This window comes from Bidens hawaiensis, unplaced genomic scaffold (assembly GCF_021521415.1).
Source record: "Bidens hawaiensis isolate Kalapana, Puna unplaced genomic scaffold, B.hawaiensis_p1.1 tig00011963_1, whole genome shotgun sequence".
Classification (NCBI taxonomy): Eukaryota; Viridiplantae; Streptophyta; class Magnoliopsida; order Asterales; family Asteraceae; genus Bidens; species Bidens hawaiensis.
Window position 1 is genome coordinate 704013 of NW_027491961.1, and position 71646 is coordinate 775658.

The 71646-nt window shown below is 39.8% G+C and overlaps 5 protein-coding genes, 2 non-coding genes and 1 pseudogene across 8 annotated transcripts in view; 3 read left to right on the forward strand and 5 right to left on the reverse strand.

Annotated features, from left to right (window-relative positions):
* Positions 1-296: 296 nt before the first annotated feature.
* TRNAG-CCC (transfer RNA glycine (anticodon CCC)) lies at positions 297-367 on the reverse strand. Its single transcript has one exon. It is a non-coding gene; the product is annotated as a tRNA-Gly (tRNA).
* A 755-nt stretch (positions 368-1122) lies between these two features.
* Positions 1123-2854, forward strand: LOC143539648 (dephospho-CoA kinase-like). Its single transcript, XM_077032905.1, has 3 exons — positions 1123-1269; positions 2019-2164; positions 2294-2854. The coding sequence occupies exons 1-3, from the start codon at positions 1162-1164 to the stop codon at positions 2736-2738; spliced, it is 699 nt and encodes a 232-aa protein (XP_076889020.1). The 5' UTR covers positions 1123-1161; the 3' UTR covers positions 2739-2854.
* A 505-nt stretch (positions 2855-3359) lies between these two features.
* Positions 3360-5986, reverse strand: LOC143539649 (putative indole-3-acetic acid-amido synthetase GH3.9). The gene is made up of 4 exons (XM_077032906.1): positions 5602-5986; positions 5426-5527; positions 4481-5295; positions 3360-4281 (listed from the first exon to the last, which is right to left on the reverse strand). The coding sequence occupies exons 1-4, from the start codon at positions 5895-5897 to the stop codon at positions 3698-3700; spliced, it is 1797 nt and encodes a 598-aa protein (XP_076889021.1). The 5' UTR covers positions 5898-5986; the 3' UTR covers positions 3360-3697.
* A 28872-nt stretch (positions 5987-34858) lies between these two features.
* LOC143539670 (rapid alkalinization factor-like) lies at positions 34859-35212 on the forward strand. Its single transcript, XM_077032921.1, has one exon. It carries the CDS (start codon positions 34859-34861, stop codon positions 35210-35212), a length of 354 nt encoding a protein of 117 aa, XP_076889036.1.
* A 21667-nt stretch (positions 35213-56879) lies between these two features.
* LOC143539671 (uncharacterized) lies at positions 56880-66442 on the forward strand. Its single transcript, XM_077032922.1, has 27 exons — positions 56880-56942; positions 57136-57178; positions 57261-57352; positions 57605-57727; positions 57833-57979; positions 58062-58588; positions 58670-58791; positions 58861-58952; positions 62282-62504; positions 62596-62656; positions 62735-62883; positions 62976-63046; positions 63168-63341; positions 63422-63487; positions 63670-63771; positions 63858-63947; positions 64058-64133; positions 64229-64325; positions 64423-64492; positions 64767-64946; positions 65031-65153; positions 65245-65328; positions 65456-65640; positions 65741-65879; positions 65983-66042; positions 66137-66241; positions 66323-66442. The coding sequence occupies exons 1-27, from the start codon at positions 56880-56882 to the stop codon at positions 66434-66436; spliced, it is 3378 nt and encodes a 1125-aa protein (XP_076889037.1). The 3' UTR covers positions 66437-66442.
* A 925-nt stretch (positions 66443-67367) lies between these two features.
* On the reverse strand, positions 67368-67634 carry LOC143539672 (protein RADIALIS-like 6). The gene has a single exon (XM_077032923.1). It carries the CDS (start codon positions 67632-67634, stop codon positions 67368-67370), a length of 267 nt encoding a protein of 88 aa, XP_076889038.1.
* A 649-nt stretch (positions 67635-68283) lies between these two features.
* Positions 68284-71646, reverse strand: part of LOC143539673 (small ribosomal subunit protein uS11x-like) — a 3637-nt pseudogene continuing 274 nt past the window's right edge. Inside the window, exons 2-6 of the transcript XR_013136477.1 lie at positions 69689-69844; positions 69531-69576; positions 69229-69314; positions 69021-69150; positions 68284-68386 (exon numbers count right to left, since the gene is read on the reverse strand). The product of XR_013136477.1 is annotated as a small ribosomal subunit protein uS11x-like (transcript). The remainder of the gene's footprint in view (positions 68387-69020; positions 69151-69228; positions 69315-69530; positions 69577-69688; positions 69845-71646) is intronic.
* The window catches only part of TRNAV-AAC (transfer RNA valine (anticodon AAC)), a 75-nt gene continuing 34 nt past the window's right edge, over positions 71606-71646 (reverse strand). Inside the window, exon 1 of the tRNA in view lies at positions 71606-71646. This exon is cut by the window's right edge and continues 34 nt beyond it. This is a non-coding gene — a tRNA (tRNA-Val).

Genomic DNA, 71646 nt, shown 5'->3' on the forward strand with positions numbered 1-71646 from the left:
CTAGCTCACGAGCGTTTAAGATAAAGGAAAGTAACTTTTTCAAGCTCGAGCATGCTTCTGTATCCTATATCCTCCTATATATTATTTAGAATAGTTATTTATTTCTATATGGTCTGGTCGATTAAAGCACTAAACCAAACCGAAACCAAAAGGTTATTAGAGAATGCTAACGCTCTGTTTCGGGTAATTAGTTATTATGTGATAATCGGTCAGGGCGGTCTAGTTATGGGTTTGAGTGTTTGTTTGCAGTTGCACTTGAAACCCACTTTAGTAAAAAAGGAAATAAAAACCGGTAATGCGCATCCGGGGAATCGAACCCCGGTCAGTACCGTGGGAGGGTACTATGATACCACTACACTAGATGCGCAAGTTGTTCTTCGATAGTTGTTGAATTATTTAGTACGATTATTAATTATCAACTTGGTATTATTAGGGATCAAGAACTGCAGAAATTGTAGAGGGCAGGCAGGCAGGCAGGCAGAAGTGAGAAATACAGGTGGGTATTTGCTAATTGTTAGGGTTTACTTGTTTTCACTACCTCAATTGCTTCATAAACTCTACTGTAATCCTGTTTGATTCCAAAAGAAATTTGTGTTACCAGGTCTTAATATTGAATGAATTTGATTTATTAGTTAATCTGATAGCCAGGCAAACAAACGAAGATTGCATGTATTCAATTTAGGTGCAAATTCACAATTGAATTTCTTTCTGTATATTTTGATTCAGTCTCTCTCGTATCAATGCTACAAAAAAAAAAAAAAAAAAAAAAACCCAACCAACCCAATCCAAGCCGAAACCTGTTTCACCCCCTCCGACCCTGACCCGTATCAAAACAACCCTTTTTTTAATTGACCCGTTTCGACCCTAAAGTCCGAAATATACCCAATGTTTAATTGACCCGTTTCGACCCTAAAGCCAGTTCATTTTACCGCCGCTAAGTGCGCATTAGTTTATTACAAGTCTGCACGCATGTTATTACCATTATTTGTTTATTACTTTAATTTCCAATAGTCATGTTCACGCACGCTGCATGCTTAGTTATGTTCGTTTAGTAGGAAGGGTATTGGGTCTTAGTAGGTAGTTTCCGGTTCAACCGCACCTCTGATTAATGGCATTTCTTGCAGTAACGAAAGTTTTATTCGCAAGAGAGTTGTGGAGAAAATGAGGATAGTAGGATTGACAGGTGGAATAGCAACCGGAAAGAGTACTGTTTCCAATCTCTTTAAAGCTAATGGCTTTCCCGTTGTTGATGCAGATGTCGTTGCCCGAGTAAGATTTCTATTTCTTTCACACACACACTAGCTTTAGTTCCACTCTTATATCTATATAGTACATTGTATATTGTTGTGGTAGAATTCAACCAGGCCCCTAGTTTTGAATATAATTATGATTGCTTTTGATACGGTTGAACAATAAAACCCGAAAGTATGAATTGTTTGCGGTCTTGAAATATATGATTTTGAGCAGTGCGTGATTGATCAATGATCACACGCCCACACACACATAACCACTGAATTTTGCTGGTGGGATCTCTGTGCTGATAGTTAGATCTCCATGTAGTAGACACAAAAAGTCAAATGTCCTGCACTGTAAAGTTTTCTTAGGATTCTTAGTTCTATGAGAACACAAATGATGTGTTTATTTAAGGCCCATTTTCCTTGTTTAGAGATGCTCCGGTGGCCATGTTCAGTAAAAGTGATTTTTTTGTTAATATCAAAATAAGTTACAGACAAGCATGCCTCCTGAATTTTTAATAAAGATATATGTGCAATATGGATTGAAGATAGCCTAAGCTAACATAAATCTTGACCAGCAGTAGATGAAGCCTTTGTAGATAGTATTGGCTAATAATTTTGCAACTCAACAATAATAAAGATATTGTTTTGATGTGTAAATAATTCAGTAAAGGGCTTTGATGTGTAAACTATTCATTTAAGGGCATTGTCACGAGTATTCAGATAATTTGATGCTTATCATTTACTCTTTGATGTTAATTCTTTTTGTTGGTTCACTTGTAGGATGTATTGAAGAAAGGTACTGGTGGCTGGAAGAAGGTTGTAGCAGCTTTTGGAGATGACATATTGCTGGAAAATGGGGAAGTCGATAGGCCAAAATTGGGCCAGATTGTTTTTGGTGATCCTTCTAAACGCCAGCTTCTTAATAGGTACACTAACAAAAAATTACTTTTTTAATCTTAGTCGTTCTTTATCTTTCTCAATTCACTAGTTTCATGTAAAAGTTAGTCTTAAGTTTAATCACTATAAAATCTTGAACTTTTATAACTTTTTTGCAGGCTTCTTGCTCCATACATTTCATCTGGCATATTTTGGGAAGTTTTAAAATTGTGGTTGAAGGGTTGTAGAATAATCATTCTGGATGTCCCTTTGCTATTTGAGGCCAAAATGGACCGTTGGACACATCCGACTATTGTTGTGTGGGTTGATCCGGAAACACAACTCAACCGCCTTATGACCCGAGACCGGACATCTGCACAAGATGCTCAAAACAGGATAAACGCCCAAATGCCTTTGGATTCAAAACGATCAAAAGCAGACATAGTGATTGATAATAATGGATCTTTAGAGGAGTTAAATGAAAATTTCAAGAAGGTATTAGATCAAGTTACCAAGCCATTGACATGGACCAAATTTTGGGTTTCTAGACAAGGTGTGATAGTGGCTATTATATCAATAGTTTCTGGTGTTCTTGGATGCAAGAAGTTGATTGCGCGCTTATGATTTTACAGTTAGCTACAAGATGTGACGTATGAGAGTGGGTATATTTTGAAACCATCTTGTTTTCAATCAAAATATTTATGTTCATGTTTGGGCTTGTTACAATGATAATTTCTATAGCAATGTATTGATGTTTTGTTTAAGATTTGCATGCTTGTTATTCACAAAACCATGCATTTTTGTTTTTATGCTACTTTAAAGAATATTGTCGTGTGATATTCAAACTCTCGGAAAGCCTAGTGAAAAAAGCACGTGAGCAGGGTGCTCATGCCCGGTGACGGCACTGTGTGAGGAGAATGGACAAAAAAACGGGCCAAGATGACTTGGCACCTTGAGCTGATGTGGCGTCAATAGGAACACGACAACAGCACGCCCGTCCTTCGTACCAACCCCATGCTAATCCCTTTACCAGCTGCCAGGTACGATCTTTCAGTGTTATTCTGATGAGCATCATGATTCCCATTGCATTATCGATGATCTAAATCCGATTGATACTCGTATGTTCGATTTATATCTACTGTTTTTGTATTCAATCATGATTGTTTTATGTTCACCATGTAATCTTCATCCATATATTTAAGCATATTATGTAAACCTAAAAAAGAGAAAATCTATATAACTTCTGTATTAATACGATTGACAAATTTTGACCGATTCAGCGATTTGACAGATTTGGACCGGCTTTGACCGACTACTGATTATTGGGTTCGATTAGCTGATACAGATAGTATGATTTTCCTAATGATATATTATTAACACGCCTAATTAGTAATCAGGTGCAAAGTTTTAATAGACTGTTACTGCGCATAGATCTCTAGTAACGTTAGTACATGACCCAAAATAGATATGATTTCCCTAATGATTATTATTATTAGCTTAGACAAAACTGGGTGAAGTGTCATAGCTTGCCCATTACATTCCCTAGCTAGAGAGAGAACTTATTTATTATTAAACAACGAACTTCATTTAGGAAACCATGTTGGATCTCTTGGGCTGAAGACGCAAGCCTTCACATTGGACTTGAGCAGTTTCAGTGCAGCATCTGACTTAATGCACCTTGGAGTTTTATACTGATTAATAGATGCACCCCCTTTGATAAACAAATCCATCAACAAATCAAAAGTACCAGTCTTCACAACACGAATCTCAAGCGGTCCGATCGACTTGTCCTTGGTACGACATCGCCTGTAAGTATCATCTAGTTCTTCTTCTATTGCAATACAGCAATCTTGAAGCACTTTAGGACTCAGCAGAGAGATGGCCTTATCCAGGACTGAGGATGTGCAATGTTTGATCTCCCAGTATATGACATAGTGACCCGGCACTGATGACGTATCAGCATAGCTAGTGTATTCCACAAGTAGAGCATTGTAGGGGTCTAATAGCCTTTTTGCTGCCATTACACTCTTATGCAGATCTTCTTCACTGGTGTTGTCATTGTCAATGCTTAGAATGACATTCCTCCTGCAGATGAACCGGAACTGTGGGGCCTGGTTATGAAATCCAGTCACTTGGAGCACGTCTCCAATACGATATCTGTTTAGTCCTGAATTGACCACAAAACAACTATTTTTAGTGAGTTTATCAATGATGACTTGTATATTATAAAACATTAACATGTTCTCATGATTGATTTTTTTTTGTAAAGTTTAATTGATACCTTAAAGAATGAATTCAAAGTCATAAAGCATTTGCTACCTATTACTTTATGGTCCATCTGTAGATGTTATGATTAGATAACTTACCAGAAAATGTTGTGACCACCAATTCATAATAGCAACCAATTTTAACATGCACCAGATCAACAAGCTTATTCAAAGAGATCTCTTCATCATCTCTCCCATATGCCTCATCTTTACTTATGGGTATGAATTCAAAGTAGCCCATGTTTGGTAAGAGGGTATATGTGACATTTGCAGGATCACATAGTGGCTTTAAGTTGACCCCAAAATAACACTCTGAGGAGGCATACATTCCACTCACCAGTGGTAACTTGTCCATACTATAGTACTTAAGCGCCGGTATGTATTGGGACATAGATCCTGTAACCACCGCCTCAATAAATTTAGCCCGAGGCCATAAACTACACACTATCCCTTCCCATGATCGACGGCTGCAAATACTCTCAATCTCATCAGCTAGGCGCGGGTCAGCTGATTTGAGTATAGACGACATGGCTAACTGGCAGCCCGAATCGGTAATCATCGGGCTCAGTTTGCCTGTACGGATATCTTGGCACAGACTAACCCAATTACGTTCGAGGAACGTGATTGCACGTAAAAAAGCTGATGCGAATACGGCTCCAAGCCGTAGGACTTGCTGGCGGTGGATTAGCCCAGATAAGAGCTGGCAGTACATGCTTTGGCTGCTGTCGTCACACAGAATGGCTTCATCGGGGCTCGTTTCATCATTGTAACCGTCACGTGAACGGGTCTTAAAATGCTTGCTTTTGTAAAAACTGGTGAGGACTGCACGGGCTGGCAAACCGCAAGGAGTTGACATCTCTGCCTTCACAAAGTATAGAAGCATGGCCTTACCTTCATCAAGTCCTGTCACATACCTGTCATGAATGATAATACAGTTATTTTAGTAAATGACTGAAACAAAAAGTATATTTGTTTGGGAACATTATTATCCTTTTGGACCACATATAGGTGTGATTATGGTATAAACTGAAGGAGAGTACTAACTGGTTCATTATTGGCATGACCATATTATAGACGAAAGTTCGACGGTCAAGATCCTCCGCAATAGTTGGCATTAGCTTCGGCTCTCCACCAGATGTACCCGAGCTGCAACATAAAACAATAATAAGAATAACAATAATAATTATAGTAATAGTAATAAAGAGTCATTGTAACTGTACCTGCATAACATCTCCACTATAGTGTGACCCGAAATCAGAGAGGAATCTTCACCATTAGCTATCCTCTGGATATAAGGATAGATGTCTTTATAAGTGATAACCGGTACCTTCTTCTTAAACTCGTGCACATCATCTGTTGACACTCCCGTCATGTACTTCTGCAAGTATTCGGTCCTTTTGTTTCTTGTCAAGATTTCTTTCAGCAGATCTTGTTGCACTTTATCGGCTTCTGTAGTTAGCCTCTGAATCTCCTTCAAAGCCTCAGCGCCTTTGTATTCGAGTTTCTTTCCGTCCATTAGTAAACAATGAGGTTAAGGCTGTAACTTGTAAGTAGTTATGGTTGGGTTGAAGTAGATGTAACAATGAGGGTTAAGGTGGTGTATATATAGAGTTTAATGCTTTCATATTCTTTGTTTGGTACGTACAATAAAGTAAATATGAAGGCTACACCAGGTGTACTTGAGATTCGCTTCTAATTATATGTAGACAAGCAATCTTTCTTATCCATTCTGATTGGTGTGATGTGGGATGCTTTGTGTTCCAATTTCAATGTCTGTGACTAATTCTTTAGCTCTTCCACTTTATGTTCCTAAATAATTTCTTCAAGTTTTGTATGGGAAAAATATCCAAATGTCTAGGGGTGTTCTTCGGGTTTCTGGTTTTTCGGGTCTTGTTGCAACTGACCCGTCTAAAGTTCGGGCTGTTCGGTTATCAGGTTTAGATGTAAAATGAAAAAAAAAAAGAATGTTTTTAAACAAAATATCATCAAAATTCAAGAGAGATGATAATGTTCAAAAGTTCCAAAACTTATTTTAAATATTAAAGGAACAAAACACATCTATAAAAAGTAGACAATAAATGTTCGGGATTTTTTATTTGGGTTTCTCAGGTTTGGTTGTTCAGGTTTTTTTTTTTGGAAAAAACTGACCCAGTTACCGATTTACCGACCCATTTAAGGTTCAGGTTTGGATTTTTCAGTCTCTAACTCGGGTTCGGATGACTTTAGATAATGTTTCAGATGAAAATGAGTGCCTTAATAAAATAGTCATTTTAAAAAAGATTCTATCTTTGTCTTTCAGCTAAACAAACCATTAAATAGGTGACACGTGTCACGCGCTTTTACTACTTCCTTAATCAGTTAAATGTTTACAAATTACATCAAGTAAGCATGTTTTGGAATATTGTTCAAAAGAATGTAGTTAGTAAAGAGGTTATCTAGAGAATGTTTACTTGCACGCATTTAATATACCTATTGGAACTTGTTTTCATTAATTTGTCAGTAAATTATTTCTTATAATCCATGTGTGAAATGGTTTTACAAGGTTTGTTTTATTCTAGCAAATCTGTGTTCATAGTAGTTTAGTTTGTCAGTGGTTTTCTAGAGAATGTTTACTTACACGCCTCCAATAGATATATTAAAACAATTTATTTCCTTTTTTTGATAAAATTTGTTTTTAATAATCTACATGAAATGGTACAGTGTGTGTTCAAGTATGGTAATGTAGTTTGTTCAACTATATTCGTTTCAAACCCAAAAGATCGATCGATATGTGTCAAGTTTCAACAGAAATCGTTTTCGCATATATCTGCTTTACACAACGAATGAAAACATTTACTTTTGAACTATCTATCATCTTAAGCTTGTACAATGGTATATCCAAACATATTATTTGATAAAATGTCAGAGTGGAAAATGTATAAAAATATATAACGTGTTTGATTATAATGTTCAGCACATTTAATAAATAATCTTGTATATAGAAGACATAAAAGATCTATATCCGTAGCATATCCTGTTAGTTAATTTATTAAAGTTAATAATTGTCAATTTTGCGAGAGAGAAAGATAAGGATAGTTGGTATAATATATCTATCCTTCAGATATATTTGCATGCTTACGTACACCACATCTATGTGCATATATTCCACTATTTATCTTTGCTAAATAAACACATGAAAGCATCAAAAGATAGACATATAAAGCGAGTAGGGATAATAAATAGTTAGATGATTTATTATATTATATTATATCTATATATCTATTATACATCCAATTCATGTTCAATTTGCGCATAACGGAATCAAGAAAACAAAAAGATAAATTTCTAAAAGAAAATTCATATAAACTGAATGAATAATACATTATGAGAACCCTTTTATAAAGTTTTCTAAATTTAATAGGTATTAGGCACAATTTTTTTTTAATAAGTTTAAACACATATATCATGTCTATGAGTGACTTACGCGTTTTACGCAAAGAAGAAAAGAATTTTCTAAAATTTAAAGAAAATCTTCAGTGGTGAAATCGAAACCCTAATTGATGGAATATTCTGGATCCAGCACATTAAGCTTTTCATCTATCTCGGTTGGATATCATTTATTTAATCTAAGAATTATATTTAAAAAAAAGATAAGAAATTTGGTAGACAAATATTAATAAATGATGATGATGACTATTATTATTACGGATTTTTTAGGGGCACCGCCCTGATTGCTAAAACGCCGCCCAATACGCCGCTTATAGGGTTATACGCGGCGTATTGAGCGGTGTTTCTGGAAAACACCACCAATTTTGTCTTCTTATGTTTTTTTTTTTGTTATTATTGTTATTGTTATTTATCATTATTATCATTATATATTAATTATTTATTTAATATTTAATATTATTTCGGTGAAAACAATTAACACATGTATATACCAAAAATCATTGTTATATCGATAAACTGTAAAAATAAAAGAAAATACGATAACTAGAACATAAAAATAACATAAAAATCTTCGGCAGGAAGTCGTCCATGCCCAAGCCGTCGGCGTGGCCCGAGAACGCCGCGCCAACGTCGGCGTCGTCCTCTCCCTTGCGCCTAGGCCCCAAACCGTCCGCGGCATCCACGTCGTCGCCCCTTTCGCGTCTCACGCCAGACATGCTCGCCTCGGGGTCAAAACTGGGAGGGGGTGGCGGGGGCACAGGGGTAGTGCTCTCCTGACTGCTGCGCCACCAGATAGCGAACAATCCAGCTAACCTAGCGTGACATCTGCCTCATCCCCAACTCAAGGGTCTGCAACCTAGCGTCGGTGGCGGGACCCAGACGCAGTGCGTGGAACGTGCTGCGTCGGCCCCTAACAACAAAACAATAGAAATACATTTAATACGAAGACGAATTAAAAGAAACAATAAAACGATAATATATTAAAACGTACCTGAGATGCGCCCGGATACTCACATCCGTCACCACCGTCGTCCGAATCCCCGCCGCCCCCCTCCCCAGCATCGACAGGCTCATGGACAAGCTCCACCTCCGGCGCCGCGACCGGGGGAGGCTCGACTAAAGGCACACCGGGACGTAAGGCTCACGTGCCCCCGACCCATCCACCAGTCGGTCGTACGGCCCATTAGGCCCATGTAACATCCTAAAATTTATAATGTTGAATAAAGGAAGTTATGTTTAGTGATTTCGCGTAATTAATTAAGGTCGGGTAAGGAGCGGACAATGGACTTGGATTTATTGAGATGGGTTAAATGAGAATGGGATCTAAGGGATATAAATATCCCCTAAACCCAAAATACCTTCATTTCCATCTTATCCTTTCACACTTCCAAAACACGCACACACCACACACTACAACCGCCGGCCGGCAGGAAGAGAGAAAGGCGGCAGATCCGAGGGAGAGAGAGAGAGATTAGTTGTGATAATGAGTAAACAAGACCCAAACAAGCTCAAAAAGGTATGATTCTTGATCTTTGAAGTTTAAAGATCCGAGCATTTAGTATATAAACGACCGAAAATGGTCGGGAAGCGTAGTGGGTGATGTTGGACCGTAACAAGGGTGTTAAAATCGCTCGAAATGTTGGACATAAACCGAAACAGCGGCTATCTGGGCAACTTCGCCCTCATCTGGGCAACTTCGCCTTCAAAGCGATGAACTTCGCCTGCAAGCCAAGTTCGCCTGATGAACTTCGCCTGCAAGCTAAGTTCGCCTGATGGCAACTTCGCTGTAAAGCTAAGTTCGCCTGATAACTTCGCCTAGAGCTAAGTTCGCCTGAGGTTTAACTTCGCCTAAAGCCAAGTTCGCCTGATAACTTCGCCTAGAGCTAAGTTCGCCTGAGGTTTAACTTCACCTAAAGCCAAGTTAGCCTGATAACTTCGCCTAAAGCTAAGTTCGCCTAAGGTTTAACTTCGCTTAAAGTCAAGTTCGATTAGAAAATAAATTAAAAATCTAATGAAAAATGTGTTAAGACAGTTAATGGAAATAGCTCTAGGCTAACTTGGACCCTGCTAGGGGCTCTGCCCCTTGGACCCTGCTAGGGGCTGCCGCCCCTAGATTCCGCTGCCAGGGGCGCTGCCCCCGGACCCCCGTTCGTTGTGGGTAGTAGTTAAGACTGGAAAGATGATATGAGTAGTGATAGTTGTTTGATACGTGTACTTGTTATACAGTCAGCCGTGCACAACTAAAGAAAGGGATTACGATTAACGGTGAACGTAACCGTGTTCAGGTGAGTTTCTAGCCCCCATTTATGTGTTATGTTTTCGGGGCTGTGTGCATACTTGATATGTTTGTTAATACGCTTATCCTAAGAGGTAAGTGTATGCCTTATGTGAATGATATGATATGTATGAATGATTGCTTGATGGTACGTGAACGATCTTCGGATATTGCACGTACTGTCAGGTTGTAACGCTATGTGTAAGGTAAGTATGATATGTATGCTTATGTGTATGAACGTGATAAAGTTAATAAAAGAAGGAAATGACGGTTGCATGGTTGTATGGTTACGAAAAGGGTACCGAGCCCTAATAATACTCGAGGTATGATGTATGGTTGTATGGTAACGAAGAGGGAATCGAACCCTACTAATATTCGAGAACTAGGGAACCGAACCCTACTAATATTCGAGGAAAGAGGGAAACCGAGCCCTAATAATACTCGTGGAAAGAGGGAAACCGAGCCCTAATAATACTCGTGGAAAGAGGGTACCGAGCCCTAACAATACTCGAGGAAGGAGAGTACCGAGCCCTAATAATACTCGAGGAAGGAGGGTACCGAGCCCTAATAATACTCGAGGAATGTAGGGCGTAATGCTCTTTATAACGTAAGATATGAATGTAAGTTAATACAAAAGAAAGAATGAAAGTATGAAAGAATGAAAGTATGAAAGTATGAAAGTAAGAAAGTATGAATGAAAGAATATAAGTTTATGTGTATTGTATAGTGTATGATTAACTAGAACTCACTCAGCGTAGCTGACTTTTAGTATGCACGCAGGTGAGTAGGATGAGGCAGCTCGCTTGAGGAGACACGTGGCAGTGAACAAGAGTCTGGCATCTGAGGACTTATGATGTTTTAATTTTAATGCTTTAATGTTGAAAGACAAAGGATGTTTTGAGACAAGTTATGAATTATGTAATGTTTTATGAAAGTTTTATATTCCGCGTAAATGTTTTAATTAACTCTGATATTTAGAACTGTGTTTATGAGTTAATCCAACACGAAAGTAGGGCTACAGGTAACGGGGCCTTACAGCCCATGAAACGAACGCACAATGTGCATGCTGCCGCAACGGCTGCGGTCTAGAGGGCTCGGAGGGGTCAGCTCGATACGCAGGCTGTCCACCCGGTCTCCATAGCCAGAGATATCGCAAGTTGGGTGATGTACCCGCCACCCATCAAGGAACCTCGTGCCTGCCTGAACTGGTAGGCGACCAAATAGTCTGCAAACCCCCTAGCGAGGTTGCAGTGTGTGTGGTTAGCAGACACCCTAAAAAAAAAACAGGTCGCGCAGGCTGCAGTGCTCCGCGCCCTGATTGCGACCCGCGATGGATGTCGCAATCAGCCTGTGTAGGTACCTGTGTAATATAATATAATATAATATAATATAATATAATATAATATAATATAATATAATATTATATTATATTATATTATATTATATTATATTATATTATATTATATTATATTATATTATATTATATTATATTATATTATATTATATTATATTATATTATATTATATTATATTATATTATATTATATTATATTATATTAAACAATACAATACATTTTAAGAACGTACTGGTGCAGCGGGTCCCTAATAGACGAGACCTTGGACTTGGTGTCCAAGACCCTATCCCCGAAATCATGATCGCTGATGGCCCTCCACCATACCCGCAGGTCGTCCTCTGGCATATGATGGATGCTCTCCGTGTATATGGGGCCTTTCACCTCCTCCGCGGTGTATAAGCCCAGAGCAACCGCGAACTCCTCCATAGAGAGATGGACGTCCTCCTCGAACATGCTGAAGGAAACCTCCGACCGTGTCGTATCGGCGTCTGGCACCCTCATCCGAGTCTCTGGCGTACCAGACGCACGGGGCCTGCAATAATATAATATAATATAATATAATATAATATAATATAATATAATATAATATAATATAATATAATATAATATAATATAATATAATATAATATAATATAATATAATATAATATAATATAATATAATATAATATCATATCATATTATATTATATTATATTAAAAACATAATAACGCGGAGTAAACATACCTAACGTGTATGGTGGAGTAAACCTCCAGTGTCAGCTCCCGATGCGCTGATAGAGGCATACTGAAGCACCGTTCCCGAGTGTATCCTGTCCGACGTACTGAGCCGCCCACTGGTGAGCGTCACAGGACTCCAAAAACGACCATGATATAACCGTGTTGGGAAACGGGAACATCTGGCGTAGGCGAGTGTATCGTCTGTGGGCGTCAGAACCCTCAATGAACTGCAAATGAGGATAGGTGACCAACTCGGCGTTACCCGGTGGAGATCCCCGGCCCCGCCCCTGGCCCGGGCACAGCCCCGGCCCTGCCACATCTCCTCCTTCTCCTCGAGCTCTATGTGAATATGGTCGTCCCCAAACTATAATAACAACAAATAATAATAATAAATAATAACAATAATAATAATAATATTAATAAATAATAATAACAAATAATAATAATAATAACAAACAATTAAAAAAATTATATCAGAGGCGGTGTACACGCCGCCGCTGACCTTCCCTGCAAACCGACGGCCGGACTTCGGCCGACGGTTTCAACCAACCTAACAACATCATCATCTTAACATAATCATCATCATCAACATAATATTTAAAAATTATCTCCATGTCGTGTCGGTGTCGGGTAAAATCTCGCCGGCTTGTGTGGTGTGGTGTCGGTTTCGGTCCAATATAGACTCGTGTTTGGATGCTCGGATGCTCGGGAGAGGGATTTCGAAATTTGAAATAAAGGGGGCGTCTGATCAGACGGGATCTTATAAGGGACCTAATACGTCGCGTATAGATCTATACGCGGCGTATTAGTCTTTTTTCTTAATATTATTATTTCTTTATTTATTATTATTTATGTATGTATATGTGTGTGTGTGTGTGTCTACATATATCCATTGATACATTTTTTTTTCTATAAGCTGTCTAGATCTATGTTAGAGGGTTCCCTTCGCCAACCCGTGCGTATCTGTTCGTACTCCTCCTTACGTTGTCCGTATAGTGTTTTCCATTCGAGGGCCGCCGGTACGGCGCTTCTTTCCCAATTAAGGTTCGGCGTAGGCATTGGGAAATCTCCTACCAGTTTGATATATATCCAGTGATCACCTCCCCAGTTAGCGATGCCTATAACCAGTGGATTCGGAATCAAGTCAGGACCGATTCTCAATAGGAAGTAAGATTCGGTCTGATTGCCAACTAGGTTGACTAACACACACCCGTATGTCTGAGCAGCCACGTGCCCGTGACCGGGTACGCTGAATCAACGACTCGTTGGCGCCGGTTTGACCGTGTTGGAGTACGGAATGCTGGAATGAACCCAGCCGTACAATCTTTCATCCTCTTTGTTGAACATCGCCCTCCACCACCCTTCGTTGGTTTCCAGCTCGTTCTGCATTGCCCACCTAATATCCGGCCAGAGTTTCTCATGTATCCCCAAACCGCCAAATAAATAGTTAGATGATTTATTATATTATATTATATCTATATATCTGTTATACATCCAATTCAAGTTCAATTTGCGCATAACGGAATCAAGAAAACAAAAACATAAATTTATAAAAGAAAATTCATATAAAACTGAATGAATAATACATTATAAGAGAACCCTTTTAAACACATAAATCATGTCTATAAGTGATTTACGCGTTTTAATGAAAAAAAAGAAAAGAATAAAAATTGCTAAAATTTAAAGAAAGTCTTCAGTGGTGAAATCGAAACCTAATTGATGGAATTCTCTGGATCCAGCACGTTAAGACCTTTCCGTTTATCGCTTAAGGATTATATTTAAAAAAATAAGAAATTTGGTAGATGAAGAGGTATGTACCCGCCTCAACACCGAGCAAGGCGGGTCAACCTACAAGATAAAGACATTATAAAGGCACAAAGCCAAAACCTATGCGCATGGCGCATACAAAACATGCTCAGGCATCATATGCCCAGGCACCACACATGCTCAGGCATCATATGCCCAGGCACACATATGCTCGCGCATCACATATGCGCGCGGCGCATCAGCGCGCGGCGCATATCACATGCTCGTGCATATCACATCTGCGCATGAAACATCTGCGCGTGAGAATAAAGAGAAGACCTCGCGCATCCTCAGGATTGGCGCATATCACACATGCACATAATCGACCTCGTCCTTATCCAAATCAGGATTAGGGCAACCTTGATTGTGCACGTCAGACAACCTTCCAGAAGGTATCTTTTTAAGGAGTAAGAATATGCTGATGTTGACAGCTGCCAAATGAAAGGTCGACAACTCAGCATGACACATGTGCTACCACGTGATTACAACCAACGAGAAAGCGCCAGGTGTCCCAGAGGACACGTGGCGTAGTGCGATTGGAGGAGGCCAACGAGGCTGAGCCCAATCAGTGGAAACCCTAGCACTATAAATACAGCATCAACTCCACTTTGATGGACACATTCATACTCAATCATTGACAGTTACAGGCAGTGATATCACATTCAATCATATTGAATTACATTCACTCACAGTCAGTTACAGAAAACACACAGTCACACAATCATACAGTATTCAGCTATTAAGCAATACTCTCCAGATTCCCTTACTCTGACATTATTATATTCTCCACCATATACTTATTCTCACGCCGGAGGGTTACCCCAAAGAGGACCCCTCTGTCCCTTTCTGAGGGGTAAGTTAACGGCGTTGTTCATTTTGTAGGTGGAAGAACACAGATCCAGAAGAACCATCGGTGAAATAGTATAATCAAAACCCGAGGAAAGTAGATCTGCTACCAGTGAGTAGATCCACGTTTCTTCATTGGCGCCATCCGTGGGACAAACGGCAATCAGATCTCATCAGATCTACATAAAAAAATCAATCACCATGGTTTCTGGCGTTCGTAACGCTGATCAAGCTCTGGAGGATATTGAACGTGAGGGTGTCAATGAGGGACAGCAGTTTCTGAGGGTGCCGCGTGATTCTACGCGCACCACCAGTAACCGTCCCTTCATCACAACCCCTCACGGCCAGACTGAAACTCCTCCAGACGATCTCACGTTACAAAATCTTGCCGGCGCGAAACTGAAAGGACCAATGGGTCCAGAAGAAGAAAGAAATGATCCGAATGAATGGCTCATAAACGAGCAGCGGCGTCTAATGGAAAAGTATAATGAAATGGTCAAACAGAAAAAGCTAGCCGACCAAACACAAAGGCAAGCGTTTGATAAGCAGACTACAAAAAGGCCGCGCGCGCCGGAAGACGGACATTCTGTTCACACTGCACACACTGAGTTCAGTGATGAAGAAGTGCATAGCATGAGGAAGACGCGAGATACTCATGCAGGAGGCTCACAACTCCGCGCGCCTGTGAACATGGCGCCTGGAGCCAGAGCAGATCTGGATCTGCACATGCCGTACAGCCCGCCAGTGAGGGGGCAAGTGGACGTAACCACGCCGTACAGGCCGGCCATCTTAGTGAAGCACTCAAAATTTACTGAGCGCATCGCTAAGGCCCCCATCCAGCACAAGACCAAGATGCCAAGTGGTCTGGGCAAATATGATGGCACAACAGATCCAGATGACTTTTTGCAAGGTTTCTATAACACGGGAAACCTAGAGAGCTGGACGATGCCAACATGGTGTCACATGTTTGCCCGCTGCCTTACGGGCGCGGCGCGTGTCTGGTTCGAGAGCTTGCCGACTGGGCAAATTGATGGGTTCGAGGAACTATTGGAAAAGTTCCAGGCCCACTTCGTACAACAGCGCAGACACACGCGCGATCCTGATGACATCATGCACTGCGTGCGCAGGAATGATGAAACGATTGAGGACTACATCACTCGTTTCAATCAGGAGTCTCTGGCAATCGGGGGTATAACTGAGCAACTCCTGCGCGTGGCTTTTATACAAGGCGCGCGCAGTGATCAACTCCGCCGAGCTCTCGTAAGCAGAGATGGTATGCCCACCACTTGGGCAAAACTAATGGAAGCATCGCGAGTCTTCGCGAGAAACGAAAAACAGATTGCCCAAGATAGGGCAAGAGAAAGAGCGCATCAGGCTGAATCACCGCGCAGCAAAGAGAAGAGGGCCAAACAGAACTCTGTATGGTCCAGGTTGCAACCAATAAGTTTTTCTTCCGCAGAAAAGCAAACGCAACCAAGCTCACCCCAGCCCCAAAAAGATGTTCGTAATCGCGGGGAGGGTGACAAGAGGGAGGGCGGCAGAGATCCTAGCAGACCTCTGCCAAGAATATGGACTCCCCTCACTAAAACACCTGCACAGGTGTTAAGTACTGAGAATGTCCAATTCAAGCCCCCCAAGCAACTACACTACAAGGGACCGCAAAACAGTGGCAAATATTGTGAATTTCACAGGTCCCCGGGCCACAACACCGACGCATGCCATCATCTAAAGGATGCGATCGAGAAGGATGTAAAATCAGGCAGGCTGGCTCACTTGGTGAAAAACCCAAGAATAGAAGATGAGCAACCGGAAGGAGCCTCTGCCAGCAAGAAATACAAAAGAATCTGTGTGGCAGAGGGGGGACGACAAGGGCAGACGTCAAAAAAGAGAAGCGCGCAAACCCACGGAGATTGGCGCGAGCAGCAAGTTATCTTCCCAAGAATCAGGGGAGGCCCTTCAATCAGCAGCCCTCTCGTCATCACCACACACATTGCTCATTACGAAGTGTCAAAGGTCCTGGTGGACACTGGAAGCGAATCTGACATTATGTATGAGCAATGTTTCAGAAAGTTAGACCCGGCAGACCAAGCGCGGCTCGAGATGGTGAACGCACCAATCTGTGGTGTTTCAAATGAAATCATCCATCCCCTAGGTCAAATTCAGTTTGAACTAACCATGGGGGATGATGAGCACAAGCGAGCCGAAGTGGTCAACTTCTTGGTCTTGCCCACCACGTCATGCCACAATATGATCCTGGGTAGGGGAACGATTGCCCAATTTAATGCTATACCGTCGCCAGCGCACGGCGCATTGGGGTTCCCTACACCAACAGGCGTAACATTTGTTTACCGCGATCATTTGTGCGCAGTGACAAGTACGCCGCGGGAAGGGAGAATGAAACTTCCAATGGCGGACAATGCGCCAGAGAAGTGGATTTTAAACCCAAAATTCCCAGAGCAAACGGTCACAATTGGCGCTACCATTTCAGACGAAACGAGATTGAGAATGAAAAGGTTGCTCACAAAATACACGTCGGTCTTCGCGTGGCAACACTCCGATATGACTGGGGTCCCGCGAGACTTGGCGCAACATTCTCTTAACACGTTCAAGTCGGTGGAGCCAATTGCTCAGAAAAAGAGAATCATGGGGGATGAAAAGGCGAAGGCCATGAATGAGCAAGTTGAGGACCTGTTGCGCGCAAACATCATCCGCCCGATCCGATACCAGACGTGGGTAGCCAATCCTGTGATGGTAAAGAAAAGCAACGGGTCATGGAGGATGTGTATTGACTTCAAGGACCTCAACAAAGCATGTCCGAAAGACTGTTACCCCCTCCCAAACATCGACGCAAAGGTGGACTCCGTGGCGCCATTCAAGCTCAAATGTTTCCTGGATGCCTACAAAGGCTATCACCAGATTCAAATGGCACCACAAGACGAAGACAAGACTGCCTTCAGAACCGACAAGGGTGTTTTTTGTTACACAAAAATGCCCTTTGGTTTAAAGAATGCGGGCGCCACTTATCAGAGACTTATGGATTCGGTTTTCAGTGAACAACTCGGAAGAAATCTAGAAGTCTACGTTGATGATTTGGTGATCAAGAGCAGGGAGGAGAGACAAATGCTCAAAGACATCGAGGAAACTCTTCAGCGCTTAACGGAAGTCAACATGAAGCTCAACCCGAGCAAATGTACTTTCGGCGCGGAAGAGGGGAAATTTCTTGGTGTAATGGTCACTAAGGATGGTTTCAAGGTGAACCCTGAAAAGGTGGAAGCCATCCTTGACATGCCTTCACCATCCACCATGAAAGAGGTTCAGAAGCTGAATGGTAGATTGGTGTCAATCAACAGGTTCCTAGCGAACCACGCCAGCAAATCTACTCCATTCGTTAACACTTTGAGGAACTGCTTGAAGAAGAGCCAATTCAAGTGGACGCCTGAGGCTGAGCAAGCTTTCAGTGAGATAAAAGAATGTCTCATAAAGCTGCCCGCGCTCACAGCTCCACTTCCTGGCGAAACCCTTACATTGTACTTGTCAGCCGGAGACCGCGCCATCGGCGCAGTATTACTGGTGGATCGCAAGGGGATCCAAACGCCAATATACTATGTGAGTCGGGTGCTGACAGACCCTGAGACGCGCTATTCCATCATGGAAAAGTTAGTTTTGTCACTAACACACGCGTCGCGAAAGCTTCATAGATACTTCAATGGTCATCCTATTGAAGTTCTGACAGGTTACAACATCCAGCAAGTCTTGCGACGCCCCGCGCTCTCCGGAAGGCTGACAAAGTGGGCGCTGGAATTAGGTGAACACACGATCACCTATAAGCCCCGTCCAGCAATAAAGGGTCAAGTTTTAGCGGATTTCATCACAGAAATCCCAGAGGGAAAGATTGAAGAAGCTCAGCGCGAGGTAGACCCTCCGCGAGCAAATGATGAAGAAGATGTTTGGAGGCTATTCACTGATGGAGCCTCCAACAGCGAGGGGTCCGGCGCAGGCCTCAAACTGGTGGACCCTGATAATCATGAATATACTTATGCTATTAGGTTGGACTTCAAGAGTACCAACAATGAGGCTGAGTATGAAGCCCTGCTGGCTGGTCTGCGCGTTGCGCGCAAGTTTGGAGTTAAAAGGCTAGAGGCCCATGTTGATTCTTACTTGGTAGCCGCACAGGTCAATGGCCTTTATGATGCCAAGGAGAACACCATGCCTCTATATCTAGAGCAGGCAAAAAAGCTCGTTGAGCAGTTTGACTTCTTCAAAATCATACACATCTCGCGCAGCGAAAACAAGCCCGCTGACGCGTTGAGTAAGATGGCATCAACTAATTTTGATCACTTTGGCAAAGATGTCAGGGTGGAAGTGATGAGCAACCCGTCAGTGCAAACGCAATCTGTCCTTGTAATTCATACAACCCCTTCATCATGGATAACTCCAATAATGGAATTCCTGAAGGAGGGGAAGTTACCGGACGATCGCGCACAGGCGAGAAAGATAAGACACAAGGCGCAGAACTATGAACTACTTGATGGTACATTATATCGACGCTCTTATCTTGGACCGCTCATGAAATGCCTGGATGCTGAAGAAGCAAGCTATGTGATTAGGGAGATTCACGAAGGAATATGCGGAATACATGCTGGCCCGCGCATGGTGGTTGCCAAGGCAATGAGCTCAGGCTACTATTGGCCAGGCATGTACTTGGATGCGCTAAAAGAAATCCAAAAATGCAAGGCATGTCAGAGCTACGCGCCAAACACAATGCGGCCAAAGAACAACTTGATTCCAGTGACCTCCGCATGGCCTTTCCACAAATGGGCCATTGATATTGTGGGGCCCCTGCCGCAAGCGCAAGGGCGAGTGAAATTTTTGGTAGTGGCGGTAGACTATTTCACAAAATGGGTTGAGGCCAAGCCACTAGCAAAAATCACAGCTCAGGCGATGAAGCAATTTATCTGGAGCCACATCATTTGCCGTTTTGGCCTTCCTATGGAAATTGTGAGCGACAAAGGCAAACAATTCACTGACAGGAAGATATCCAGCTGGCTCAAAGAATTGCACATCAACCAAATCTTCACTTCGGTCTACCACCCTCAGGGGAATGGCCAAGTGGAGCGCGCGAATCAAAGTTTGTTAAATGGGCTGAAGAAAAGGTTGGAGGGAGAATCCCATTCTTGGGTCGAAGAGTTACCTAATGTCCTGTGGGCGCACAGGACATTAAGCAAAACTAGCAATGGCGAATCCCCGTTCAGCCTAACCTATGGGACAGAGGCTATGATCCCAGCAGAAATTGGATGCCCATCCCATAGGGTACTCATGATGAGCAAGACTGATAACGAGCGCGAAAGAAGATTGGACCTCAACTTGCTTGAAGGGCGCAGAGAAGCGGCTATCATCAATGAAGCCAAGTACAAGAAAAAGCTGGAAAAATATTATAATCAGCGCGTTAAAGAATGCCACTTCAAGAAAAATGATTTTGTCCTTCGAAACAATGAAGCTAGCCGCGCAATACCCCCAGGAAAAATGTCCCCCAATTGGGAAGGACCTTATCAAATCTCAGAAGAATTGGGGAAAGGCGCGTACACTTTAAAAGATTTGAATGGAAAAAAGATACCGCGCGCGTGGAACGCAGCACAGCTTAGAAAATGCTTCATGTAAAAATTCAAATATGTAATCAAGGATTTTAAGCCATCATGAATGATGATTCGCGCTATCTTTCAATATTTGTTCTATTACCTTTGCATACATGTTTCACACTTCCTTTATTAATTTGGAGCAATATGACAACACTATATTGACTTCAAAACAAAATAAAACGAAGTAAAACATACATGCGCGAGCCTTAGCTCAAACACGTTAACGAGTCTTAACTCTAAAAACGTCAAGGCCTTAGCCCAAAACAAAGAGCCTTAGCTCAAAACACTCACAAACATCCATCTTACATCCCGCGCAGCCTGATCATAAAAATCCCTAAACACAACTAAGGCAAAGTACATGCCAAATCATAGTTGTTAAGGTCTCAGGTCGAGGTCGCGCGCGGAATCATAGTGGATATCTGAGTAACACATGCTGACATGTAATGGCTAAAACTCATAATTCCATATAAAAAACGCGCAAAAACGACGCGCAAAAAAGGAATAGTGAAAAGTCAGCGCGCGTGTCAGCATAAACAAGATACTGCGAAACCACTTACAAAATAGGACTATGGTTAAGTAAATAAATTCCTTACAACCTTGTTCTTATTTTAACGTGCAAGCATATCTTATATCTATACAAGCAAACATGAAGAGATGAATGGAAATGCGCAAGATGTGAAAAAAGGGAAAACAAATTTCATTCCATAGCATTGAAATTTACAAGTGTGATGAGTTACAAATTACAAGTATAACAAAAAACAAAAAAAAAAAAATTTAGAAAGATGAAGGGCTTCTCAAGTCTCCACGTCGACGTCAGCCACTTCATCACCCTCATCATCTCCCGCAGCATCTGGCGCGGCCCGCTCCTCATCTCCAAACTGACCATAGTCAAGTTCTTCCTCCTCAATGGAGTCTTCTATCACGACGGTCTCAGGAGCAGATTCTTTCGCCGCGCCAGAGCCGCTGGCAGGGGCAACATCCCCCGCGCCACCATCATCGCCACCAGCCCCCTCGCATTCATCGAGCAACTTCTTTAGCGCGCCGAGGTCGGGCTGGTCAGCAAGCGCAGCTATCTGCAAATCATTAGAAAAGTATTGAGTATAAAAAACTTGGAAAATTATTCAAGAAAAACTCATTAAGGTCAAGGTACCTGCACAAGGACGGGGATGGGAGTACTCATATACTTTTCCCCCACCGCGGCCATGTCCGCGCAGGCCGCGTCGCTCTTGTAAGGGTACTCGGATGGGTTCTTCTTCAACATCCCATATTCATACCCATCCATAAACCCTTCAGCTCGACCCACCAAGCGCGCGGCAGCATTGCAGTCCATCACAAGGGCCTGAAACTCGCCAGAATATTTCATCGCCAAAGCGCAACGAGTCATGCCCTGTGACACCAGCCATTGGCGATCCTGCGCGAGGCCAGCAACAGACGTCTCGAGGGCGGGAACCTGGGAGTTTAATAACTCAACAGTTTCCTTGGTCTTTTTTAACTCCTCTTTATCAGACGCTGCTGCCGCCAAAATTTTTTCTTTCTCCGCCTGCGCGGCAACAAGTGCTTCCTGGCTAGACGCTGCCGTCGCCAGGGCCTCATCTCTATCGGCCTGCGCGGCCGCCAAATACTTCTTCAGGCGCGCAACCTCGCTCTCCAGTGATGATTTCTCAGTGATATTCTGGACGATAGCTTGGTCACGCGCCTCCGCCTCCAGTTCCAAGTCACGCACTCTCCGCGCGTACTTGGCAACTTCGGCCTCCGCCACCTGCTGCTTCTCCCGCGCAGCTTGGAGCTCATGCCCGCGCTTAATAAAGGCGGTGTTGGCACTTGCTCGGTTTTCGCTGAGCTCCGCCTGGAGTTTCTCAGCTCGTGCGCGAGCATCAGAAAGGTTCCAGGCAGCCACCTTAGCCTCTTGCTGGGCTTCCACAAGAGCATCGCGTACTTTAATATAATCACGATGAAGCTCTTGGGAGGCAGAAAAGAAGGCCGACCCAGCGAAAATGTGATCGTTGAGCAAGTCAGCGCGGGTGCGCCCCTCCTGATACCTCCTTTCAGTAGGAGGCACGGCATGAGCCCAGAAGTCCTCGCATACACCCATGGATTGGAAGGAACTGTCTTCGTTAATATTCCATCTCAGGCGGTAAACGTGGTCACCTTCCTGCAAAACACAAGAAATGTTCTAAGTCATAAAAACATACTTATATGGAAGAACGCGCAGCGGAGCAACAAATTAAAACATACCTGCGGGGATGAAGCAGAAAAGTCAGCGCCAGCCCCACCAGAAGTATGCGCTGCGAAGACTTGTGGCATCGCAGGGCTGGCACGGACTCCGAAGGAGTCTTCAGCTTGAGCTCCCTCATCCTCCTCATCTTCTTCAATCGGCCTCTTCTCCTGCGACCTGGAGGGCTCCAAACCAGCCTCGCGGAGAGGGCTGCGCGTAGGAGGAGGCGAGGGAGGTCTCGACGCCGCCAGTTCGGCGCGCAATACGGCTTCCTGCTCCTTTGTAATCCCAATAAGGGGAGACTCAGCACTAGCAGGAGCAGGACCAGAACCAGCGGCGCCGGCAACGGCGCCAGGAGTGTCACCAGCAGCTTGTACGCCAGCTACAACTCCTATGAACAAATCAACAACAAAAAAGGGTTCATGATTTGATCAAATCAAAAAATTCAGAAGACAATGGCGCAAAACATACCTTCGCGCAATTCTGTTCGCGCGTTGAACATCGCCATAAAGTTCATTCTACCCTTTTCTGAGGGTAGAACAGGGGACTTCGAAGCAGCCCCCGGCGCAGCCTCAGCACCTTGTTGCGCCTGAGGCTGATCTGCTACCGTCGCCGGTCCTGCAAACATTCAAATGCGAAAAGATTTAATAATAATTCAATCAGAATTATGGGTAAGCAAAGTATACCTTTCGCAGGCGCGATACTGCTTCTCTCTTCAGCCGCGCGAAGGGAGGAGGTCACGCCACCATACCTCAAGTGGACAGGAGGTCTGCCCACTTTCACAGGCAGGGAAGCTAAAGAAACCTTGGTGGTAAACACCTGGGTTTCCTCAGGTCCCTTCGTTTGAGCATGGGGATGAGCGACAGGGGTGTCATCTTTCTTCTGTCTCTTACTGCCCCCTGCGCCAGATTTCCCCTTAGCTTTGCGCTTTAGTACGGGCGCCTCCTCTTCCTCCTCCTCCTCTTCCGCGAGCTCCAGCTCGTAGTTTTCGAGCGCATCTGCAAATACAAGCAACAGAACTGTTAATAAACTTTGGTATTCTAAAGGAATAAGCATAAGTGCGAAGGCTTACCAGGCGCGTCGCTATCAAAGTCAAATTCCAGATCCACAGGGATGAACATGTCATCGAAGCGATCTGGGAAGCCCACCTCCCCAGCGCCCAGCGGGACGGAGCCACCCTCCACTTGATCGTCGTAGGCGGCGTGGACAAACTCCTTGGTTACTGCGCAAAAACAAGACAAATAATATAAGCAAAGGCAAATTTTATTAGCGCGGAAATAAAGCAATGCGATAACTTACGCAAGCCGTCCACTTGGATGACAGGCTCCGCCGCGCTGTCGGCCCACAGCTTACTCATGCCGACCCCCACCAGCGCCTCCTCGCGAATTTTCTTGGCGGGGGATGGTTCGGCGGTCAGCTTCTTAACCCAGGCGCCGGTTGGGTTCTTAATAACATCCGCATCCGCGGGCGCAGAATCGATTGCGCGCATCGTCATGCGGATGGGGATTACACCAGCCCTGATGTAGAAGAACCTCTCAGACCAGTCATGAAGGCTCTTGAATGACACGGTGCTGCACTTAACCTTCTGACTGCGAGGAATAAAGGAGATCCAAGAATCTTGGATCTTGGGCTTGTAAAAAAATTGAAAGCGACGAGGGGTGGGCTCCTCGCGCTGTGATTTGCACATGAACTCGAAATGAGTCATGCGCACAAGTCCAAACGGATGGACTTGGGATATATGTATCCCGAAAAAACGTAACACCGCGCCTACAAACCTTGTCATCGGAAGACGAAGGTTGCAGTGGGTGAAAAAATGGGTGTACAGTGAAATATAGCCGGGAGGCGGGTCCGCCGCCGTTTGCCCGGCCACAGGCAACATGCAGCCAAACACAGGGAGAAAACCCTGTGACGAGATGAGGCTGTCGAGATCGGCCTGCCTCAGTTTGCAGGGGATTTCATTCCACCTTTTCGTGGACTTGGTCCTCCCAACTTCCTCCGATGTGGTCTCAACAACCCTCTTCCCCTTGCCCTTTTGCTTCAATGTCGACATCACCACAGATTTCACATGACGTCTTCGAGAGGCAATAGAGGTGATTGAGGGGTTAGAGGAGTCTGAGCTATCAGACATACAATAATAACAGCAACAGATAACAGGGTATTCGGAAGCAATAACCAGAAAATCTGAATGATAGAAGCTTTGGAGTACACAACAATGAAGATGAAGAAAAAATTTTTCCTAAGGGCCTGCTTTTATAGGCCCAGGAGAGAGAAAAGTGGCAACTGATCGGATTTCACGCGCCCCCACTCGCAGGTGTAAGCCAACGAGGGCGCGGCACGTGTCCCTAACACTGTTGAGGGGATATAAAAACGTAACGGAACTGCCACGGAGCAGACACGCGCCCCCACTCGCAGGTGCAAACCAATGCGAGCGCGGCACGTGTTCCAGACAGCTGTGCGAGGGGACATGAAAGGCAACTGTAGCACCTCGAGCACACGAAACGTCTGACACGTTTACGGCGCACGTCACCACCAACCAACCACGTGTTTGGACCCTTCGTTTCAACCAAATGGATAGAACTTCGCGCAACGATGGAAACAACCAAGAAAACGACAAAACCCCATTAAAAAGACCAAATCAGTAAGTCTAATATCTATCTTACCGCGCTAGCGCGAGATAAGACACACATTAGACTGGGGGGGCTTGAAGAGGTATGTACCCGCCTCAACACCGAGCAAGGCGGGTCAACCCACAAGATAAAGACATTATAAAGGCACAAAGCCAAAACCTATGCGCATGGCGCATACAAAACATGCTCAGGCATCATATGCCCAGGCACCACACATGCTCAAGCATCATATGCCCAGGCACACATATGCTCGCGCATCACATATGCGCGCGGCGCATCAGCGCGCGGCGCATATCACATGCTCGTGCATATCACATCTGCGCATGAAACATCTGCGCGTGAGAATAAAGAGAAGACCTCGCGCATCCTCAGGATTGGCGCATATCACACATGCACATAATCGACCTCGTCCTTATCCAAATCAGGATTAGGGCAACCTTGATTGTGCACGTCAGACAACCTTCCAGAAGGTATCTTTTTAAGGAGTAAGAATATGCTGATGTTGACAGCTGCCAAATGAAAGGTCGACAACTCATCATGACACATGTGCTACCACGTGATTACAACCAACGAGAAAGCGCCAGGTGTCCCAGAGGACACGTGGCGCAGTGCGATTGGAGGAGGCCAACGAGGCTGAGCCCAATCAGTGGAAACCCTAGCACTATAAATACAGCATCAACTCCACTTTGATGGACACATTCATACTCAATCATTGACATTTACAGGCAGTGATATCACATTCAATCATATTGAATTACATTCACTCACAGTCAGTTACAGAAAACACACAGTCACACAATCATACAGTATTCAGCTATTAAGCAATACTCTCCAGATTCCCTTACTCTGACATTATTATCTTCTCCACCATATACTTATTCTCACGCCGGAGGGTTACCCCAAAGAGGACCCCTCTGTCCCTTTCTGAGGGGTAAGTTAACGGCGTTGTTCATTTTGTAGGTGGAAGAACACAGATCCAGAAGAACCATCGGTGAAACAGTATAATCAAAACCCGAGGAAAGTAGATCTGCTACCAGTGAGTAGATCCACGTTTCTTCAGTAGACAAATAATTAAGGTTGATGATGATGATGATGATTATTATGGGCATCATTTGGCCATGCAAGTTATAGCGGTTCCTTTTATTTATTCAAAAACAAGGAATTAATGTTAGATATGATCACTTTTTTTATATGATTTAAAAATAAGACCTTAGTGTGTTGAAATAGAATAAATCATCTCATCTCCACCACACACTGTTGACAGATGCTGGATCTACCTCGTCCATCCAACATGCATGTGTACGTCACACTCAAGATCTTTGTTAGAGGCCGGTTGGTGCTCGCCGCATATGTTTTCTTTTGAGTCATATCCTATGCTATGCTATGCTATGCTACCTAATTTATTATTATTATTATTATTATTATTATTATTATTATTATTATTCATCCTTCAAACATGCCTTCTCTCTCTCTCTCTCACTTTCTATCTCACATACACATAGTGCCATGTTTGCCAAGACAACAAGTATTGTTTTGCAAAATGTGTCCCGACTTCGATCTAAGTTGAGTGATTTCCGTATCTGTAGTACCCAAGCATTGCTAGTGCACCACATAGTCAACCGTTCTATTGATAGTTCCATCTTTTTTAATTTTTATAATATTAGATTTGTCCTTATAAAGGTACAAAAAATATACATACTAATCAGACATCGTTGACGCATCATACATATTGGTCGTGTAAGGGTTATACATAGCGTTATAGTGGTTAATCATAAGACATGTTTGTATGAGTAGATTTTTCTTACAAATCATTCGGATATGTATAGTGTACTATAAGCAACTGATGTGACAGGGCACACCACACACATAAGTTGTACGCCTGCATATATGTTATTATCGTTGATGTGTTGACCGTATGAAGAGTGCATGGCATCTTCTTTTTAATAAATTCTTTCATTGCTCAAGATGTTTTCGGTATTAGATTTAGTATAATAATATCCATACCAAAGAGTATTTGGTGTAGCAATGCTAAAATGTTAATAGAGTATAAAGGTGCCCCTCTCAAAATGGTGAGAATTCAAGTCTCGTGTTTGATAAATGGTTGTAAATTTATGAGTAATATTAGAAAGCTTAATTTATAAGTTCAGACGTGCTTCAATTCATGTGGAAAAAGTGCGTTGAATACCCTTCGTTGTACTTGGAAGTTAGAACACACATATATAATATTGTGTGAATGTATGTATTAGAGTCTGTTTTATATTTTTCTTCTTCATAGCACTATAAGTTATCTTATAAATAGATCCCACTAATTGCACCAAGAGAAGTATAAAATCATTTTCCCATGCATATTTATAGAATTACCACCACCCTTTGTAGTTCTTTTCTAAAAGTAATATCCATATATATCTTGTGTTGTGACTAGTGAACCATCATGAAAAAAACTGCAAGTACAAAAGTATTGCCTTGCATAGGAGGTTGATGCTAGTGCAATAGAAAGTTAATTTATGATGCGATACATTTACAAAGAAAAAAATAAAAGAAAAAAAAACCTCGCGTGCCGAACACAAATCATGATGTCCTCCATTTTCTTCATAGTATTCTACAAATATCCAAATCCACACACATGTCAACCTCGGAATCATATTCATGTTTCTCCATCTCCTTTTCTCGATGACCTCATTAACCTACTTTCCAACTCAAAAAACAGTTGAAGCTTATGAAAGAAAGTGAACAAATTCAGTAAAAGAATCATGTTCTTTAACTTTAAGGACAATGCATGCATGATAACAAACAACATCCTCGCTTTTATTTTTTCTTTTGGGTGACACCAAAAAGAAATCTATGTGCATGGCACATAGTATGAAAGCGTGTACAACCTGTCGCAGGCATGACGTAGGTTGAATTTACACGGTTTATACTATAAAATTGATTTCTTTTATCGATCACAACGCAATTATAGTTAAAAGTCTTACATTACAACAAAATATACTTTCTTAACTAAAAGTTAACAATAAGAGCTCATCTTGACAGTTAAAGAGCGCTATATATGCATGGCAACTTTTTTATTATTATTTTTTTTGAAAGGCCGATTTTATTAAAAAAAAAAGAAATAAAAAGAAAGAAAAGCCGGCAAGGCACAAGATGCCTAAAAAGAAAATAAAGTACAGAATACAAGACGAGGTCGGGATGTCACAAGGTTTAGCTAAGAAGCAACTTCAAACCACCATTTCATTTAATCTTTGAGGCCGTTTGGCCCTTCTTAACGACCGTTTCGATCAAATGTTAGTTGCATTAACATAACTTGAAGTAACTTTTTTTACTTTTTACTCAACAAAAAAGTTACAAAAACAAGTGTTTATGGTATCCATTGGATGGTGGTGATGTAAGGGGTTGTTGGTTCCACATTATCCTGATTTAGTGGTCTGGGGTGAACTTAAGGAAAGAAGTCTAGAGAATAGAATCTGACTAGTAAAGCACTTAACTCTAAAGCTAACAACTGATATATGTTCAAAGATTTGTCCCACATGGAAAACGCCACAACAACCAACAATAATTGGCCAGAATGCTTTCTAGTACATAAATAATTGTATGTTGTCTATTCATCCTGTTCTTGCGGGCGGCAATAATGGAGGTAAATGAAAGTAAAAGCTGATCAGTCCGCACCTTGCATTAGCATGTTCATGAACTTGTGTCGGCACATCACATATGCGTTTTGTCGCATAAGATTTGTATGATGTGTGTTCTTTATGTGTGTGTGAGAACATTTGAACCAACAAAAGCTTAAAGCGTGAACTCATCAGACCATTGCCTTATATTAAGGGGTGTGTTGACCCAATGTTGACGGGGGCGGATCTACCATTGTAGTATGAGGTTGGTCATCCATTGTGAAAAAAAAAATCCCGTACTATTAATTATATTATAAAAACCATGACCACCTCATATGAAAAAATTTCTTGTATCCATAATGAACTGTTAAGTCAGAACCCGGATATTTTCACCTACTAAAACTCATGAGGCATGACAAAACGCCCAATTAAGGTGCTTATGTAAGAATCAAACGGTGTTAGCTAGGTAAAAATGAGTGATTTATTATACGAGTTTGTCATATTTTCAAAACACTTTTTTTTTTGTTTACCTAAAATATTACTCTACCCTCTATTATAAAATAATTGATGTGTCAAGCACTTTTATTAATAGCCTAAAGGACTCGTTAAATTTCACATTTAATGATTGTTTTCGTAAATCACTAAAACATGTGGATCATATTGTCAAATGTGTTATAGTGAATTCAACATAATGTTGATACGCATCAGCGTTTAAATTTATGAGTGGACAAATTTTATGAGGAAAAAAAAACTAATGAATTCAGCCTCATCTGGTTTTCTGTTAGATAATAATCACCATTTAAAATTTGATGGTATTGAAATATTTTAATATTGTTTATGTACTTTTATGAGTGGAAAAATTTAATACATTTTAATGTAACTAGTAATTATCCGTGTGGTGTGCAGAGAAATAAGTCGGTAAAACACAAGCATGGTAACGAAGAGTCAACGCGAATTTAGTGGATATTAGCCACGTTCCAATTACAGTATCGGAATGAATCCAAAAAAAGTTTGTTAAGTTAACATGTTCAAAATAAACCAAACCAAAAAAAAAAACATAGTTGCACTAGCATAGCGTATTATAAAAAAAATTAACATATTTATTCAGTTGGCAAAACCGGGTTGTTGGTGCCCGTGCATTGATAAAAACCCAAGCATTAAGACGGCGAGTCGACGTGAATTCGGTACTCAGTGTAGGTTATGTTCGTTACAGTATATGCAGTGTTGGTAAAATCCAAAAGTTGTTAGTCCCAGTTGTTGAGGCGGTGAGTTGTGGGATTTCAACCGGCTTACTTCATGTTTGTTTACGGTACCAGAACTATAAAAAACTCGTTCGGTTACATTCTTCATGATACTGGAACTAAATCAAAATATATAAAAATTGACATGGACCAATAGGGTGACGTCGGTCAGTAAAACCCTGACGTTGAGGTGGTGCGCCTACGCGAATTCGGTATATTAAAACAAAGAAAAGTAAAAAAAAAAATAAAATTGACGTTCGATCAGTCGCAATCGTTGCAATACCATAACTTAAAAAAAAACAAAAGAAAAACGGCCAACAATGAACCGCCACTTGACCCAGCAGGGGCAAGCGGCACCAAATACTCGTTATAGATAATATAAACGTCATCTGCTAATTGATTGAAAACAAAAATTACATAATTAGCTTTCAACACTAATGGGTCCCTGAAAATAAATGCTTTTATTAGCATAATTAGTATTTTATTTTGAAGCATACCGTTATTAAAATAAAATGATGGGTGCTTAATAAGCAAAAAATAAACGGTGAGAATGAATATGAAGATGACACTTGCCATTGGACATTTGATCGAGAGTCGGGACTAGGGGTGCGCAGATTCGGATTTGACCCAAAATTACCCAAAGAACCGGACCGAAAAAAAACTAAATCGACCCGACCCTAATGTATTGTAGAGAATGTTGGTCCTGGAATTTATCACATTCGGTTATCGAGTCAGTCTCGGGTCTGGTCGCCTGAAAAACCTTTAAGGACTGATACCCGATATATATGAGACAAAATTCTTCAAATACGGGTTTATCACTTCGTCTTGTGGGTAGATCTAGAGCATTGGAGATGAGAAAAGAAGAGTGGAATAGGAGCCATATTTTCCGACTGTCGGCAGCATCAACTAGGGATGAGCAAATATCGGTATGGTATCGAACCGGCACCGGTACCGAAATAGGTACCGATTTGGTACCGTCGGAATCGCATCGGTACCAAATTTTCGGGATCGGTACGGTACCGGTATCGGTATGGTACGGTATTTTCCGAATTTTACCTTAAATACCGGTACCGTCCCGGTACGGTACCAAAAATTTACAATTTTTGGGATTGAGATTTTCGATACCGGTACGGTACCGAGCTCATCCCTAGAATTAACTGCGTCCCATGGTTTAGCTTATAATATGATGAAAATGACATAACTAATGGCTAAAAAAATATTTATTGGGCCTTTTCAAAACTAAGTCACGGCCCATGGCCCAAAATTTTCTCTAGTCAAAGTAAAATTAAAACATAAACAAAGTATACAATTTACAAGAGACATACATGATTTAATATTTAATTTTTTAATATTCAAATTTTAAAGACTTGTAACAATTTAATTCTTTAACCTTTTAAAGATATTTTGTATTATTTTATTCTAACTTATTTGTTAATTAATCTTGATCATTTTTATTAGTTTTTTTAATAAGCTTGTTGGATTTTTGTTTTATATCTGAATAACATTTTCTTTATTTAATAGATATATCTTTTTCTAAAAATTATTATAACTTTCTAAACATATAATTTAGCAAATTTTCTGAATTAACGTTAAAGAAGTTGACAATAATTCTTGTGTATGTGGTGCACCAATTACTTAAAATAATAGTCGTAGACGATTATGAATGTTAAAAAAACTTTATATGGACCCTTCACTTATAATTTCTTTTTTCTGCCAATATATTGAAGTCGTAGTTTTAAATAAATGTCAAGCCCAGCCCCATTAGGTTTCATGTAAGCATATTATTAACTAATATTAAATCAAGTTTTCATAAGTTTAATGATCTTACCTTCCTTCATGAGAGTTGCCGGTATTCTTGAGCTTAATACCACCTTGGACTTACCTGTCAGGTTCATCTAGAAAATTAAAAGATAAAACTTGAATTAAAAAAAAATATATGCTTATTAACCATATTGCAACATGCTCCAAAAATAAAATAAACCTGTTTACAATGTATGTCAAGCCGTAAGCCAAACCGTAAGTAACGGTTTTTCATTACTGAAAACCGAAACCAAACTGTTGAAAATTACATGATAATATGATAACCTACAACAAAAGCACACCAATCTTAAGATTCTATATGTTACGCTTACAGATATATTTCATGAAATCTGATTAATCCAGAAATGCTTTTAATATCAAGTTTTCATGCACCTAACTTAAATGTCCAGAACACTATCAAAGGCTTAATGAAACTAAAAAAACAAATCTTATGTAGCATTCTCAAAAGCATGATATGATGTCACGTAAAATTAAAAAAGAATATGAAAACTAACAGATACAAATTAAAAATGGTACATTTATAAAAGTCGACTACGAAACCAAACAGATGAAAGGTCTCGGGACTAGGCAACGTTGGGCTGGGCTTTCGGGTTTCAGGTTTGATTTGATTTGATTAGATCTATGAGCTGGCTAAAGTATTTAAATAGTGCATTTAGGCTTCAAGGAGCAAGGCCTCTTATTGTCAGACCAAAAGACTGGTTTTGATTACAGGCCCGTTTGTTCATCTCTACATATTTAACTAACTTGGGCCCCCAACCCCTCTACAGTCTACACTATTGAACACTTCAATAGTGTTTTTTTTAACGGCAAATTAACTACATTTTTTTTTATATCGACGGTACTTGAACTCTCATCCATTGAAAAGGAAAAGCCATAGCCAACACCTTGGCACCGTTAGAATTTATGATCAGAGCCTTCGCTAAGTTTTCATTGACAAAGGACCATAGATGGATGTAATACAGTGTTCACTACAATAGTACGTACATGTTTTGGGGTGAAAATAACATGATTTTTATAACAATAGTCTTCAAGGTTACATTATACAAATATGATGGTTATATTTTCTTGCAAATTTATTAAATTGAAATATACTAGTTTAAAACATGAACGACAAGCCTGCTCATAGAGTGACATGTTAGAAGTTAGAACTTAGAACCATATATGCATGCCTCATGGTTTGGTTTTGCATCAAAGGTTTGTTGTGTGGCAAGAGTTTGGAAATGAGTTGACTTTGACCAAGATTATTGTTTGTCAGTTTGTAATTTTGTTTTCTTCCTAAGTTACGGATCTTCATATCCCAACTGCCACATAGTTTTTTGTATAATAGTAATATTTGTTGGTAGTTTTAATTAGTAAAAGAAGGAAGAGATACGACCAACATAATAGACTTGTTCTGGGAATTAGCTATCACTTTCTTTTTTAATAATTTAATTAGTTTTTTTAACGGCTTTTTTATAAAAAAAAAATGTTGGAAACTAGAAAAACAGGTGTCACTCAACTAGTCATTCTTGTTAAACCTTTAGAGACTCAAATAGAAACTAACTCTACACTTTTTATATGACAAAATTCTCAAAAAAGTTTCATTTTTTTATCATAAAAAAATGATGTAACAATACAATAAGGAAATGTCATAGACATGAAAGTTTCTTTTACATCGTTCCAATGGCCTCTATGGGCGCGAGAAATGGTCTAGGCACGTTACATCATTTTCCTCTGTTAGGTTTAGAAAATGTCATGAACCCCACTTGATATGGAAGCATTAGACTTCCATTGAATAATAACAGTGGCCCTTTAATTGTTGAAATAAATAATCATATGAAAGTTTATAGCTTTTATCCAAGTAAAATAGACACCTTTTGTAAGTTTTAGATTAAGACAACAAACCCGATGGTTATAGGTTAGATATGTTTGTAACGATTGGTAAAACATGTTTTGGTTGTTTTCTTGTACCTAGTGCCTTGTGACCACAATAACTATAACTAGTGGTAATAAATTTGTGCAAGGGGGAGAGCTTCTCTGTTAGACCAATTCATTCTTAAGTATGTAAATAAATGTCAAAAATTTTAAATGGCTAATAATAAAAGAGGTTAAATGCAACCATCAGTCCATCATCAACATTTTTCGAAAGTTTTATTAAATATCTCTTGGTACACCATGACCTTCTGGTTTAGTGGTAGTCTGGTTGTGTCTCTTAAGAGGGTGGGTGAGTTAACCGTTAGCGGAAACCAAAACCGATCGGTTATTTTCCGTACCTTCGGTTAACCGAACTAAAGCATACACGTTTTTATATCTTTCTAATATTGTACACCTCAAATTTATTTATTTCGTGTTTTGTACCACTATTTCATGTATTTATACTTTAATTTCATGTATTTATATCTTCATTTCATGTATTTGTACCTTCATTTATTGTATTTATGCATCCATTTCATATATTTCTAAGCAATAACTATAGCACAAATTTGGTTTTGGTTATTAACATAAATGACCCAAAAACCATAAAGTTAACCAAATAAACCGAACTGACTAACCTGAAAACCAACTAGTTAATTTGGTTAAGACTAGTAACTGAATCAAGCTGTACACACCCTTAGTTACATGATGTATAGAAAGCCATGTGACCTAGCAGTATCGACGATGTCTAAAATAGTGTCTCTCTATAATTCGTGAGTCCAAGTCTCGTAGTGAACAAGAGTGTAGATTAAAAATACGACGAGAGGCGCGTTAGTAGTTGGGAAAAGAAAACCATTTGTAATAATAATAATAGTAATAATAATAATAATAATAATAATAATAATAATATTGCCTGGTGTGGGTGTAACTAGTATTTAAACAAGGCCTGCAACCCATCCGATCTATTTGTCTTGCATATTATTATTATTATTTTCAACCAAAGCCAAAACCAACAATGCCAATTTCTACCAATCTTTTTCTTCTGCACCTGGTGATCTCCGCCTTCATGCTCACGTTACCGGCCGCAGCCGCTAGTGACCATGTAGACGAGTTTAGCTGGGTGCCAACACAAGGCATAGGAAGATGCAAGGGGTCTATAGCCGAGTGTATGGCCGATGGAGAGGTAGAGATGGAATCCGAAAGCACAAGGCGTATATTGGCCACGTCTAATTACATAAGCTACGGAGCGTTGCAAGGGAACAATGTGCCGTGCTCGCAAAGAGGCGCGTCTTACTATAACTGTCAGTCGGGTGGACAAGCTAACCCTTACCAACGCGGTTGCAGTACCATTACTCGTTGTCAACGTTGATTTCATATTTCATATGTACGTTTTTTTATTTTTTTTTCAATTTCTGTATCAATAACTTCTCTTCTACCTATGTTTTTTAAGTATAATTTGTTAATGATATGAATATGATCGATCTATCGATTGATCGTTGGGTGAATTCATGTGTAAATATAAATTACTACCTTCTCCAGGTTTGAACCTGTGACCTCATAAGCATAGCCATAACCGAACTGAGCTTCAGTTATGGAAGATTGCTTAACCATAGCCATAATCGAATGGTTGGTTAAACGACGGTTTCGGTTAATTATTCAATGTATTTTCTTTTTGTCTTTGTTCAAGTTGAAATATATTCGGTTATGGTTCCAAGCTCAATTTATGAAATTTTAAAGTTGAAATATATTGCTTCCAAGCTTGGTTTTGGTATTTCAAGCTATGTTATAGACAATTGCAGCATAATCTTAAATGTTCAAACCTAGAATATGATGTATAAAATTTGGAAAAATACAAACGCACAAGGTTCTGCTTGGTTTCAGTTAAAGTCGGTTAACCGAAGCAAATTAATTGTAACGTACCATAATAGAAAGGCCAGATAATCATATTCACTTATCCATATTACCAGTTTTGTTATGTTGTGTTAATTTTGTTAGCGTTTTTGGTTAACGGTTTATTTTCGGTTATGATTGAGTTTTTGCTCATCCATGATGGCTCTAAGAGGTATGTGATTTTACCAAGTGAACTAGCACCCACATTGGTCTCGTTTTCGTTCTTGAGATTAGCGAATATATTTATTTATTTTGAAATTTGAAAATGTGGTTAATTTAATCAAATTCACAACATCAAGAATAAGATATCGAGATTCGAGAGACTAATTTAACGTCGTTGAGTTATTTTATTCTTTTACTTTTTACTAGGTATCATTAAGTTTCATTTTTAACACTAAACTTGAAAAACAAGCAATCATCCATCGTAGTGGTTGGTAAATTTCAGTATGATCAAAATAATTAAAAAAAACTTTGATGACTGGACAATATCCAAATGTTGTCAAAGTTTAAAACAATAAATTTAATTTTTAATGTCTTATAGTGTTGGATTAAATCTATAACAAAGTGTCAACCATCAAATGAGTAATTTTTTATGGTAATTTCATTAAATTCATGGATTATTTGTCTATATGATTATCTTTCTTTACAAAAACAAAAATGATTGATAATTGCTTAGGTAGCTACCATGAATTTATTCTTTTCTTAAACCAAATAAAAGAATAATTTTGAGCTTGAATTCGAAGTTAAACAATCAGATCTATTAATTAAAAAGAATCGATTCAATATATATATATATATATATATATATATATATATATATATTTTCTCTCTTTTGTGTTAAAAATCATTTAAAAAGAAAAGTAATGTCCTTTCTTAGGTTGCTTTTATATATATATATATATATATAAAAGCAACCTAAGAAAGGACATTACTTTTCTTTTTAAATGATTTTTAACACAAAAGAGAGAAAAATATTTAAAAAATAAATAAAAATAGTTATATAACTGCCATCTTTTATTATTTCAAATGTTTATATAATTTAAGAAGATTTTTCCATAATTTCTCCTTAGAATGTAGCATCTGAAATTATTGTTATGATTAATCAATATTATATTCTCTTTAACTAAAGCAATATACTGTTTGGTGATGGCTGATATGTGATCTCCGTCATGATCCTATTTTAATACCCTTTTTTTTGGTTATTATATCGTTTTTCCTCTAGATTGATTTTTCAATTATTTAAAACTTTTTAGTACATATAATTATAATTTATCATAAAATTAAGATAAAAGTTCTACCACAAGGTTTTAATAACGGGTTTTCTATAGACACCCAACTTTTTGCTAAAACACCCACCGATACGCCCCGTATAGCTCTATACGGGGCGTATTGGTTGTTTTTTCTAGAAAAGACCACCAATTTTGTCTTATTATGTTTTTTGTCTTATTATCAGAAGGGGCGTATAGCCCTATACGCCGCCTCTGATATATATTTTTTAATTTATTATTTGTTATTATTATTGTTATCATTATTATTATTATTATTATTATTATTATTATTTATTCTTGTTATTAATATAACTGGGGTTCTAAACATCCGTTTGGATCGATCCAGCGGCACTAAGTTCGTTTATACTTATATCATCATATCTTAAAGTTTCAGGTTCTAAAATGTCGCTAGAATCGATCCAAACGGATGTTTAGAAATCCGATTATGTTAAATTAAACGTTTAAGCGAGCTGGTATTGACCAGAATCTGAACAGCGAGTCGGAAGTCGGGTTTTGGTCAGTAGCCTTAAAATTTTGTTACAAAAATAAAAGTCTTCTAGACCGAAAGTCGGTTCCGACCAGAAGCATGAGAAATTGACTAGTCAAAGATGTTTGACCAATTTAGCCTGTAGTTTCCGAAAATGCGATTTTTAGCCTTTTTAAGCGATTTTAAAGGTTTCTAAGGGACATTTGGCATAATTGAAAGTTATGAAATTATAAAATAAGTTAACCAAGTTAAATACCAATAAATACAAGTTTTAAATAGTTGAAAGATCCGAATTACGATCCCGAATCGGTTTAATGAATAAAAATAGGAAAAATTCGAGATGTTACAGCACCCTCATCGGAATTATAATAGTAATAATAATAATAAATAATAATAAATAATAATAATAATAATAATAACAAATAATAAATTAAAAAAAATATATCAGAGGCGACGTATAGGGCTATACGCCCCTTCTGATAATAAGACAAAAAACATAATAAGACAAATTTAGTGGTTTTTTCTAGAAAAACCAACCAATACGCCCCGTATAAGTCTATATGGGGCGTATTGATAGGTGTTCTAGCAAAAAGTGGGTGTCCCTAACATGACCCTTTAATAAATCAAAGTAGGTGTTATCTCATTCGAAATAATATTATTCCCCTCTTTAAAGATTCCATAGATATTAACCTTAAAAGGAAAGAAACATCATTATAATTATAATTTAATAAATTAAGAGATATAGAAAGTAATAAAAAATAATCCACCTATTCTAATAAAATAAAATGGTTTGGGACACGTGGCGGCTGGAGAATAAAATCCCGCCCATTTGATTCATTGGAAACGGGTCTGATCCATATTCTTAAAACGGATCTTATTTTATGCGTTCCCTCTCTTCTCTTCTCAAATACCTCTCCGTCTGGTGTTAGGGTTTGCAAAATGAAGAGTAGAAGATTATTGAGGGATTTCTTACTCTGAATGACTAATCCGGGTACTGGTCAGCCTACAAAGGAGAGAGTTGATTTTATCGGTTCTAGGTAATTCTGAATCAAATTTTTTGTTATTGAAACAGATATACCTACAGTTGGAATCAAATGGATGGAAAAAAGAAAGAAGGTGAAGAAACACTAATTGACCCAGGGCAGATTACGGATAATCTGGGGGTTAAATAGATGTTTCCCACGAGGGGTTAGGTCCGGCAAAGATGGTTCTTCTGATGACCTGCAAAACAGACACCGTGAGCTCGTCACTGAGAGGGGGGGTACCTCCTTGTGACCACCCTCCGGCGTGAGAATCAGACTAGATTGCTCTTGAATATATGTGTATATTAAGAGAATGACTAGAGCAGATATCAGGTAATATATCAAGATATGAGATATGAGATATGAGATAAGATAATACCATTCCAAGGTGTTGGAGTATTTATAGCCGAAGGTAGGTTTCCAAGCAGGTACAGCCGGCTGAATAGTGTTCCTGTTCTGCCAACTGTGGGCTACGCACATGCCATGCTGGTGGTTGGTGGGTAGGCAGCGGCTGATAGTGACCAGGCCGGCTGTGTACTATTCCTGTTCCACCAACTGCAGGCTATGCACGTCCTCCGACAGGTTGGTGAGTAGGCAGCGGCTAATAGTGACATACAGTACAAGAGCGTGCTGCTCGTCATACTGTTGTCAGTGAGCTGTCGTATCTTTGGTCAGATCTTTTGTCCATACCTCGTCAGGTACAGTACAAAAGATCCTCCAGTATCGTACGGACTGGCTCATTTGGGAGGGAGTTTTCCCGGCTTTGGGCGGGAGTATTCCCGGCTTTGCTCATTCCTTCTTCAGGTGACTACTGAATTATTTTGAGAGTTTAGTGCCTTGTGCGTGTAGCCTTGCTGCGCGGGTAGCCTTCCCTGATGGCTAGTATCCGCTACTGCGGGAACAGGCGGAGTACGTCGACCATTGGGAGGCGTTTCCTGCGGGGACAGCTTGCGTACTGCGCGTAAGGACGTCACGTCTCTGAGCATGGTGGGTCCTGCGGATCCAGTTGGTCTCTGCGCAGACGTCCCTTTAAGTTAAGTCTTGCGGGTTCAACCGCGCAGACGTCCGTTAAGGAGTCTTGCGGGTTCAACTGCGCAGACGTCCCTTTTCAAGGTGAGTCTTGCGGGTCCAACTGGGCTCTGCTGGGACCTACCTCTTCAAGTCCCCCCAGTCCAATGTTCTTCTCATGAATTGTTAATAAGTGAGGTGAACTTTTGGACTTAAGCAAGGGGTTTTGAAAAGGGTTTAGTTTTAAGGTTTTCCATGGGGATTCTTCCCGCGGAAGTCCTAATGTCACGTGCAGAATTTCCCACTGTTCTGCTTGATCTTTGGGTATGATGCGGGTAGGTCTGTAACCTCCTCGCAAGTCAGAAGCGTTGAGTACCTCTTGTGTAGATTCTCCATGAGGTTTTGGTAGTTTTGAACATAGTGATCAATTATGTTAAACAACCAATTCCATCTTGGAGCTTCAAACAATCTAGTTCTCGACATTCCCGCTATGCGGGGATGTCATTCCCGTTTCCGCAAGCATGGCCCAGAAGATCCTTCTTGGTTTCAATTCCCTGCGGAGTGCTAGGTATGTGAAGGGTTTTACCTTGACACTGTACCCGCAATCGTCTTATAGTTACTTTACTTCCAAGGTATTCCTGGCTTCAATTCCCTGCGGGTGCTAAGTATGTGAAGGGTTTTGCCTTGACACTGTACCCGCACCCGTCTTATAGTTACTTGGTTGCCGAGGTATTCTTGGCTTCAATTCCCTGCAGGTGCTAAGTATGTGAAGGGTTTTGCCTTAACACTGTACTCGCACCTGTCTTATAGTTACTTGGTTGCCAAGGTAAGGGGTATAATCCCCTTACTTTTGAATCTTTTTGAATTTTTTTTGAATTTCGTTTTTGAAATTCGAAGAGTTGGTGAAAGGATAAGAACAGTCTGACCTGTTGAAGGGACGTCAGCGTGGTCTGACGGTTTCTTCTGACAGCTTCACGACGTGCAAGAAGTTATGGCGACGTGACAGTATATGGTCATTCCAGACGCTTTTTCGGGCGCGTGGGCGCGAGTTTTCGGGCGCGTGGCCGCGAAATTTATGGCACGCGTCCTTTCAACAGTTGTTGCCAGCTTGCTCTTTGCCACGTGTCATAGTTTCATTGCACCTGCGATTTCTCTCTCTTCCGCATTAAATTCATCGCATTAATTGCGATGAGTATATAAAGGGGGAGAGGGTGCATCTTAATCCACACCTTCACTCTTTTTCTTCTAAGCGATTTCCGGCGAATACTCAAACTTTCTGTCGAGCATTCTCCTGAAATCACTTCTTTAGATCCAAAACATGTCTTCTACTCACGATTTTGAGGCTGCCGCCGAGGAATCTGACGTGCACGTCGAGATCCCAACGTCTACGTCTGATAAAGACGATAAGAGCACTGCTGGCGAATGCCAGTGTGCTCTTCCCACCGAGCTTTTTCAGTACATCGTCCGGAAGTTCATGCTCGAGCCGTTCGAGCCTGAGTTTCCGGAGCCACACCAGACGGTGTACGATGCCCCCAAGGGCAAAATAGGGGTGTATGCTGCATTCTTCGTTTATGGGAATCTCAGGTTCCCATTGACGAAGTTTGTATACCGTGTCTTGGAGAGGCACGGTGTGCATCTGACGGAGGTACACCCGATGGCGATCGCCAAGATCCGCCACTTTGAGTGGGTGTGCCTCATTCTGGGCGTGGAGCCCCACGTTGATCGGTTGATGACCTTCTACTCCTGGAGGTGTATCCAGGGGTGGTACACCTTGGTCAATCGGATCAAGGGTTTGAAGATCTGCGCTACCGAGCGCAGTCTTCGGTCGTGGAAGCGGGAGTTTTTCTATATCTCCGCTCGCGTCGTCCCTCTTGCGATGACGTTTAAGAATGGGAGAGCACTCCCCGCCCCCAACTATCAGGAGGCGAAATGGTTCGCCAAGATCTCCCAGATCCAGACTCCGGTGTACCGCTTTGCGGAGTCCGGGATGGTGATGCTTGGGATGAGCCGGGTGTGGAAGAATGCTGGGGCGGAGGCGCCGCAGATTCCCATCGTCCTTGAATACGGTTTGAACTCTATCCCTTACGGTATGCTCTGTCTTCTTTGTTGATTTAGGTTTTTCTTCTAACTGTTTCCTTTTTTTGTTTCAGAGGGGAATGACTTGCAATCGCTTCTGTACCCGCGGGAAGCTGATGGTCCCGCTCGGATGGGTACTCATGCTCTCGATGAGAATGAGTTGCCCATCTTGGAGCAAACGAGGGATCGGTTGTGGAGGTCTACCCGCCAGGCCACCCGATTCTGAGCGCCACGCGGCCAGGTAAGGAGTTATTCAACCCTCGACTTCTCAATGCTGAAACCTCTGCTGGAATTCCTCTAATCTTGTCATCTTCTGACGAGGAATCCGCAGATGGTCCTTTGTTGGTGCGGAAAAAGAAGGCTACTGGCGCGAAGGGCAAGGCGAAGGTTGCCTCCACCGCCGATCCGGTTGTCCGGTCTGACTCGGAAACCCAGAGCGAGGAGGCGGCGGGGAACCCTGGTGGTAGTGAGACCACTGTTCTGGAGGTTGAGACGGCTGTCACCTCCGGGCAGCCCAGTGTGACGACGGTGAGCGGCGTGAAGAGGCCGGCTCCATCGGGTTCGTCCCCGCCTGTCAGAACCTTTAGGCTCAAGAAAACCCGTAAGTATAATCTTCCTTTACTTTAACTGCATAGCTTTCCGCCATTATACTTGTATATCTTCTTTGTGCAGGCGTGGATGCTACCGCATTCCAGGGTGGAGCGGGGAGGAGCACCTCCGGACCCATGACGGTAGGCTTGGTCAACCTACCTGAGGCGATGACCCAGGTGACTGCGCCTGCTTCAGTTGCTCACCCAGTTGAGCCAACTGTTCCAACTGTGATGACATCTCCACCGGCTGTCAGTGCCATATTCACTGATTCATTCACTGAGCCGGCGGTGAGTGTTACTGTGGATTCTTCCGCAGCCGCGGCCACGGTTGTGAGTTCACCTCCGTTGGTTTCTACCGCAGCGGCTTCGACCGTGCCTCCCGCGCCGGCAACTACCTCGCCCCCGGCCGGTTCAGCAGGTATGTTTGGGGTTTCAAGCCCGTTTGTGCCTGCTTCCCATCTGCCTGACTTCTTGGATGGATATCCGTTAGGTTCAGGTGATGGGTTCGGCGGCTACCGGCCTGTTGTCGACCCTACAGGTGCGTAGGGTGAATTTGGCCTTTTTTTTTTTTATATATCATCTTTTCCTAACTGCCTTTTGTTTTTGCAGTGTCGGATTCGAATGAGGTGTTTGTTCCGCGGTGGAACATCCGCCGGGGAACCACCCTTCGGACGCCTGTAGACTGCGTCGAATGGGCACGCCACGCCGCCCCCGCTGGTGCGCTGGGGGAAGCCATGTCCAGCTACCAGGAGGGTAGGCTGTCGAATGAACTGCGGATTCTCCTTGCCCGGATGCAGCCGCGCGTCGAGTTACTTTGTCGTGAAAACGACAAGTTAAAGACGGCGCGTAGCCTGGAAGTGGCTCAGGCGCGGGCCATCCGGGAGGAGAACAAGAGGCTTGCCGCAGTGGCTGCGGAGAAGGAGAAGGCCTTCAAGGCCCTCGAGGTTGAAGTTCAGGCCCGGCTCGAGGCCCGTTCCAAGGCTGCCCAAGCTGTTAACGAACAGCTTCGGCTGGCTAAGGAAACTGCACGGAACGCAACTGAGAGGGCCACCAAGGCTGAAGCTGTTGCTGAGCCTCTACGCATTGAGAATGAGGAGCTTAAAGCCAAGCTAGAGAGGCTCCAGCAGGCTCATGATGCCTTGGCCATGGAAGACGCCAAGAAGCTCCAAGAGATCTTGGACCAGAGGGGCGTGCTTGACCACACTGAGCGGAAGCTAAAGGGCGTTGAAGAGGCTGCTGCTAAGGAAGTGTTGCTCGCCAACCTTAACAAAAGTGAAGCCGAACGCGCCCGTAACCAAGCTCAAGCTGCCCTCCAGGAGGCTCTGGTTGCCAAGGAATGGCTTCTTCGAGAAGCGTTGTCTCAGGTATGCGCAATTTCATAATATCTTTACGCTTTTCTTTGCACATAGAAAAGGTTTTGATACTTGTATTTTTTCTTGTAGGTTGTGCATCGAGTCTTCACGGACACATCATATGACGATGCCATGAGCGCAGCCCTCAACGCTTCTCATGAGGATGGGGAAAAGGCCGGCTTCCTGCTTGGTCTAGGGTTCGTTGAGAAGGGCATCCCGCCTTCCAACTTCCCTTTATATGATGTGGATACTAAAGCTGTATATGACCAAGCAGTAAACCAGTATGCCGCCTTCCCGCATCCGGTGGTGAAGAAGGTGAACGAAGTTGCTGCTGCTGATGATGGGCTAACCATTCTTAAGACCTTCCTTGAACCGCCACAGCCAACTGATGGTGCGGGTACAAGTGGGTTTGGAGGGAGTGGTCCTGAAGCTTGAACCTTTAGATCCCTTCCCACTGTTAGGATATGTTTACATTGTATAGATTTATATTCTTGTAGGCGGGTAGTTACCCAGCCATTCTTGTAATACTTGAATTATTATGGAATACAAATCTTTGTGCGGGTAGGACCGCTACTTTCAGTGGATGACTTGCTTTATAAACGTTATATGACTTGCTCATGCATACTTTAGTTTAAATTAGCAACTTTCCAAGTGTTCTGAATAAGTTAACCTTTGAACGTGGTAGATAATAGGTTGAAGTTTTGCTTCCTACTTCGTGATTGTGCGGGTAAGACCGTCACTTGCACTTAGTAGGATGGCCAAACTTTACCTATATCTGATCTGCGTGGAGGTTTTCCTCATCTTTTCGTTAGAAATTTTCTAAGTGTTTTGAATAAGTTAACCGTTCGACGCGCGGTTGTCAATAGGTTAGTTCGGTTTCCTCTATCATGATTTGTGCGGTTAGGACCGGCACTTTCATTTAGTGGGATCACCAAACTTTACCTTTGACTGACCTGCGTGAAGGTTTGTCGTTTTTTGTGTTTATGCGGGTTTTGCCGCCGTCCACACGCACCGACTTTCCACATGATTATGCGGTGAATACCGGCATATCAGTGTTTTGAATAAGTTAACCGTTCGACGCGCGGTTGTCAATGGGTTAGTTCGGTTTCCTCTATCATGATTTGTGCGGTTAGGACCGGCACTTTCATTTAGTGGGATCACCAAACTTTACCTATGACTGACCTGCGTGAAGGTTTGTCGTTTTTGTGTTTATGCAGGTTTTGCCGCCGTCCACACGCAACGACTTTCCACGTGATTATGCGGTGAATACCGGCATATCAGTGTTTTGAATAAGTTAACCGTTCGACGCGCGGTTGTCAATAGGTTAGTGTTCAGTTTCCTCTATCATGATTTGTGCGGATAAGACCAGCACTTTCATTTAGTGGGATGACCAAACTTTACCTTTAACTGACCTGCGTGAAGGTTTGCCGTTTTTTGTGTTTATGTGGGTTTTGCCGCTGTCCACACGCAACGACTTTCCACGTGATTATGCGGTGAATACCGGCATATCAGTGTGGAAAGTTGATAAGTATAAATGTAAGACCATCAGCATCAATGTGGTAAGGAGAATCATTTCCATTAGAAGTGGCTCTGGGCCTTTTCTTTACAAGTTTGGAATTGATCTACATGCAACCTGTGTAATTGAGCTCCCTTCCATGTTCTTGGGATGGGAGTGTTATCGAGCCTTTTGAGCCGATATGCACTTGGTTCGGAATCTCGTTGTTTACGCAGTATGTAGTCTCCAACATTGAAGCTGCAGTTTTATTCGTGTTTTCCCCAACTGGGGTTCTACACGCATCAGCCTGCTCAGCGTTCGTTACGCCACGAGGTGCGCGAGCGTCCCATCTCTGACAAATGTTTCGACGATGTCCTTCAAGTCTGTGCATTCTTCAGTGTTGTGGCCTTTTGTCCTGTGAAAGTCACAGTATTTGCTCCGATCAGCATTGTGACGATGTCGGATTATTGGAGCCTTTGGCCATGGGAGCTTCTCAGTGGCGAATATCTCGGTAACGCTTTTGGTGAGTGGCGTCCATCTGGAGTTCTGGTTTGACTGTACGTTATCCCTTCCGCCTAACCGATGTTGCAAGCCGGATGAGGTGTCAAAGTTTACCCTTGACTGCCAAATGTCTAGCTTCCGCTTTTTGTTTAGTCGGGCGGTAAGGACGTTGTCTTCTCTTGTTTTCTGGGTGTAGAGGTTTGTGCTCTGGGGGAGATCTCTACCCAGTTGCTTCTCCGTTTCCGCAAAGCGTTTAGCTGCTGTCATGATGGCATCCCATGTGGACGGCATGCCATCTTTACCCGTTAAGGTGCGGATGAGCTCTGGGTCTTTCGCGCCCTGGATGAAAGCAGCGCGAACAAGATCTTCGCTAATAGTTCCCAGACTTAGCTTCTTTGAATTGAAGCGCGTGATGAAGTCTAGTAAAGACTCATCTTCCTCTCGGATGCAGTTGAGGATTGTCCATTGCTCTTCGGTATACTTTCTTTGTTGGCTGAAGTGTTGGCTGAACTTCTGCTGGAAGTCTGCCCAATCGTAGATGTAGTGGACCGGTAGACGATCGAACCACGCTCTAGCTGGCCCAACAAGCGTCATTTGGAACATGTAACACCACGTAGGTTCCGTCCAATTACTGACGGTTGCCCCCGCTATGAATCTGTTCAAATGATCGTCTGGATCAGATATACCATCGTAAGTGCCGATGTTGGACATCTGTTTGGCACTTTTCGGGGCGATTGCTTCCGCAATGTCCCTTGCAAATTTGGACGTTCCCGCATTTGCAGCAGTTGGTCTAAATGTTTTGGAGAAGTCACGTGGGTTTCCACCCGCGTTTTTTGGTTTGAAGGTTTCTCCAAAATGCCTTCTCGGTTGGGAGTCCGTTTCCTTACGCTTCCCTTTCGCCCTATGACGAGGGTTTGCGTCACTATCGGATTCCTCCGAATCATCGTCCAAGTACTCTCTGAATTCATCAGGCTGTTGGAGTGAACGTAAGCGTTCATCCAACTCAGCTTGAAATTCTTTTTGATGTGCTTCCGCCCAAGCTTTAACTTCATCGAGTGTTTGGCGGGGGAGCCTCGTTCATTGTCTCTCTAACTGGGTATCGGTGAATCCCAGTGAAAGATTATTTACTGCACTTGCCCCAGCTCGGGTAGCTGGGGTAGTGTTCGTAAAATTTACTGCACTTGCCCCGGCTTGGGTAACCGGGGTAGTGTTCGTAAAAACTGTGTAGTCGCCGGTATTCCCCCCAGTAGCTGGGTTTGTGGTTACCGGGGTTTCTTGGTCACTCGTTGGTTTTGAGACCGGAGTAACTTTAACCATCTTTCCAGAAGTTTTGAGAACTGAAAAAGACATAAGTTCTAGCTTTGTCCCACGGATGGCGCCAATGAAGAAACACTAATTGACCCAGGGCAGATTACGGATAATCTGGGGGTTAAATAGATGTTTCCCACGAGGGGTTAGGTCCGGCAAAGATGGTTCTTCTGATGACCTGCAAAACAGACACCGTGAGCTCGTCACTGAGAAGGGGGGGTACCTCCTTGTGACCACCCTCCGGCGTGAGAATCAGACTAGATTGCTCTTGAATATATGTGTATATTAAGAGAATGACTAGAGCAGATATCAGGTAATATATCAAGATATGAGATATGAGATATGAGATATGAGATAAGATAATACCATTCCAAGGTGTTGGAGTATTTATAGCCGAAGGTAGGTTTCCAAGCAGGTACAGCCGGCTGAATAGTGTTCCTGTTCTGCCAACTGTGGGCTACGCACATGCCATGCTGGTGGTTGGTGGGTAGGCAGCGGCTGATAGTGACCAGGCCGGCTGTGTACTATTCCTGTTCCACCAACTGCAGGCTATGCACGTCCTCCGACAGGTTGGTGAGTAGGCAGCGGCTAATAGTGACATACAGTACAAGAGCGTGCTGCTCGTCATACTGTTGTCAGTGAGCTGTCGTATCTTTGGTCAGATCTTTTGTACATACCTCGTCAGGTACAGTACAAAAGATCCTCCAGTATCATACGGACTGGCTCATTTGGGCGGGAGTTTTCCCGGCTTTGGGCGGGAGTATTCCCGGCTTTGCTCATTCCTTCTTCAGGTGACTACTGAATTATTTTGAGAGTTTAGTGCCTTGTGCGTGTAGCCTTGCTGCGCGGGTAGCCTTCCCTGATGGCTAGTATCCGCTACTGCGGGAACAGGCGGAGTACGTCGACCATTGGGAGGCGTTTCCTGCGGGGACAGCTTGCGTACTGCGCGTAAGGACGTCACGTCTCTGAGCATGGTGGGTCCTGCGGATCCAGTTGGTCTCTGCGCAGACGTCCCTTTAAGTTAAGTCTTGCGGGTTCAACCGCGCAGACGTCCGTTAAGGAGTCTTGCGGGTTCAACTGCGCAGACGTCCTTTTTCAAGGTGAGTCTTTCGGGTCCAACTGGGCTCTGCTGGGACCTACCTCTTCAGAAGGCAAAGAAGTGTCTTTAGTCAGTTTTGTTATTGGAACAAATATAACATGTCTTCCTAGATTTGGCCTTGCTATCTTGCGTAGGTAGTCACAAGCAGATGCTTCAAGTTCATAAACACTTATAACGCCTCCACAAACTCCATGTCAAATCCATTGAGATATTCAAATGATTATATTCTCTTTAGTCAGTTTTAGATTGTAGCTTTTGAAATATTTAATTTGGCTGCTAGGGTTATAAAAAGGTTTCATTTATTGTAAAAGATGTTTCTTTTATGTAAATGATGGGTTTTGCTGAATCATGATGCAAATTAGGTTGATTTTAGAGCTATAATTTGCAATTAGTGCTAACAAAAAATGAAATTTAATGATTATTTGTATGATTTGAACAGATTGCAGATGTGGATATTATTGATGGTGTAGCGTGTACACATCTCTCACTAACCTACTTTTGATCACCAATTTCTCAAAGACCATAAAATTCAGGTTTCTTTAACACGTTCAAGATTCAAGATTATATTTTCTTACCAGTTTATAATTTTTATTAAAAAAACATTTTTTTGTTTATTTGGATAAGGCTTAATTATCATCCAAGTCTTTATGATGAGAACAAGATGAGCACCGAATCCAAACAAATAGAAAGCATCCACCAACCATGGCGTGTGCCTTGAAGACACCATACCAATAAGAAGAACAAATGAAGATGTTTTGCGGGCAATTTCTGTTAAAATCGTGGGAAGAAGAAGCATAATAGCTTTCGTGTTCCTATAAGCATCCCTAAATCCTAAATCTACTGATCCTGATATTGATAATGAAAGTGGATTCGATAGAACCATCTTCTGTATTTGATCATACGGTTTGTAATGATTGATTTTTAAAATCAATAACTGATATTACATTCTCTTCTCCTAGGGTTTTAACATGTTTGCATATGAGTTCAAACAATCTTGGATAGTTTTAATTGATTACGGATTTCATACGGGTTATACGAGATTGAGGCAGTTCATATATGTGGAGCATAGGTTTATATTTGCTGAATATATATTGTGAACATAAGTACACCGAGATCGTAGAAGAAGTCACCTGGACAGTCAATATGTTGCCTCTTGGTGTTGGAAAAATCATATAGAGAATTCTGTAGTGGCCTTATTGCAAGTTTATTTTTCTTTTTAGTAACCACATTTAGATTTGTATGATGACATGCTTATATAAATATATATTTATGGGTAAATTGGATAAAAAATAAGTAGTTTAAGAAGGATCTGTGACCACACAAAAAACCTCTAAAAAAATCATAAATCAAAATTTAAATAAAAAACAAAAAAATAAAAAAAAAACTAAAATGTTTACCTGGTTATTCCCATTAAGAAAAACGTCGAAAATACACAATGTCCAAAAAAAAGACACAATGACGAAAATAAATAAAAAACACAATGATAACTAAAAAGGGGAAAGTGAATACGGTGCTGTTAGCCGTTTAAGCTTACACGTAAAACTTATCAAAATTACGTAGTTTTGATTATATATTTCCTAATTTAACTAAAATCTCATATAATAATGCAAGATTTCCAGCAAACTAAATCAAACATAAGAATAAAAGATGAAGACTAGTAGAACACGAACCATAACAAACCAGTGATAAGAACTCGCATGATCCAAATCAAACAAAATAAAATTCATAAAATAAAATCTAGAACCTATAAATTCAGTATATCCAGAAAAAAATCGCTTTTCAAAACCCCATGAACCGAAATCACACCATCAGAAATTGGAAACCAAAATTGAAATCAAGAAAGAAACCTCATAAATCAAATCGAAATAGACTATTAGAAATGGAATCAAACTTTGCTGTGAGCCAATATGGCACTATGTGCGTTCACCATACCCAAAAGTTCACCAACCCATCTTAAATCACCTCGCACATAATGACATGGATTAAATCAACATTACGAGACATTTTACAAAGTTTTTCTACTTAATTTTAGTCTCCTGAAGATAGCGATTAGGAAGTGGTTACTGTAAATGGAAGACGGGAATGGATTTTAAAGGTTATTTTTTTTTTTAATTTCAATATTTTATCAAAACTACGTAGTTTTTTATGAGTTTTACGTGTAAGATTAGACGGCTAACAGCACCGTATTCACTTTTCCCTAACTAAAAAGGACACAATAAATTGTAAAATATAACACAATGCCAAACAAAATATAACACAATGTTGAGTAATATAACACAATATCAACAAAAAAAGACACAATGCCAAGGAAAAAAGACACAACCAATGACGAAAATAAATAAAAAGACACAATGATATTTTTCTCTCAATATTGTCTTTTTTTTCTTTTTTTAATGAGGAAGACAGTGAATACATTTTTGTGTTTTTACTTTTGTCGTTTTTTTATTAAATTTTAAGTTATGATTTTTTTAATTGATTTTTTAGAGGTTTTTTTATGTGGCTATAAATTTTTCTCATACTTATCATTTTTGTCCCCCGTTTGTAAAATAACTTGACCATATATTTAAAGCATATAAACAATAAAAACGAAATAGTTTCCTTTTTTTAATAATTTTTCCAATCCCGTGTAATACACGTGTTCTAAATCTAATTTTAAATAAATTTGAACATTGTTCATCCAAACATGAACAAGTATAAACTTAAAAACTTTAATCATTATAAACATAAAACAAGTTCAAATGTCAATCATCCAAAATGTGAGGTTGAACTTAAATGGTCTATGTTCAAATTCAAGTTACTAGAGCCAAAATTAAGCCGGCATACATATAATTATTTATATAAGTTTGGCTACTGAATATAATTTTCCTATACAATTTCAAACTATAACTTTCAATCCATAATTAAGTTGGTCTCAAATCTTTGTGAGCCAAACTAAAGCATGCATCTTGAAGATTTGTCAACAGTCAACCTATTGAGACGAGTTCCAGCTGTGCAAAGGTCTTCAAGTTGAGCTCGAGTGTGTAGGCTTTCTTGCAACCATACTCATAACCTGAACTGTACAAAAAGAAGGAAAGACGTGAAATCCTTAGCTACCAGCCTAAGCGTTCCTAAAAAATGGACTCCTGATTTCATTCAGCAAAATTTCTAATTCAAACTGAATAATTGAATTCGAAATAGAAATTCGGTTCGAACAAGAATCTGATTCGAATAAATTTGAATGTTGAACACTCATGCTTGTTATCAAATATTTATTCGAATTTCCGATATTCAAGTCCAATTTGAATGCTGAACACTCATGCTTGTTATCAAATATGCCTGAACTCACTTTAATAGGACAATTCATATGCTTCAATTTTAGTAGCATGCAAAAAACCTTTAGGGCGTGTTTGTTTCACATAATGGAATGGAATTCGAATTGGAATTTGCATAGGGTTTGAAATTGGAAGGATTTGGATTTGGAATCTGAACATTCCAATAGGAATTGGAATCTGAAGAAATTGAAATCCAATTTCATTTTTGATGTGTTCGTTTGACAAATGAAATAGAATTGGTTTTTTTTAATGGAGATAGCGACGGAAACATTTTAGTTTTTTTTTAGATTTTCTTTATATATATTTTGCGTTATGATTTTCTTATTATCTTTTTGAATATTTTTTTAGGGGTTTTCTATTAAGATCAAAAACCCTTCAAAAAAATATTCAAAAAATAATAATAAAAAATTCATAACTCAAAATATAAATCGAAAACAAAAAAAAAGTAAAAAAACCAAAATATTTTATTCGTTGTTCTTGCTAAAAAAAACAACTCGAGAAAAGATTCCAACGAATTCACTTGAAATCCTCCACATTTTGGAAGGATTTAGAATCCCTTTATTTAAAGGAATTTGAAGGGATTGAATTCCAATTCCTTGACAACCGAACGCACCAAAAGGAAATTAAGATTCCAATTCCAACGAAACGAACACGCCATGTCATGGGATTTTAATTCCAATTCCTTTTAATTTCCATGAATTCTTTGAAACGAACACAATCTTACTGACCAATTAAGGTCAGTCAGTTTCTCATATGTAAATAGTTCAAACATGTATTTGCAATGTTTGGCAAGTCGTATTTATTGTAAGATGTTTACAATTTATAAAAGTCAATACCGTTTAATATGAGAAAATGAAAATTGCGGCCTGCTAATAACCTGGCCCATGTCTAGTTATTCTAAATAGACCATGAGTCCATGACCCAAGTAGGTCCACTTATTTTATTTTTCTAGTATTTTCGTTAGGCCCACTTTCAATAATTTTGCACACCTTATTTCATTAATTGTGCAACTCTAATGGCCCATTGGGCTAAACCGAGAGGTCCTAGCCTACACACCTCTCCAACACTTCTCCCTCACCACTTCACTCAGTGAGATTCCTCTCTATATACACTTGTTATACAGACTTGACTGTCGGAGGGTAGTTTGAGACCACGACTAAGGCATTATTTTAGTTAAAAATTGTAGTGATTTTAATAAATATTGTGTTTATGTCAGTTTCGTGTTAATAGAAGCTTTCTTTAGTAAAGATAATAAGGTGGTTTTTTTTTTGGTAGCTTAGAGGATGCCAGACAGTCTAAATAAATTAATAACTTTTTTCTTGATGACTATTATGTAGGAGGTGGGTAATAATAATAATAAAATATATTAATAAAAATAATAAGATCATCTATTTATACATTTGGGAAATTGTAGTACGCATACTGTATACATATTCAAATGAAAATAATATGACATACAACATACATATACTTAACTTGATTCATATTGCCGTGTTTGAATCTTGAATTGACAATCTTCAACGAGTACTTTAGTGTCTTCATGCATGATCCTTTGCTTCACTCGTTGAGTTAAGTTGGGGTTGTCGATCGTGATGAAACCAGGCCTGAACCGTGTTGACCATCGCCTATCTCATGTTGACCACACCTCCGAGTGTTTGCACCGAGTACCTTTCTATAAGAATGAACAAACCAGCATTGACGGTTGTGGCTGAGGATTCATGTTTAACACGGGTCCCTTAAAACAAATTCTCGGCTACCTCGGTGAACCCTTCTGTCTCTTAGGGTACAGCAGGCGAAGTAGCATGTACTGCCAAGATTAACCTAGCACCCGAACAATAGTTGAAACATGAGATCGGATCAAGATGGTTGGAATCGATTTTGGTTCAGAGAATTTGGTTGCATGAAAGACTTGTGTGCCTTGTGTTGCGGTGTGTATGTCTGGGTGTGTTGAACATCTCACCATCATCCTCTATTTGTAGGGTGTTCACACACTCATGCATGCATACAACTGTCACATACTCATGCATGGCTGACACTTGTCACGCATGCATTTCTGGCTATGGCACAAGTTATTAACACTTGTCACGCATGCATGCAGCTCTAGTTATGACACAAGTCCATGACACTTGTCATACATGCACACAGTCCTTGACACTTTACGCACATGCAATCCTTGATGACACTTGGCATGCAACACATGCATGCCTCGCACATGACATAAGGCAATAACACTAAGGCAGCCTCGTACCCAAGCCGATGCACGTCGGGTGCTCTGCACCGTTGGTAAAAGCCAATAAACTTATCTTGTCATACAAGAATAAAATCTTGTGAGTTCTCCTAGTTATAAGCAACACACAAGTTTATCTAGTAACGTGGGACAAACTCATTTGTCCATTTCACCAATACTCAATTCTCAAACACAATTTCAATTTTAAGTAACGCTATCGCATTCATCTTTACTCGTTGGATACATTATAATTTAATATATTAGTAACAAATACTAATAAATATTATTTGCCCAACTTTTTACAACATATCACATATAAACAACATATTAGATCATTTGTATATCATATAAAGAGTAAACTTACGTTTAATAAATCTTTTAACATCTAATAATGAGTCGCTAAGTTTCCCTACTCTTTAGTCTACATAATTAAAGCAACCTACTCTGACCATAATGTTAACTAATTAAGTTTAACCATTTCTAATAGTTTGATAACGTCATAAAACTAAAAAGTGAATTTAACTTACTAACACCATTATTTAGCCTTCCAATTTGAATTACAATATAAATCCACATGAACTCCCCAAAACACTCAACGTGCATAAACATAGGAACATGACCAACGAATTTTACCAACTTAAATAACAAATGAAATAGATAATCAATCTACCATCATAATTCATAAATGAACATAAACCATCATTCAAGGAATGACTGTTCAGTCCTCGGAGTTTCACCAACCAAAATTCAAGTTTCAATATTTACACCTATGGTTCCTCAATCCTAATCAATAAACTGCATTCCAAAGTTGACAACTAGGTTCCTGACAATTCCATACCATTGCAAGTGTCTCATCTACCTTCAACACACAACTCCTAGTCTACTACACCAATTATTACCTATACTTAAACCAGTGTAAATTAAACTTCTCACCAATTATATTATATATATTACAATTATGGGAGATTTAGGCTTCTAAAGTTGTACCTTATGTTTTAGGGGTTGTGCATATTGTTTAATGTTTACATCTGAATTTAATGAATTAACACGCAGCAACGCATGCGTGTGGTTGAACGTTTTTGTATACCTTCCCCGTCTAACGACCCCATCGTAACGTGTAGATATTAAGTTGACTTAGTTATTTTTTTTCTTCTATATTTTATGTTTCGGTCTAATTTCTATGTGTTAACACATGTGAGCGTGTGTAGTTTTACATTTTTACGTCTACTTTTTGTTCAGTTTTCTTAATGGTTGATGTTAGTTACTGGCTACGGGAGAGAGGATGACGAACGAAGGCAATGGTGATAACTTCATGCTTTCAAGTGGAGTGGATAAGTAAATACACGGTTTTACACCTCCGCCGCAACGCGAGGGTGTGTTAATACTAGTTTAAAGTATTTCATAAGTTAGACTAAAAATAAGATGTTACGGTATTAATGTTGAAACTCAACCTTCAGGGATCATGGAACAAAGCTTGAAATTTACAGTTCTTTGCAAATGTCTCGATCGAATACGCAACGAATCGAGTTTAACCTCTAGTGAAACTACACGATTTAACGTTGTTTTTTTCTACCTCTAATGACGTTATACGTTTATTATGTCTTCTTATTACGATTTAACTTGTAATTCATTGCCAAGGGTCAGGGCCAGATCCGAGATAGCAAAAAAAAATTTACTGGGCCTAAGGCGAAATCTTTTTAGGCCTAAGTAGGAGTATTTTATTGGGTTTAAATAGTTCAATTTTTATATGAGCTTACTTAGTTATAATTTGGGTTGTGTTAAAAAAATTTTATTAAAAAAAAATTAAACATATCTCAAGTGAGGCTAGAACTCACAACCACTAGTCAAAGCTACTAGTTATGTAATTATGTTTAAACATTAAATATACATATTGTTTTTAATAAAAATACGTATAATTTTTTTCAAAAAAAAAACGGTCCTAACGTGATGTTGGGCCTGTGGTCGTCGAGCCCCCAGCCACCCTAAGGGCCAGCCTTGCCAATGGGTAATCAGTGCTAACAGAAAACTTGGGTTATAGTACCTCACTGGGCCACTTGGCCGAAGACATTCATTTTGTTATGATTTTGTTCAGGTACCGTAACGAATATGACGAAAACCGATCAAATTCGCGCAGAGTCGCCGCGTTTTGTTTTAGCTCAAGGACTGTAACGATCGTAACCAAAACCGACCGAATATCGATTTTTTTTGTTCTAGCACCGTAACGAACCTGACGAAAACTAATCGAATTTGCGTAGACTCACCGACTCAACGCTCGAGTTTTACCAACCGACTCCACCTCATTGGTCCACCTAAATTTTTAGAATTTTTTTTTGTTTATATATGGTTTTAATTCTGGTATAATAACGCACGTGATAAAAACCGACCAAATTCGTGTCGACTTACCGCCTCAACGCTTAGGACCAACGACGCTTGGGTTTACCACCGTCCGGGTTTTACCAACCTGCCCGGCGCAACGCGCTGAGTAAAACATTAGTTTTAGTTAAATTTGCAATATATTGAAGTCTTGTTTTGCTACATGATCACATTCTTTTTAAACTCGTTTTTATATAAACAATGATTACATCGAAACAGAAGACAAACAACAACAAACTGCGTCGCTTTGGCTACCCTCTCTTGAATTACAAAATCTAATATTTTCTTTTAAAAACTACATTGACTTATATTTGGGTCATAACCTGATAAACGCGCTTAAGTAACTCCACAGCTTTAGTATTGAACATCTTGCATCAAGTATTGGAGTATTGGTACGATATGAAAAAATAGATAACGATACCGTATTTGAAATAATAAAATAATAATTGTTGAAGACCGACTCACGAAACAACAATTTACTATAAATACTCACCAACACCCACAATTACAAACCCTTAACAAACAATTTCCATCTTTGTTTTTGTTCATCTTCTTAGCAAATTCACCTGTAATTAATTATATATCTACCTGCAAGCAATCAATCAATCAATCAAGCTCTTCACGCACACATGGTGGAGACACGCCGCGGCTCGTCTTCATCCAAACGCACACTCTCTTCTTCTTCTTCCTCTTCGTTACCTAAAGCCAAACGCTCCAAGGTATTATTATTATTATTATTATTGCAATCCCCCAATTTTCATCACCTAGGGTTTCCAAAACCCTAGCTTTTGTTTTCTTACCTATCTTCCGAATTGGTTTAATATTTGAGCAATTCGGTGGTGGCAGGCTGCTGCATGCTCACCGCCGGAGCTGGCGGTGAAGGATTCCGGTAAGCCGGAGCTCCGATCGGAGAATGTTGAGCATGATGAGGCTCCAGTGGATGTCAAGCCTTCGATTTTACTAGGTGTTTATTGAGTTCTTGATTGCATGAACCTGTTTTTGGCTGTATACTGTTTCTGACAGGTTTTGATGGTGGTTGCAGGTGATTCGGTGATCGGAGTAGAGGCGAATGAGGAGAAAGAGGGTTCTGCGGTGCCGAATCGGTTAAAGAATATGATTGTTTCTCAATCCTCTGAGGTTTTATTAATATGATTGTTAGCAATTTTAATTTCATTATCTCAAGATTTGATTTTTTTTGTCAGTTTTATATTTGCTATTTTATATTTGATTAACTCATGTTGGAATTAATGTAATCTCATAAATTTGCTATCTTTTTTATATACAGACTCCAGTTGTTCAGGTGGAGGCCGAGCCTGCGATGTCACCAGGTGTTTATTGAGCTCTTAGCTTTTGTTTCTTGATTGCATGAATCTTTTTTTAGTTTCTGACTGCCTTCGATGGCCGTTGCAGGGGATTCTGTGATCGGAGTAGAGGCAGACACTGCAAAGAACAGACTGTCAAAACCTAGTGCATGGGGAAAGCTTATTTCCCAATCCTCTGAGGTTTTATTAAAATGATTATTTGAAATTTTAATCTTAATATTTCAATATGCCTCCACCTATGAATCTATGATGTTTGAATTGAAGTTTCTTATTTTTCTCTATTGCAAGATTTGATTTCTTTTTCCTCTTCAATTTTATATTTCCTTGTATTGTCATGCAAAACTCTATTAACAAGTCTTTATGCTAATTTATTTGGTTAACTCATGTTGGAATTTATGCAATCTTACAAAATTTGCTATTTTTGATTTACAGACTCCTCATATTGCTATGGACCATCCTGTATTCACTGTTGGTCAAGGAAGCCAATACGACTTGTGGGTTGCCGATACATCCATCAGCAAACCATTCTGTAGTCTTCGGTACATAGAGCAAGTGGTAATCTTTTCTTTCATTAAATTTTCTTTTGGGATTTCTTATTATCAGTTTACATTATACATAAAGAAAAGGTTTTGCTAGATTTATTATGTTTATTTTACACAGAAAGGAGCTTCATCTGTTACATTGCTTGAAATCGGGGGTGGTAAAGGTGTTGTCAAAGTCAATGGAAAGATCTATCCTAAAAGGTCAACTGTCCCACTTAAATCAGGAGATGAAGTAGTCTTCAGCGCATCGGGAAAGCATGCTTATGTATCCTAACCACGTCATTCATGTTTTCATATTTCAATCTTGTTCACCCTTTGTCTTATGTGTTTCCTTAACATACTGTCAGATATTTCAGAAACTGTCAAAGGATGCTGTCACTACAAGCATGACGGCTTCATTTAGTATATTACAACCGCATAACGATCCATTAAAAAAAATGCAATTTGAGGCAAGATCTCGAGACCCGTCTGCTGTTGCAGGAGCATCAATTCTAGCATCTTTGTCAAACGCCCAGAAAAGATTGTCACTTCTCTCGCCATCTCATAATGCTTTACAGACTGAAGCGCCAGTTCTACCGGTTGACACAAAGGATGATCAGCAAAAGGTTCCCTTCAATGAGAAAGCTGTTTTACATGACGCAAAACCTCATGAATTACGTCTATCTATGCGTATGCGTGCTGCTGAGATGGATATATCCAAGCTTCTTGATAAAACAAGGGAAATGAAAGAACTTCTTAAGAATGTTAATCTTCCGGTTCCATTATCAGCACCATTATCAGCACGGAATCAAGCATATAAGGATACCTTAATCCAACGAATTCTTGATCCTAATATGATTGAAGTTTCATTTGATAATTTTCCATATTACATAAGGTGCTCTCTTTAGACTTTCTTCTTATCATGTAAATAGCACGTACTGTATTAATAAGTTGCTATGTTGTTTGAATTTTACAGTGAAACCACAAAAAGTCTACTGACTGCTTCGACTTATATACATCTGAAGTGTAACAAGTTTGTGAAGTACTCCTCAACTCTGCCTACTTTATCTTCTAGAATACTACTATCTGGGCCAGCAGGTACATCTTTGATTCGTTTCTTTTTCTAAAGAATGCATCTCTTATTGTTCTATATTGTATGTTCGTTAGGTTCAGAAATATACCAAGAAACATTGACGAAGGCTCTTGCAAAACATTTTGGTGCTCGTTTGCTCTTGGTCGATTCTCTTTCATCACCTGGTGTAAGCTTCTTATCATATATTTAGTTTATAATATTACTTACCTGCATTATTGTTAAGGTACAATTTTATCACAATGATAATCGAAACCTGTTAAAATTTTTCTTTTTGGAGGTATGCATTGCATATAGACATTCTGTTAGGATTAAACGCACACACGAAACCGAACACGACACGAAAGCAATAAACGAACACGAGGATTTAACGTGGTTCGGTCTAAACTGACCTACGTCCACGGGTGGCAGCTAGGTATATCTTTATTGAGTGACCAAATATTACAAGTACATAATGTTGTTTATATAGAGACTGAACTAGGGTTAGTAAATTATTATGCAAGAAATCTAAACCGGGCCGGGCTTGGGCCCGACCGCCCACACCCGTCTCCTCTTTTGACTTCATATAATAAACCGGGCCAATAAGGCCTACGAACCCAACAATCTCCCACTCGGAGGCCTTGAGTACTCTAGTCTGCACTCCTGATTGTACTTCTGTAATCTGAACATTAAACTTCTTCTAGTTGCCACCGCCTTCTCATCAATTAACCTGAAGGCCCGTTGAAGCTCCCCGGAGCTCCAACACGTCAGTCACGGCTAAAACTGCCCCTGACCCGTTCTCTGTCCCTACCGGCTCCCGCTGAAACAAACTACCGGATCCCGAGATACTCTGAGAACAAACACTCTCCATATTCAGCAAGTAATTCACTGGAGAGACTTTTACAGCTGGAATACTGGTTTTCTTAATCCACTGTCGACCTGGAACTGTAACTGAAACACGACCTGTGCTCCCACTGTCACGATGTCCCCCAACTGATTTAACCTTCCTAGCTCGTTCATCCTGAATCTTCACTTTGGCTCTGGGTTTGTTACTTGCAAAACGAACCTTCTTCTGCCCACGAGATTCTGTGAACCGGATTTTGTCTTTCACCAAAACTGGATCCACTCCTTTCGATGACATGCCGACCATATACAATGAACCAATTTTCTTTCCACGAGCAACAACGAGATTCCCTTTGACTACTTTCCACTGCCCATTCCCGAACTTAACATCGTGCCCTTGGTCATCCAACTGCCCAACTGAAATCAAACGTTTCTTCAAACTTGGAATAACCCTCACGTCTTTCAAAGTCCAAGAAGTACCGGCTGAAGTTATCAAATCAACGTCTCCCATACCCGTAACCTCTAAAATATCATCATTCGCTAGTCGAACCTTTCCAAAATCCCCAAATTTAAGATTGTTCATCGTTTCATTACAGTGAGTGGCATGAAACGATGCACCAGAATCCATCACCCAAGCATCAACGCTACTCTCAACACTACAAACCAAAGCCTCATCACCACTGACCCCGTCATCTGTGTCGTTTCTGTAACGTTCACCTCTTTCTTACCATTCGGACACTGATTCCTGAAGTGTCCTTTCTCTTTACAACCCCAACATTCAATATCCTTACGAGTCTTAGACTGACTCCTCTTCCTGCTCCCACTGCCTCGCTGTTTTCCCCTACCTCTACCTTCCGTGACTAGCATATTGCCTGATGATTCACCTGAACTTCTGCGTCTTGAATCTTCTCCCAGAATCAGATCTCGAATCCCATCGAAAGTAATATTTGTAGACGAACTACAAACTGCAGTCACTGTTTCCGACCAACTGTCGGGCAAAGAGGATAATAACAAGAGGCCTTGAACTTCATCATCAAACTTAATGTCAACTGACACTAAGCGGGACAAGATCGAATTAAGATTATTGATATGAGTTGTAACTGACCCACCCTCTTTCATTCTTGTTGTCACTAGCTCTCGGATAAGATAGACTTTATTCGCTGCCGAAGGCTTCTCATACATGTTGGATAGTGCCTCCATCATACCACGGGCTGTGGTTTCTTTCATGATGTTAAACGCCACATCTTCCGACAACGACAAAGTAATACAAGCCCTAGCTTTCTTGTCTAACTTCTTCCAATCTGCTTCTGACATCTTTTCTGGTTTTTCATCCTCGAACACTACATCCAAGTCTTTCTGACAAAGTAGTGCCTCAATCTGCATCTTCCACCAACCGAACTTCTGTCCGTCAAACTTCTGTATCGAAACCTTTCCGTCTTCTGCCATAACAATGACTAAAACGAAAAACTGGATAAAAACAGAGATAGACACAACAATGGCACGGGCCTGAACTTAACGACTGTTCTACTAAACTCTGTTAAAAAAATCAACCTATTTATACGCAGCGGAATATCGAACTGAAAATCAGAAACTGAAACTTTAAACTGAAACGATAAAACCTGACAAACGCGGTTGGCACTGGTTCTCCGTTTTTTTAACGCTTCTTCTGACTTAAAACTGTTCTTCAACGAAAAATAGGATCTTGATTCAACTATTCTTGACTCGTACTTTGCAAAATAGAATCTCGACCCTTGCTTAAATGGATCTCGGGCCCAACAAAATAAACAAGCTAGACCCTCTCAAAAAATTAAACAATCTGGATAAAGTTGGTGGCCATTGAACTCCCTTGTCAACAAAATAATATTGTTTTTCCTTGTCTTTTCCTAGTCTGGCATGAATCTCAAGAGAAAAATAATAATACAAACCCTTCTTTTCTTCTCTGTTCAAACGCCACTAGCGGAAACAAAAGAGACAACCTGGAATCGAACAATACGATGCTTACAGCTTTCAAACGGAACCAACAAAAAAAAAACTCAGATCGCGCGGGCTGGGTTTAGTAGCGGCGAAACGACGGCGGAAACCCTAACGGCGATCGGAAAACCGTAGGCGGCGGCGGAACCCTAGCGCAGTAGGGTGGCGGCGGCTGGATGGTTTGGCGGCGACTCGGCTGGTTCAACGTGTTCTTCGCGTGATCTGAACCTAAGCTCTAGATACCACTTGTCAGGATTAAACGCACACACGAAACCGAACACGACACGAAAGCAATAAACGAACACGAGGATTTAACGTGGTTCGGTCTAAACTGACCTACGTCCACGGGTGGCAGCTAGGTATATCTTTATTGAGTGACCAAATATTACAAGTACATAATGTTGTTTATATAGAGACTGAACTAGGGTTAGTAAATTATTATGCAAGAAATCTAAACCGGGCCGGGCTTGGGCCCGACCGCCCACACCCGTCTCCTCTTTTGACTTCATATAATAAACCGGGCCAATAAGGCCTACGAACCCAACACATTCAATGACTTTCAACCTGTTTTGACAGTGTTCCAATGTAGTAGTTTTTTTTAACTTGATGTGTTTGAGATAAAACGCAACCCAAATTGAACCATTTATGTTGTCCAGTTCATACCTCTAATATCTTGTTCCATGATTTGTTCGGCTATCATATCAGGGATCGACGTTTAAAGTAGTTGACACTTCACTAAAGGAGAGCACAAGGGCTGAAAGGGGAAACCTTTTCATAAAAAGGGCTACACCTGCAGGTGCTATGCATTCAAGAAAACCAACATCGAGTACTGAGGCTGACATAGCATGTGGTGGATCCGCATATTCTCGTGCTGTAGCAAAATATGAAGCATCCACTGCATCATCAAAACGTTACACTTTCAAAGAAGGTATATAACTGTATAATACTTGCATTTTGTATGGTGTTTGTTACTCGCGTATCTATTTGTGTATAATGTAATGAAAACCATCATTTGGCAGGTGATAGAGTTAAATATGTGGGATCTTTGCACTCTGGTTTTGGTCATCCACCTGCTATAAGGTATCCTTAATTCTAGTCCTGTTTGGTGAATATGTAGATTTATGGCTTTTAAGTATACTTTTTGCATACATTTTGTAGTGGTCCAGTGTACGGTTATAAGGGAAAGGTATTGCTTGCATTTGGCGAAAATTGGTCTTCCAAGGTTGGAGTCAGATTCGATAAGCAAATTACAGAGGGCAATGATCTTGGTGGTATATGTGAAAAAGATCATGGTTTTTTCTGTCCTGGTAACACTAGCATTCATTTGATCCCTAACATTTAAATTTTTATAGCGACATGCTGATTGATTAAAAAAATGCTTTTGTGGGATTATATGCAGCTGCTTTTCTTCGTATAGATTCTTCCAGTTCAGATGACGTTGAGAAGCTTGCTATTAGTCAACTTTTTGAGGCATGCTTGAAGCCTTTTTTCTTTCTTGACTTCATATTGTTTTCTTTGATTGTTTTTTCACATAATATATGTTAATATTTCTTTTTGTATTTACTCTGAACACCAAATTTATATCTTGCAGGTTGCTCTTAAAGAAAGTAAAAGTAGTCCTTTGATTATGTTTATAAAAGATATTGAGAAGTCAATGCTGGGGAACCCCGAAACCTATACTTCTGTCAGACGGGAGCTTGAGAAATTGCCTCCGAATGTGGTTGTCATTGCTTCACATGTTCAGATAGACAATCAGAAAGAAAAAGTAAGATATTATCAAGTTTTATATTGCCAATTATCTAAAGTTTCATATTTTCTTTTAGTTTCTAATTTTAAGAAATGCAGTCTCATCCTGGTGGATTACTCTTCACAAAGTTCAGGAGCAGTGCTTTGCTTGACTTGGCTTTTCAGGTATGCATCGACTTTTATCATTGGTCAACTTTCAATCATAATAGTGGAACCACATCTTTATCAGAATGAATGTACATTTTTGCGCATTTGGTAACTGTTAATCACCATTAAACTTAGAGAAACACATGCACTTTAAACAACATCATTAGGGTCTGATGAAACGGTGCTGGTTTTTTTTTCAGGATAATTTTGGTAAACCACATGATAAAAGCAAAGAAACACCTAAAGCCATGAAGCAGCTCTCCCGCCTTTTTCCTAACAAAGTGACAGTACAGACACCTCAGGTAACTAAAATCCGTTTTACTCTAGTGGTTTGTCTTTGCAAATGTTTGATGATGTCAGTTGATATTTATTATGATAAATATGCCAGGATGAAGCAATACTTTCAGATTGGAAGCAACAGCTAGACCGAGATACAGAGACCTTGAAGTTACAGTCAAATACTGCCAGCCTTCGTGCAGTGAGTGCCATGCTATCTGATCGTCAGCATTTATTTGGTTTTATTGAAATAATATGAATTAGTAGTCATATTTGGCACACCGATCATTATAAAGCGTTTCTTAATTTCAGGTTCTGGATCGAGTTGGTCTTGGTTGCTCCGATCTGGAAAGAACGTGCATAAAAGATCAAACCTTGACAAATGAAGGTAGGTCACATTTCATTCTATTCCACTTGTTGCTATGTTCCATTTTTACATATTTAGTTTTTTAAGTTAACTTACTTTACTTTTGGTTATATTAGATGCTGAAAAAGTTGTTGGATGGGCTCTTAGTCATCACTTTATGCAGAGCTCTGAGCCTTTTGCCAAAGATGCCAAAATTGTCGTCGGTAGTGAAAGGTACTTATGTAAAATAATTAAAAAAAACAAAAACAAGCCGGGTACTCTATAGATTATATATGCATGCTTACTTTCTGTTTTGTGTTTTCAATTATAGCATCAAATATGGTCTCGATATGTTGCATGATATTCAGAATGAGAGTAAAAGCTCAACGAATTCACTTAAGGTAAAAATTATGCCTGCTTCTTTTTATCATAGAACATTAATGACAACATAGTAGGTTTCCACAAGTCCGAATTGGTTGACTTTCAGGTAATAATTTTTATTTGATGTATTTGGTATGAAGTATAACCCAAGTTTTTTGGGATCCACCTTTGTGTCTTCTCACCGTATGCAAATAAACTCGCAAGCACGTCTTCATAGTTTTTGATATCATATAAACACAAAGAATGAAGTAAATTATAAAAAGGTCTAATATTCTAGTTGTGATGCCATTGCAGGATGTAGTTACTGAAAATGAATTTGAGAAGAGAATTCTAGCTGAAGTTATTCCACCGAGTGAAATTGGTCTCTCTTTTAATGATATTGGAGCTCTAGAATCAGTTAAGGATACCTTAAAAGAATTGGTGATGCTGCCTCTTCAAAGGCCGGATTTGTTTTGCAAAGGACAGTTAACAAAGGTGAAAACCGGAGTTATTTCACATCAAAACCTTTTGTTTTTAATATTGAAAAGTTTAGTCAATTCTAATATTGCATCTTTTCAGCCTTGCAAAGGAATTTTGCTTTTTGGGCCACCTGGTACGGGTAAGACAATGCTTGCGAAAGCAGTTGCAACTGAAGCAGGTGCTAATTTTATCAACATTTCAATGTCAAGCATTACTTCAAAGGTAATTTTTTTGGGTGTTATGGATGATGACTAGAGCATAAAAATGAACCTTCATCATAGAAATTAATAATTATCTTTTGAATTTTTTGTAGTGGTTTGGTGATGCAGAGAAGTATGTCAAAGCAGTTTTTTCTCTTGCAAGTAAAATTGCTCCTAGTGTTGTGTTTGTTGATGAGGTTAGTAATTACACTTCTAAACACATATATTATTAAGTGGATTGTCATTTTATCTTTGCAATAAAAACTAGTTTTGATCATTTACTGATTCAACAACATGATGTACTTCCTTTTTATTGTTTGATAGGTTGACAGCATGTTGGGAAGACGTGAAAATTCTAATGAGCATGAAGCAACGCGTAAAATGAAAAATGAATTTATGATAAATTGGGATGGCTTGCGTACAAAGGATAGAGAGCGTGTACTTGTACTTGGTGCAACTAATAGGCCTTTTGATCTTGATGAAGCTGTAATTAGGAGATTACCTCGAAGGTATGTGTTTCCCTGATTAATATTATTATTTTTACAATAATGAACTAGTTTTTTTTTTAATCAAATAAAATGGTTTCTGCAATATGGTGTTTTGGTGCAGGTTGATGGTGAATTTACCAGATGCTCCAAACAGGGAGAAGATTTTGAAAGTGATATTAGCAAAAGAGGAACTGGGGCCGGATGTTGATCTTGAAGCTGTGGCTAATATGACATATGGCTACTCGGGAAGTGATTTGAAGGTCTTTTATATTTTCTCTCTTTGATTGCATCTTTTTTTATATTTAACATGCATTATGTTTGTTTTTTTGTTGACATTTGTGTTTTTTGTCTCTTGAATTCCAGAATCTCTGTGTGGCTGCTGCACATTTTCCAATAAGAGAAATCTTGGACAAGGAAAAGAAGGTTTGTTTCTTTGATGATGATCAAACGTTATCAACTCTTGATGTGAGCTGTATTGCTTTTATGGAATCATGTTTTAAATATTTGTAATATACAGGAAAAGGCTACTGCATTGGCAGAAAATAAACCGGTGCCTCCTTTGCATAGCAGCGCAGATGTCCGTCCCTTAAGTTTCGATGATTTCAAAAATGCACATGAACAGGTACTTTGCATAAACAACAATATTATCCGTGTGGCGTTTGATATTTATTGATAGTTTGAAATATATAAATATCATGTGCAGGTGTGCGCGAGTGTATCTTCAGAGTCGGCAAACATGAACGAGCTGTTGCAATGGAACGAGTTATATGGAGAAGGCGGTTCTAGGAAAAAGAAACCTCTGAGCTACTTCATGTGATTTAAGTGTATAGTAAAATCTTGCTCCTCCCCGGAAGCTCTTTAGGTTTCTGTTTTATGTATATTAATTGGTTAACTTATGATGCTCAGTATACTAATTAATAGCTATATGAATCATTTTGCAAGGTCAGTTTGTTAACTCTTAGATATTTCATATCAATTATATATTTTTATCTTTTATTTATTTGAATTGGGATTAATTCAAACTTATGCTGAATGTGGCTTAATTGAAATGCATGGCTTTATAATGTTGACACATTATAATATTTCATATCAATTATATATTTTTATCTTTTATTTATAACTCAAACCTCTAAAACATGGCTCAGTTCAAAACTGTTGACACAGTTCAATAAGAAACTCAATTATGCAAACAAATGACAAAGATAAAGCATCAATTCAAATATGAAGTAAATATTAATAAGATCATGAAATAGAGGAAAAAAGAAGTTCAAAATAGACCAATTCAAATCCAAATATGTACAGTTTCTTCTATGCGTCCGTGGTGGTGATGTCATGAATGTTATACCTCTTTTTCTTTGTTATGTTGTTATTCTCTTCCTTGTGCTAAAGCAAAAACTTTTGAGCATGGCTCGCCACCTGCGTAGTAATCACCACCATTCTTGAAATGCTCCTCCAGCCCCCTTTTCCATAAGTCTTCAGTCCGTTCAAGAACCTCCTGTGGCATTTAAGTCTCATGAAGTAAAAGAAATTTGTCTTTCAAAAACAATAATGAAGAATCAATGGGTTGACTTTTTAACAAGCTATTTTTTTTAATTTTTATTTTATTCTGTTTTTTTAAGACAAGTCACGTTAAGCGACAATTACAATAAAGTGGTAGATAAACTATGCAAAGTGATATTATTCATGCAAAACCATCATTATTTGCTAAAAGATCAAAAATTACAAACAATAAAATAAAAAGAGTGACGTTACTTGTGTTCATCTATGGTCCATGCATTCGCTTTCTTCTTCCTCGCCTTTTCTTTTTTCGCCTTACTGGAGCGACTGTGACTATCACCTTTGGGATAATCGGGTAACTCAACCCGACCCGCCTCAATTTCATGTAACTCGCGCACCAGAGCTTTGTGGTACACTTTCACCTCGTCAGCCGTCTTACCTAGAATCATGTCAACCATCTCCTCCAACCCAATCACCATTGCATTTACAAACATCGAATTCTTCTCCTCGTTCTGCATGTCGGATCCAGTTGACTTTAAATCAAAAAAAGTTGAATTGTTTCGATATTTTGTTCTCTATGAAGATGATTATTTATATTAAAAAGAATATACGAGTCAGGGTCATTATCCAAATTTACCAGCCATTTCATTATAATATTTCTATGGTAACTTATAAAGATTTACAAATTGTAAAATAAGATATACTTCCGGAAAATTCCAACTTCGATTTTATTCTTTCATATTCAAAGTTCCGTGCTTTGATACGCCGACCGTAACTGATAAAAGAAAACAACGTAAAGCGCGTTAACATTGACCAAGTGAAGCAGATCCACCGTTGAAGCTTACAGAGTTCTCTTAATCATGAACTTGCAAAGAAACAGCGAATGGTGGTTGTGGCGTGGTTGGTTTTGAGGGCAACTAGTGCTATAGAATATGCATTAAAACTTAATGCTTTTATCGACGCAGTTAAATAAGAAACAAAATTATGCAAATAACTGGCAAAGATAAAGCATCGATTCAAATATAAAGTAAATATTAGAAAGATCATGAAATAGAAGTATAAAGCAGTTCAACATAGACATCAAAAATGCATGTCATCCTCAAATGTCAGCAATAACACAAAAACAACTTAGAAAAGTTGATGAACACAGAACCATAACCATAAATGCAAATCGTCTGGAAACATGGTGGTCCAAAAAGGAATCACAGTCTCCTTCCTCTTCTTCCACTCTTTCGACGAGTGCTATCGGTTGGAATTGGTGTCACATCCTCTGTCATTATCAAAACATTAAACTTACGTATCACGAAAAATAAACAACAGTAAACAAACGCACACATATAAAAGAAGTCAAAGTTGAGTATGATTTCTCTTTTTTTACTCAAGTATGTGTTTTAAAGATTTTAACCACTTCAGTTCAATCGTTTAGCCACGATTGCGCAGCGGCGCAGATCAGCCATTAAATCTCAATCAAGCGCTCCACTTCAAAAGAAATTTTCATCCTTTTATAATAACCCCCCATGAAAAAACAAAACCGAACACCCTAACCCAAAGCTTTCATCTCAACAAATTGTTGAACATCACATCCTCAACCATGTTATCTTCGATCACACTAATTTCAAAATTATTATGGATAACAGGCAACGAGCAACAATTCATGAAAAGCAAAGTCGCCAGCTAAGTTTCCAATGTGATTTTATCACACGAGGTCAATATAAAAGGACAGGCGAAAGCAATTGACCATGATTTAACAGCCAAAACGGAACGGCGTTAGCCAAAAATAACTCAATTGTTAGAAAAACACTCAAGCACTAATTTGAAAAAAAAATGAGAAATCATATTCGAAATGAATAAAATCTCAGAAAAAAAAACAAAATTAACTCTTAAATAATTTTAAAAAATCGTACCAATGCGACCAATTTTCATGCCAGAGCGAGCAAGAGCCCTAAGAGCAGACTGAGCACCAGGACCGGGAGTCTTTGTCTTGTTTCCCCCAGTTGCCCTAAGCTTAATATGGAGGGCATTAATACCGAGCTCCTGTTAAACAAAGCACAAGCTTGTAAAATAATACATGCAAACACAATTTTTCAAAAAATAAACAGCAAGGTAGCCCACCTTGCATCTAGTTGTAACATCCTGTGCAGCAAGCATAGCTGCATAAGGAGATGACTCGTCTCTATCAGCCTTCACCTTCATTCCACCTAATGAAAAAAACATTAAATAAACATAATAACAAAACAAAAACACAGCACTTTAAATTTTCATAGTGCTAACTGAAATGTTTGATTAATAATGAAGTTCTATTACATACATTAATATGGCATCACTGCTAAACAATCACAGTAAATATTTTGTAAAAAACTTATAATAACAACATTCTGTAACGTGTGTTCCTATGAATAAAAATAAAAACATACCAGTAATCCGAACCATGGTTTCTCTCCCAGAAAGATCAGTCACATGCTGCAAACAAGCATAACAAGAAAATAATTAACACAAGAAGAATGGTCATTCACTTTTTCTATGTAGTACGCACATATTATATAAATAAAGATGTGTATAGCTTTAAACTTACAATGAAAGTATCATTGAACGACGCAAAGATATGCGCCACCCCAAACACAAGCTCTCCCTCACGGGTAGCCGGTCCAAGTGTGACATTGTCTTCCTTTGGCTCTCTAACCTTTCTCTTCGACTATTCAATCAAAAAACACAAGCTAATTAAGCCGCGCTAAAAAACAATTTACATCTTCAAAAAACCAATAACACAACAAATAAATTTATTCAAAAAACAATATATTGAATGTCATTTACTAAAAAAGTGTTGTGAGAAAATATTATTCAAAATATGTCACATTTTTCTCTTGTTTACAGTTTCACATTAACTTAATTTTCATCTTGTTTAAAACTAATTAACCTTAAATTCAAGCTGTAAACAAGCGTACCGTGTTATTAAGCTTAATCTCTTTCTTATTAATACTAGCTTAACTAACTAACTAACTAACTGTTAGTTATACATTTCAATCAATCACAAAATCAGCAGTCAACTATGACAAAACTAGACTAAACAATTTATAAAAATGGTTTCGAGCATTCAATTTCAGATCTGATTGGTTAGACCGGTTAAACCTAATGGTGATGATCCACAACAGCAAACACTTTTGATTGATTATATGCATAAATTAGGGTTCCGAAGAAACTGAAATGATTTACGAATGGAGATTAAGAGATTACCATTCTGATTTGTTCCTACGGCTTGCAGCAGCGGCACTAGGGTTTAGGATGGATTAGGGCAGTGTTCACCTTTTATATATTATATCCTGCACTGTTTAAAAGCCCTTTGGGCTCATGTTACCATCTTATTTCGGCCCAGACGCTTCGCCAACTTATTTTATGACATCCTCTTATTTGTAATCCAAGCCCGAGCTACACCAGGCTCAACCTCGGCTTGTTTAACGTATAGAGCGCTCAAGATTAATCCGGGTCATTTCGAGCTCCATATATAACATATTGTATATTATTTAATTATTTTTATCATTATTTTATAAGTAAATATATATTATATAAAAGTTATATAAATAATAGGCTCGTTTAGGCTCAAGCTTGATAACTGAAGCCTGAAGGCTCGTTTATTAGAGTTTAGACAAACTTATTTTTAGGCTTGAGCTTTTCTAGAGCCGATCTCTAGTGCCTTTGCGAGCGATTTGGCTCGGTTACAACCTTAATCCACATATATCTTCGGTAGACCCATTTGCTTTGTAATTTGGAGAGGGAGAGTCCTATGAAGAATGATATATATATATATATGAAATTTTTATAATTTGAAGATGGATATAAATATAGAGACTCTAATGTAAAAATGCTCATCATGGCCCGTTATAAAAACTGTCAAGACATGTATGATAGACTGTATATATAGTTGACTTCATCAAACATACATGCAAATGATCAAATGCAGTTGTAACATAGTCGTATTTAATCAACACATGGTTGTAAATTGATCGAACATGGACAGTCTATGTCCATATTTTAGTTAAACATATTCATAGTTACACACGCGATTGCTCAACACTTAGTCATGAAATGGATGCACTTTGTTAGCCACATTCATGCTTGGTTAACACATAGTCTGGTTCAACGTAACTCGTTAAAACTTAATATGAATGACGTATGGATCCAGTATGCTCCATTATGATTTATCATTATGTATCATTCGGTATAAGACAAATATAACTCTTTAAGACATGTACGTGTCATATAGCTTATACTTCAAACCAAATACGGTATATTACAACTTAATGTGACCTGTTAAGGCCTATTGACCCATTATGGAGCTATATGCTATCATTACACTTAAGACCAGACATGACTTGTTAAGACATGTGCAGCCCCTTATAAGTCACCAAGAATATGTTTTCACAACTAAAGAAGTTTTCGGAATATTTGGGTCAATTTAGAAACTTACATTGAAAGAAAATGTAAAAAACAATACTGGCTTCGCCCGGGTTCGAACCCGGAGACCTTCAGTGTGTT

Bases quoted from the DNA above. Each gene is read 5' to 3' on its own strand.
- LOC143539670 (XM_077032921.1), top strand. From the start codon at position 34,859: ATGCCAATTTCTACCAATCTTTTTCTTCTGCACCTGGTGATCTCCGCC.
- LOC143539648 (XM_077032905.1), top strand. From the start codon at position 1,162: ATGAGGATAGTAGGATTGACAGGTGGAATAGCAACCGGAAAGAGTACT. The intron at 1,270-2,018 runs GTAAGATTTCTA...GTTCACTTGTAG, and splicing joins ATGCAGATGTCGTTGCCCGA to GATGTATTGAAGAAAGGTAC. The intron at 2,165-2,293 runs GTACACTAACAA...ACTTTTTTGCAG, and splicing joins AAACGCCAGCTTCTTAATAG to GCTTCTTGCTCCATACATTT.
- LOC143539649 (XM_077032906.1), bottom strand. From the start codon at position 5,897: ATGGACGGAAAGAAACTCGAATACAAAGGCGCTGAGGCTTTGAAGGAG. The intron at 5,528-5,601 runs GTACAGTTACAA...TTTATGTTGCAG, and splicing joins ATAGTGGAGATGTTATGCAG to CTCGGGTACATCTGGTGGAG. The intron at 5,296-5,425 runs GTTAGTACTCTC...CATTCATGACAG, and splicing joins GTCATGCCAATAATGAACCA to GTATGTGACAGGACTTGATG.
- LOC143539672 (XM_077032923.1), bottom strand. From the start codon at position 67,634: ATGCAGAACGAGGAGAAGAATTCGATGTTTGTAAATGCAATGGTGATT.
- LOC143539671 (XM_077032922.1), top strand. From the start codon at position 56,880: ATGGTGGTTGCAGGTGATTCGGTGATCGGAGTAGAGGCGAATGAGGAG. The intron at 56,943-57,135 runs GTGCCGAATCGG...TTTTATATACAG, and splicing joins AGGAGAAAGAGGGTTCTGCG to ACTCCAGTTGTTCAGGTGGA. The intron at 63,047-63,167 runs GCATGCTTGAAG...TATATCTTGCAG, and splicing joins CTATTAGTCAACTTTTTGAG to GTTGCTCTTAAAGAAAGTAA.